This window comes from Tiliqua scincoides, chromosome 1, assembly GCF_035046505.1.
Source record: "Tiliqua scincoides isolate rTilSci1 chromosome 1, rTilSci1.hap2, whole genome shotgun sequence".
In the NCBI taxonomy this organism is placed as follows: Eukaryota; Metazoa; Chordata; class Lepidosauria; order Squamata; family Scincidae; genus Tiliqua; species Tiliqua scincoides.
In genome coordinates, this window is record NC_089821.1 from 157,690,869 (window position 1) to 157,762,957 (window position 72,089).

A 72,089-nucleotide genomic window follows, 5' to 3' on the forward strand; every position below is an offset into this window, starting at 1 on the left:
CAAAAGCGGGGGGGAAAAGCCCCCAGGCGACCTGCACCCCCTCCTCCTTCCCCTCCGGCTTCTTCGTCTGATGGGGAGGACAAGTTTGATGAGCTCAGGGCTATGCTTGCTCGTTTTGATGCCAGGGAGAAGGAGAAGGCCCTGAGGAAGGCGGGGATGGGTGATGGCGGCGGGGTATCGGGTGCCGTTACCCCATTGCGTAGATCAACCAGAAAGGGGCGTGGTGCTAGGCTGAGTGAGATTTTGTCTTCCAGGAAGCGTGTGCAGGGACCAGGAGAGGTTAGTGATTCGGAGCCTCCCGCTCTGGTGCCCCACGCTCCGGAGGTCGAGATTACGGGCACCTCGCAGGCTGTTCCAAGCAGCGGACAGCCAGTAGGCGGTGCTCCAGGTGAGGCAGGACAGGACTTGGGTACCAATGTGGGGTCCGTCTGGGATGAGAGGGAGGGCTTTGCTGTTCCTTCGGCGGCCCTCGCTCCTCAGTGGTTTCCATGGACTCAGTGGGGGAACGCCAATTCTTATTACCCATGGGGTGCCTTCCAGCGGGGCATGTTTGGTGGAGGGGTTCCGGCCCTGGCAGCTGCTGTTGGGGCCAGCGCTCCACCGCTTCCCGCCTGGGCGCATGGCGGGCAGGGTGGTCCGGGCTTTCCCCCTCTGGGCCAGCTGATGGGCCCATTGGCCACCCCTGGGATGCAGGCAGGGGGTGGTATGGAGCCAGGTGAGCGCCCCCGGGTCTCATACGGGGATGTCGCTCTTCCTCTCGGCGGGCATCTGGCTCTGTCTGTGAAAGAAAAAATCTGGAGAGGTGAGTATGTGGACATGTTCAGCCTTCTGCAGATAGAGCCTGAGCCCGTGCCAAAGGTAGGTGAGCCAATAAGGGACCAGGAGTCAGTTAGGAGGTGTAAGATTGATAAGAACTGGGCCAACTGGCTAAATGGCTTTGTCATTTATGCCTCTGTTGTGCTTCAGATGTACCCCAATCGCGCCCAGGCACTGTTTAAATATTTAGAAATAGTGCACAGGGCGTTTAGGGATTACACGGGGACGGCTTGGGTGGCGTATGACCACCATTTCAGACTACGTGCGGCGCACGATCCTGCGCTGGACTGGCGCGTTCCACAATGGGAATTGTGGATGCAGTTAGTCCTTCCGTCCCGGCCCGCATGGGGTGACCATTCTGATAGCAGGCACCTCATCGCGAGGAACAAGCCAGATCCCAGCAAGGCACCTAGCGGTGCTCAGTGGGTTCAGAACCCACGGACATGTTTTGAATACAACGCCTCAGGGAAGTGCAGAAGAAATAACTGCACTTTCTTGCACGCTTGCGGACTCTGTGGTGCAAAGCACCCTGTGTCCGCGTGCCCCAAATTGGGCGGACCAAGACAGGCCCCCAGGCAGCCGGCTGGGCGTGGCCGCCAGGGCGGCGCACCCCCATTCAATCCTCCTGATGGAAAGGGGGCCAACGCCGATTAAGTTACCACAGTTGTGTTTATGGTTGCGAGTTTATCCGGACAGAGTTGCTGCCAGTCGTTTGGTGGAGGGGTTTTCAAAGGGTTTTCGGATTCCCGCAGCGCGGCCTGCCGTGCCTGTGCTATCCGAGAATTTGCGTTCTGTTAAGGGGTTGGAGCATGTGGTTAGGAAGAAGATTGGCGAGAAGTTGGCCCTGGGCAGAGTGGTGGGGCCGTTTGCAGCCTCACCTATTCCCAATTTACGGGTCTCTCCTCTCGGGGTGGTTCCTAAGAAGGCTCTTGGGGAATTTCGGTTAATTCATCACCTGTCATTCCCGGAGGGTTCTTCAGTCAATGACGGTATCCCCAGCGAGCTATGCTCGGTTAGGTATACATCTCTGGACCAGGCTGTGGGGAGGTTGAGGTCCTGTGGCGTGGGGGCGTTGATGGCAAAGGCGGACATCGAGTCAGCATTCCGCCTGTTGCCAGTCCACCCCGATGATTTCTGCCACTTGGGCTTTTGCTTCGAGGGCGCCTACTACATTGATCGGGCGCTGCCAATGGGTTGCGCGATATCCTGTGCCCATTTCGAATGTTTCAGCACCTTCTTGGAGTGGGCGGTACAATATCGGACCGGTCATGTGACCACCACTTTTTTTATTTATTTATGGGACCTGTTGGTTCTGGGACATGCGAAATGCTGCTGGCGTCGTTTGTGGTGCTGTGCGAGCAGTTGGGGGTTCCCCTGGCACATGACAAGACCAAGGGCCCTGTAGCCAGGTTGACTTACCTCGGGATAGAGTTGGATACCATCAATCAATGTTGTAGGCTCCCGGAGGCTAAGCTAGCCAAGCTGTCTGGCTTGCTTCGGGAGGCCCATAAGGCCAAAAAACTGACCCTAAGGGAGTTGCAGGTGCTGGTGGGGCACCTCAACTTCGCTTGTCGGGTGGTGGCTCCAGGTTGGGCCTTTTTGAGGCGTATGTGTGAGGCGATGGCGGGGTTGCACAGGCCATCCCACCGCGTAAGGGTCACGGCAGCTCTCCGGGAGGACATGGCGGTATGGCTCACGTTCCTTGACCAGTTCAATGGGGTGTCGTTTTGGAGGGCCCGGTTTCTGGTGGAAGCCGAGCTGCAGGTGCAATCCGACGCAGCAGGGGGCCATGGGTTTGGAATTTATTTTAGGGGGCGGTGGTGCGCCGCCAGATGGCCTGGTGGATGGGTGCAGGAGGGCATCACTCGGGACCTAACATTCCTAGAGTTTTTTCCCATTTTATTTGCAGTATATGTGTGGGCTGAGGAGTTTGCTAATTTCACTGTCTGCTTCTGGTGTGATAACCAGGCTGTGGTCAGGATCATTAATTCGCAGACTTCTAAGTCCCCTAGGGTTATGCGCCTGGTGAGAGCTTTTGTTCTCCAGTGCCTTTCGATTAATGTTCTTTTTTCAGCAAGGCACGTGCCCGGAGTACGTAACAGTATTGCCGACGCTCTCTCTCGTTTTCAGGAGGAGCGTTTCCGGCAGCTGGCTCCAGAGGCACGGCCGGACCCAGAGCCCATGCCCCTATGGCTGTGGAGCCTTGGCTCAACACCGCCCAGGACATGATCTGGGCTTCTCTGGCGGATGCCACCAGGGTTAGTTATGCAAGGAAGATTCAAGAGTTTTTGGTTTTCCGCAGGCAGCAGCGTCTTGAGGACGCGTGGCTGCTGCCTGTGGCACACCTGATGAGGTTTGTTATCGCCCTTAGGGATAGGGACCTGTCAGCTCGCTCCATTGCTGTCTATTTGGCTGCCCTGTCTTTTCAGGCCAGGGCTTTGGGTTGGGTAGACAATACTACTGATTTTCGAGTCTGGAGGATGCTGGAGGGTTTGAAGCGGGGCTGTCCCAGACCCTTTGATGCCCGTAGACCAGTTACTCCTGCCATGCTGCAGGCCCTTTGTGCCGAGTTTGGGTTACTTTGTACGTCTCCATACGAGACGGTTTTGTTTAAGGCTTGTTGCCTAGTTTTGTTTTTTGGAGCTTTTCGCCCCAGTGAGGTTTTGTCCGTTTCTAAGTTTAATCCTGGGGATAGGGCCCTCCGTTGGGGTGATTGTCAGGTGGGGCCTAATCGTGTTTCTTTGTTTTTAAGGCATTCTAAGACAGATCAATGAGGTAGAGGCCAGTGGGTCCATCTGAAGAAGGCGGCCAATGTCAAGATCTGCCCAGTGCGGGCTGTGGTCGTCTACCGGCGGGGGGCCCCGCAGGGTGCGGGCCCTCTCTTTCATCATGAGAATGCCCTTCCTTTAACTGTGTATCAGTTTAGGGCAGTGTTTCACGCTGGCTTGCAGAGGCTCGGAGTTGCACCTGGTCTTTTCGGCCTGCACTCCTTTCGGATTGGTGCCGCGTCTACTGCGGCAAGGCTTGGTTTCTCGTCAGGGGCCATTCAAAGGATTGGCTGGTGGCGTTCTGGTGCCTTTCGGTATTATGTGCGATAGGCCCGTGGGGGCAGGAAGGGCCGGGGCAGTTGAGCTACGGGTTCCCCCAGTGGTTGGGGGGGGCGTGTTGACTGGCGTGGCCAGCCTTCGTGTAGTGGGGACTGTCCGGAGGGGGTCCCTGGTTGTGTTGCCTAAGGGCATTTTGTGGGTGTTGACACATCGTTCATGTTGCCTTTTCTGTTTCAGGTCTCCGTCGGTCGACTCCAGTGAGGGTCCTGATCTGCGGACATTCGATTATCTTTTGGGCCCGGAAAAGAGCTTTGTCCAGCAGCTTTGGCTCCCAGTTGGGACTGGGGGGTCTTGCCAGTGTCACCTGGGTTGCCAGACGGGGCATGCGCTGGGGCCAGTTCATGCCTATGCATTGAAAGCCTGAACCAAAGTAACCCAGTAACATAGAAATGGCTTGCATCTTAGCTGCAAGGAATTTACAACTCAATGAAAGGTGATAATGTAGCACCTCAGCAGACCGAGAGGCGCCCATGAATCCCCAGTGGGGAGGGGGCAAACTAAGAGGGCTAGCATCCAGCCCCACTTCAAGAAGATTCTGTCCCCAAGAGTTCTGATTGGTCAGTTCAAATAAGTACAGAGTCACCTTATCCTGTAGCATGAGAAGTATAAGAACAAAGCCCAAAGGGGTGTCTTGGCTCATTGTCTTTGGGTTTTGTCTCTTGGTGGGAAAGGTCGTGGGTGCACATCCTGCCCCGCCAGGACCATGTGGCCTCATAGGTAACTGGGGCTGAAGATCTACAACAGAAGCTGACCCAGGTGAAAGTTAGGGAATAATAGAGCTAGCCAGTTAGCTTTATTATTTTAATGCTGATATATTTCTTATATTTCCAGCAGCTCATGGATCGTTTTAGCAAGGCCTGCCAAGATTTTGGACTGACAATCAGCCTGAAGAAAACACAGGTCATGGTTCAGGATGTGGACTCACCTCCTTGCATTACAATCTCTGCGCATGAACTGGAGGTTGTCCATGACTTTGTGTACCTTGGCTCAACGATCTCCGACACTCTTTCTCTTGATACCGAGCTAAACAAGCACATCGGTAAAGCAGCTATCACGTTTTCCAGACTCACAAAGAGAGTCTGGTCCAACAAGAAGCTGACGGAACATACCAAGATCCAGGTCTACAGAGCTTGCGTCCTGAGTACACTTCTGTACTGCAGCGAGACATGGACTCTTCGCTCACAACAGGAGAGGAAACTGAACGCTTTCCACATGCGCTGCCTCCGACGCATTCTCGGCATCACCTGGCAGGACAAAGTTCCAAACAACACAGTCCTGGAACGTGTTGGAATCCCTAGCATGTATTCACTGCTGAAACAGAGACGCCTGCGTTGGCTCGGTCATGTCGTGAGAATGGATGATGGCCGGATCCCAAAGGATCTCCTCTATGGAGAACTCGTGCAAGGAAAGCGCCCTACAGGTAGACCACAGCTGCGATACAAGGACATCTGCAAGAGGGATCTGAAGGCCTTAGGGATGGACCTCAACAAGTGGGAAACCCTGGCCTCTGAGCGGCCCGCTTGGAGGCAGGCTGTGCAGCATGGCCTTTCTCAGTTTGAAGAGACACTTTGCCAACAGTCTGAGGCTAAGAGGCAAAGAAGGAAGGCCCATAGCCAGGGAGACAGACCAGGGACAGACTGCACTTGCTCCCGGTGTGGAAGGGATTGTCACTCCCGGATTGGCCTTTTCAGCCACACTAGACGCTGTGCCAGAACCACCTTTCAGAGCGCGATACCATAGTCTTTCGAGACTGAAGGTTGCCAATACATTATACATATTTCCTAGAAGTTTCATGCCTCTAGTATTTGCTGCCTTTTGTAACTTTTTGTAACCCTATGTACTTAATAAAGTAAAAATCCTTTTACCATGTTGTTTCATTGTCTGTTGGGAACAAAGGTTGAGAATCCTGCCTAGCCGTTCAGCAAGCTACCAAATCCTCATTGAGGACTAGTAACTTGAGGTCTGAGGCTTTAAATTAAAGAAAGTACTCAGTGCCTGCAAGGGATAGAATTAAGCCTAGAGGGTCTCAGTGTCCCTGGACTGAGACACTGGCACATACAGGGTGGTGGCAGTTCTACCTAACAGGGGTCCTTGAGGCTCTAGGGTTCAAGAACCAAGAACTCTGAGCATCCAAAACCCTGGGAGTGTAATAATAATAATAATAATAACTTTATTTTTACCCCGCCTTTCTCCCCGAAGGGACTCAAGGCGGCTTACAACATATTAAAAACAAATAAAAAACATATTAACACATCATAAAAAACAGCAGTCAGAGTAAAAAAAAAAAAATAGGTAAAAAGAGCATAGAGCAGCAGCAAGTCATAAAAGAATCAGGCCTGTAAAAAATATTAAAAGATATTAAAAAGATGTTAAAAGGCCAAGAACTCAGAAGGCCTGTTTAAACAGAAGGGTCTTCAGGCCTTGCCGAAAGGTCTCAAGAGAGGGAGCCATTCTTAAGTCAAGGGGAAGGGAGTTCCATAGCGTTGGTGCCACTACTGACAAGTAGTGTATGACAAGTATACGACACCCCACATTTGTTTTCAGGGCAAAAGGGGTGGGAGGAGCCATTGACACTGCCCTGAGCTCTAGGGAAGGAAATAAATGTGGAAACATAAATACTAGGAAATATTGCTGGGAAAATGTGATCTCCATGCAATGTGGAAGGCATATGTATTAAACATGTTATTGCAGAAGAAGCCCTCACCTGCACACTCATTGAAACTCACTGGGAAGCAGGGCTGGCTGAAGTGGCAGGCTCAGGCAGTGGATGGGGGGGCTTCTATCTCTGTCCACCAATTTGCCTCCACTGCTCCTCCTCTTCCCAGTCCCTGGATTGGAAAAGGAAGAGGGAGGCAATGAGGAAGAGGAAGTGCAGAGGGGAGGAGAAGACTGAGCGAGTGCATTGGAGAGTGGGAGGAGCTGAGGCTGGCACAACATTATATAAGAACATAAGAACAGCCCCACTGGATCAGGCCATAGGCCCATCTAGCCCAGCTTCCTGTATCTCACAGCGGCCCACCAAATGCTCCAGGGAGCACACCAGATAACCTCATTCTGGTGCCCTCCCTTGCATTTGGCATTCTGACATAACCCATTTCTAAAATCAGGAGGTTGCATATACACATCATGGCTTGTACCCCATAATGGATTTTTCCTCCAGAAACTTGTCCAATCCCCTTTTAAAGGCATCCAGGCCAGACGCCATCACCACATCCTGTGGCAAGGAGTTCCACAGACCAACCACACGCTGAGTAAAGAAATATTTTCTTTGTTCAAACTCTCCCAACACTCAATTTTAGTGGATGTCCCCTGGTTCTGGTGTTATGTGAGAGTGTAAAGAGCATCTCTCTATCTACTCTCTATCCACTAAGGCGGGCATCATTTGGTTTACTGCTTCAGGTGTTAGGAAGTCTTGGGCCAGCCCTATTATAAAGCATTCATTATCTGTGGAATCTGAAAGGCGAGGTCCCATATATCTATATCTACTACAGACACTAGAGCACAAGCCGATCTCACAGATAAGTTGAGACAGAGTTTGAACCAAATCATGGAATTTTCTATGACCCTTGGATGTCAGGAGTTTAAACTTAGGGAGGTGTCTGACTAGTTTTGTTGGATTTTGCCTGAGGCCAGATTCTGAAAAATAACCTAGCAGCAATTGTTAGCTAAGAACTCTGCAGTCTCTAAATTATTAAAATATAGTAAAAGATCATAAGATACATTTTTATTCATTAACATTTTAAATTCTGGTCTTCACAACCTTTTTGTAAACATGATCAGTGTAAGTGCGCTATAAACAACATTCCAGTAGAACCATTAATCAAATCCTTTAAGGTGCCTGGTGTGTTAAGCCAGAGCTCTACATAAAACATTAAATATATAACACATACCTGCAAGTGTGCATAAGAACATAAGAACAGCCCCACTGGATCAGGCCATAGGCCCATCTAGTCCAGCTTCCTGTATCTCACAGCGGCCCACCAAATGCCCCAGGGAGCACACCAGATAACAAGAGACCTCATCCTGGTGCCCTCCCTTGCATCTGACATAGCCCATTTCTAAAATCAGGAGGTTGCACATACACAATTCAGTTCACAGCAAGGGATGGGCATGAGCAAGCTCAGCTACGCATAGTTGCAACCCTATTTACTCAGAAATATACCCCATTGCTTTCCATGGGTATTACTCTTAAGTAATGGTACACTGAATTGTAGCCTTGGACTTTGTTTCAAATGGAAATGAGGATTACATCCTGATGTTTAAAAAACCAGACCTCGACCAAACATTTGTAAAATGGAAAGAGGGTGCAGAAGGGCCTGCTAAAGAGAACTAGGCTTGCTTGATTTAAATGGAAGCCATGAGCCCTGGCTTACTTTTTTCTCAGGAGCAGAATAAAACATTAACTTTGGCTGTAGGTTGCCCTGGAGGGGTTACTGTGGAGACTAATAACCCTCTAATTATCTCTGCATTTTCCTCTTTGTTCTCCTGCTGCCTGAACAGCACTGACCCCTGAGTTACCTTGCAGATAAGGTGAGGAGATTATCTCTATTTATTGGCAGAAATTTCTTGTCTTAAGTTAAGGTGAGTATCTATGCTATATCTATATCTGCTTCTCAGTGAGTTTCACTGAGTGTGCAGTTCACCTCTTTCCTGTGCTTCACTTATGTATTTTCATGTGTTGCACAGAGTTGTTGTTTAATGCACAGTGCCTTTATGCAATTTGTCCAGGTTCTTCAATGTAACAATTATGGGAATGTTTACTGTTGGATGACACTAAAGGGAAGCAAGACTTTCTGACATCAATCAGGACCACAACATTTTTTTTTTCCTGACTCTTACTTTATGGGAAAAATCTTTATGCTCAAATACATGAAGAAAAATGGAATAAAAGTTCAAACTCTCTGTCACAGATTCCCCCTGTGCAAGGAGGCCAATCTGCAACTGTTCAGACATCTGCTACCACTCAGTAGAAGGATCAAACTGGTATTAGCAAACAGGAGACTAGTGTCTACAAAGCAGTGTTATGGGTGCTGTTCTGGTAATAGTGCTAACAGTGGAACTTCATGAAAAGGAAGCTCTTTTAGTGTGATCTGAAGGTCATCAAATTCCAGATAAATGTCATCCTTGCTGGTAGTTTCTTCACTGGCAGATGGTTGAGAGTCATGAATGCTCACTGTTCCCTTGTTGACTTTGTGACATGGTTTTTTTCTCCAAAAGGAAAGCCGATGGTTCAGTGACACACAAGTCTGTCATGGTGGAAAAGGAACTTTCTGCTGCCCCCCCCCCAACATCCCTCCCCAAGGTTCCTTTTTCACTGCAGCTTCCTTGCTTCAGAGTTCATTCAAAAAACAAAAAACACACTTTCTATCTTACTGGCTGTGAGATCCCAAGCCAATCAGGCCTCATTACACAGTCAGTGTGATGATATGAAAGCCCACATAGGCAAATTTGATTATGAACCATCATTTGCTTATGGCATAATGACACAGGGCCCAGTCCTATCCAACTTTCTAGCACCAATGCAGCTATGCCAAAGAGGTGTGCTGTGCATTCTTTTGTGGGGAAACAATCACGGAGGCCTCCTCAAGGTAAGGGAATATTTGTTCCCTTAGCTTGAGGTTGCATTGTTGCTGCATCTGCACTAGAAAGTTGGATAGGATTGGGCTCAGAATCATTCTTTGTCTTGTCCCCTGCAAATATTTTAATATCACTTTGCACCCCTTCAGAAGTAGCCAATGGGGTGGGTGCCTCTTGAAAGTAAGTCCTACCCATATCTAATTTTGAAAGAAACTAAATTTTTTGAATTCTCTGTTGATTTCATGCAGTATATTTCAAAATTTCCTTTTACTGAAAAAATCCTACCATTAAACTCTTTCACTTTTTCTCTCTCTCTCAAGCCAAATGAAATAAAAAAGTGTTTAAACCCTGCAGGAAGATCCCCAGGGAGGAGGCAGATCCTAATTCAAATGGGAAAGAGTTCCATAATTGCTGTGTCACCAGAATGGAGGCCCTCCCTCTTTTTGCTACCTGCTTGGCCACAGTCAAAGGCAGCATACATAGGATAGCCCTCTCAGGGGTGAACCAGTATATATATAGAAGATGGTGGCCCCTCAGATGCTGTAGTCTTGACCAAGTCCTAAGCTATAAAGGGTTTTAAAGGTATAAAACCAACACTTTAAATTGTGCCCAGAAATGAAATTATTAGCCCAATTATTCGCCTAAGAACACAACAACTGCCCCCTTTCCAACAGAAGGAGTGTCAGCAATGATCTTATCAGATTTTATAAGGGATTGAAAGTACAACTCCAGGATATAGAGTTAACAGAGGGAAAAGTAAAAGTAGTAATGTATTGTCAGTAAAACCTGAGTCACTGAAAGTAGACCTCTGTATTCTTTGAAGAAGCAAGGGCAAATTAAAACAGTGGTGACAATCAGATGCTATTAGCAACTGTGAGAACATTCTTTCCCAGTATCTTGCTATAATCGTGCTGCTGCTTTCCTGCCAGTGAAAGAGATTTGATTTGATTTGGTCATCCTCAAAGGCAATATTACACTTTCACTTTCATTGGAAAGATCAGATTTGCCTTGATTTTCGCATCAGGTTTGATTCTATTTTCTTACTTCTGATGAAATAGTTTATTCCCAGTGTAGGAGCTCACATTCACTATCAATAAGCAGGGTGACAATAGCTTTGATTCAATCAAAACTTCAGTTAACTGGCCAAGTTAAATTTACAGTCCAGTCCTAACTACTACCACCAATGCAGCCATGCAGCAACTGTTATCCTGCACATGCCCGATCTCGTCTGATCTTGGAAGCTAAGCAGGGTCAGGCCTGGTTAGTACTTGGATGGGAGACCGCCTGGGAATACCGGGTGCTGTAGGCTTATACCATAGTATTTCCAGACTGAAGGTTGCCCACCACCAATGCAGCCATGCCAATGGACTGTATCCTGCATACAGACAGTATCCTGGGGGGGGGGGCAGTCTAAGAGGTTTCCTTGAGGTAAAGGAACATTTGTTCCCTTGACCTGGGGCAAGCCTCCACTACCCCAATGGTCTCCTTGGATCTGCATCAGCCATTTTACTGGTGCAGAATGGAGAAGAATAAGAGAGAGGGGAGAGGAAACAGGAATAAGATGCTGGTGCTACTGGGATGCACCCCCTCCCTTCCACCTCCTGCATGATGAGACACTGTTGGCTTTATTTTCTGTCATTTGACTGTCTAAAATTGATATAAGCAGAGTTAGCAATCAAGTGGTCATATACTGTAGTTTAATTTGTGTTACAATATTATAGTCACTAATGAGACTATTTGTGCAGACTCACCTACCTCACAGGGTTGTTGTAAGGACAAAAGGAACTATGTACACCACTCTGAGCTCCTTGGAGGAAGGGCGGTATAAAAATGAAAACAAATTGTGAATTATATTACTATATTGGATTTTATCTTATTTTTTTATTTTTCATATTAATAATAAAAAAACCTAACCACGTTCCTTGGCATGTTTATGAAGAATTAAAACTCACTGTGCTCAGTGGGGCTTACTTCCTAGTAAGGATATTTATGAATGTAGCCCAAGGCATTAGGGTGAAAGTTGATGTACGTGCTTAGATTAAAACATTTCATATCCCACCTGAGAAGGACTACCAGACAAGTTAAATAAGTTAATAGTTAAAAACATCCAATACAGACAACCAAAATAATAGAAGAGACAAGGTATAAGTAACAGAAAGCCAATCAGGTGAGTCTTAACAAAGCACTTAAAAACATCTTGCTTTGCCATCTCTTCCCTTCCTGTTGCATTAGCCAAAGCGGAGCAAATGTGCTCAGCTGATACCTTGTTCTCAAAGTATCAAACTTAGGCCCAGGAGCAACCTAATGTGTGAACCTGGCCTTCAAAGAAAGTGCAGTCTCATTCAGAACGGACTGTAGCCTCAGATTTGAATCAGCTTGAATCAGCTACTGACCAAAACCACTGCAACACAATATCTCCAACACAATATGAACAGAGACATCAGACTGAACGTTCCTTTGTACACTCAGGACAACATTCTGTATATTAAGGGCCATGTCAAGTTCAATCAACCATTCCCCTACAATTTTTTAAAAATGTCACCCATGATAAAATGTTGCCCCTTCTAGACTGAGCTATCAGAGTGTCGTTTGGGGCAAAATTCTACATGTTCAAGTATGATTCCTTGATCAACTCCTACATGTATTTCTGTGTTCCCCAATGCAACATAGAAAAATTGGGAAAAAATTTCAATGTTCCCCAATGCAATATCTGGCTTCAAAATGAAGAGATGACAATGAGATATGGTATGTGTATTTACAACACACTTTTCTGGTTTAAGTTCAAGCACCTGCTTGACCCTACACACATTTTCAAAGTGGTGCAGGGAAAAAAATCTTTTTTTAAAAAACCCCCACAGGTAACATGATATATGCCTTGGAGATGGGGAAACAAGAATGAAAACTGGTGTGCACAGTCAAGAAACAATTACAAATTTCATGTTCAAACCCAAGCTCAATCTCCATCATATTTGAGAGAGTCAGGAGTGAGTAAGGCTTCTCAAACAGTGTGCTTTCCAAGTAAGAGCAATATTCTGTGATTGAGGGCAAATATTATATGTCGCCAGATGTCATGGCCTTTGCCTAATAAGTGATATTTATTTCACTTATTTTTGTGACTTGCTCTATACTTTTGTGGTAGACTGTTTTGTATGTAGAAGTTCCTAAACTCAATCCGTGGCATCTTTGTGTAGGGCTGAGAAAGATCAGTGTCTGCAACCCTGGAGAGTGTCTCCCAGTCTGTTAGACAATATTGAGCTAGGCTGACCAATGGACTGACTTGCCATAAGGCAGCTTCATATGGTGACACAATCTGATGAAGTGAGATTACTTGAATGTCCTACCCACTGCCCAAATCATAAATTCCCAATGTAGTGTGGTGACAACTGATATCCTTCTTCTGTGATACTATAGTGACAGCATTTTAGATTCTGCTGAGATAGGAACAAAGACCTCATATAAACAGTTTGGTTTAGAAAGTCATTGTACTGCTTATATTTCAGCAGTGGGTCAACTCTTCAGGGTTTTCCCATGTGTAATATGGGCTCACAATCAGGATACCTTGAGTTATTTCTTTTGACCAAAGGCTCAGATGTGCATGATGACCCTCTGAGGGTTATGTTTATCCAGCTAACAGAACTTCAACACCTCCAATGTTATTCTATTGTTATTAAGTCCTGCAACTATTTTTGAAGGAGGGCCACTGTGAGCAGTGGAGGGAGGGAACCACCTCACCATCCCTCCAAATCCAGTTGCCGTTGATACATTCCCTTGGCATGCTGTTTTCGTTTCTGCATTGGCAACTGGAGGGCCAGCTGGTACTTCTTCAGGGTGCAAGATAAGCTCCCAGGACATCCAGTTGCAGATGCTTAATATAGGCCTAAAGGAAAGAAAAAGAACAAGAGGCCTTCCATTTTCCATGGGCTTAAGAACTGGCCTTTTCAAGCTACAAGAGAAGGGGAAATACATAGACGGGCTGTAAATCATATTAAGGAAAATCAATAAACTAAAAAGTCTGTGGAGAAAAGACCCCCTTCTTTGTTCAAAGTTGCATCACAGTGAAGTATTTCACCGGGAAGGGAGGTGTTGAGTGCTATGCTTGAGGCGACAGCATGATAATAGAAACTGTTTCTATTTATACAGGGCTATTTTTGAGGCCTCTGCTATACTAGAATAGTTATCCTGGGTTACTGAGGGCTGTTGACCCGGATACTTCTGAAAGCCATTTCTGTTTGAATGGTCATTTGGAGGGGGTTGCTCAAATTAGTTGCCATTTCTGTGAAACAAGCAGTCACTGTGTGCAAAGAGGGAGAAATACCTTGCCTCAGATGACAGCTCTTTACTTTCTCATGGGAAAAAAAACACAGGCAGGAACACAGCGGGTAGAAGCATTTGGCCTGCCAGCAGTTAGGGGGCCTCATTCCTTAGCAAAGCAAAAGAAAAAAAAAGTTTAGGAAGCTAATTACTGTTTAATATTTCAAACAGGATGTTTGAAAGGGGCATTTAATTATCCTGCCAACATCTATTCAAATAAACACAAGGGATTTGTGGAGGTTTTCCCTCCCCCCCTTTTTCTTTTTGCAGGGAGGGGGGAGCTGTGGGTTTAAAAGGGATGCCAGACATTCCCGGGCACTAAACCTCTTAGATCTCCTGTGTAATGTGGCATAATAACGTGCTTCTGTTGACACTTTGCCTTGCATTTGAAGAGTCAGATTTGCATTTGCCGGAGTCAGTGCCACAGCAAAGCAGCCTATGTGAAACAGAGCAGTTCTGCACCTTCTCTCCATCCCATTATGCTGCTGAAATGGCATTCCTGAATTTTAAGTTAAGGAGCAAATGGAAAGTCTCCATATATATGAATTTTTTAAATTCCAAACATATACTGTAAAGGCACAGATAGAATTTCCCAGGAGATTGTACCCATTATATGAACAAATGGATTTTGGCAGACTCATAAGAGAATTTATAGAGGCTCCATGGCACAACAGCTGATAAATGGCCAGCACCCAGAGTGACCAATGGAGTTGTGCTCCCAAATTTTGACCAGAAGCAGGAGTGAGATGGATCTAGAAAATCCATTTCACCTAGTACAAAGAACTCTGCTTGGCCACCTTCCTAGGGAAGCAGATTAGAAACTGACTGGTAGGTATTTAGTTCAGAGGGGTTCTAGGAGGATTTGTTTGTTTGTTTTGGAAAAACAAAAAGTCAAACCAGTCTCCTTTAATACTGATGGAAAAACACTCTCACTTCAAGAAGCACGGATGATCTTCTGAATCCCCATCAATGATCTCCTGTGACAAACAAGTGGGGCATGAATCAAGGGGACACAAAGTCTCACAGACTTTGGAAAACACACAGTTTGCATTCTTGGAGATCAACAACAGAAATTCATCACCAGGTGTGTGTGCATGTGGAAAGGCGTAACTGGACAATATGCTTGTGGAATGCCCTCCCTAGGTCCATATACCTGGTACCCACTCTTGCAACTTTGCAGTATCAAGTAAAATTGGTTTTTGTTTCCCAGACTTTTTAAATTCTGTGCTCCTACTTTTTGATTTGAAATGTTAACTAGACTGTTTTATTTGCTGCTGTGTTGTTTTTATTCTACTTGCTATTGTTGTAGCTCCTATCTTGTTCGTTGTTGATTGGTTGCTTGGTTTCATCATTGAACTGCCTGTATCCATTTTTTTAAAGAGGGAAGATATAAATTGTTAAATGAAGAGACAGTCCTGTGACAGAAAGTATTGGATGCATATTTCTACTGTTGTTGGTCCTTCAACTGCAGCACAGCAGTGGATCCTGAGCACATATAAGCAATTTGATGTTCAAAAATTTCTACAAAACAGCTGGAAAAAGAACTGGTTGGCAACCTTCAGTTTCAAAAGACTATGGTATAAGCCTACAGCACCCTGTGTTCCTGGGTGGTCTCCCATCCAAGTACTAACCAGGCCTGACCCTGCTTAGCTTCCAAGATTAGATGAGATTGGGCATGTGCAGGGTAACAGTTATTGCATGTGCAGTAACAGTTACTGCATATGAGAACCTGGATATAATGACACTTGTATAGTTCTAAATAGCTCTTCTGTCCACCATGAAAATGACTGAGTAACTGCGGGTCATTGATTATCTCTGAATTTAAGATACAGGCGTGCCCTGGTATCCGCAGAAGTTCTGTTCCAGAATTGCCTGTGGTTAATTGAAACCGTGGATATCCGTGAATGCCCCCCTTCCAGAGGCGAGGGAAGCTTATCCTCAGGGGCTTCCCTGGGCCTCCTAATAAGGCATTAAAAATGTCCCTTCTGGTTTTAAGAAGAAGAAAAACTGTCATTGAAAGGCTCCATCTGAGCCTGGCAGAGGTCGCAGATGGATGTCAGAGGACTCCCAGAGGTGACTCTACAGACTCTCCTCTGGAGAGGTGTCTCTCCAGAAAGTCAGTGGATGCTGCAGAAGTGAGTGGAGCTCTGCTCACCTCCAGAGGCGACGTGTGCCAGGGGCACATGTGGGGGGCCCACTAGGGCCGTAGCTAGGGGGCACCAAGGGGGTTTTTGCTCCCCCCTGAGCCAGCAGTTTGCCCTCCTGGCATTTTTTCCACACTGGTCATGTAAATGTGGTTGAATGTCCTCCAATTTAGCTCCTGTTCCATAAGAGCTCAGCCCCTCCCTGCAGACAGCCTCCTCCAATTGGCTCAGGCTGCTGTTGCTCAGTAACTCACCTTAGGTGCCAACCATAGCAATCTGCAGATAGTCACAGGACACCAGAGAGACAGGCATGAATAAGCCTGGAGGGAATGTGCTCAGTGCCTTCAATCACCTTCCTGGGAGCTGAGTGGCTGTGCAGGCAATTTGCAGGACCCTGGAGGCTGCTGCTGAGTGACTCTGGCATCATTTGGGGGTGAGCAGGCAGGAGATTTTTGGATGGACCTTTTCTGCTGTTTGGGTCTGGTAGGGCCTTTCTCTTTGGGGGGGGGGGGAAGAGAAAAGCATGGTTCTTGCCTCTGAGATTTTGGATGGACCATTTCCACTGTTTGGGTCTGTAGGGCCTTTCTCTTTGGGAGGGGGAGAGGAAAGCAAGGGTCTAGCCTCTAAGATTTTGAATCTTTCTTAGAGGTCTCAGAGTTTTTTTTATGGGTATTGGAATTCAAAGTTAGTGTAAATTGGAATAATATAGATCTAGGCCCTAAACTCCATGGCTGATATATGGTGTGGCCCTCCTGTGCATATGTTGGGTGACCACTGCTTCTTTGCTCCTGCAAACTGTTATATTTTCATTAAAAGTGTGATTTTTTGCAATGGTTTGTTGACAGGTGCGAATTTGTGAATATACACCACAAATAAACAGACATTTACTCTGAAGAACCTGAGTGCAAAAGAATTAGTGTTGAAATCTTCCAACGTGGACCATTTTGTTGTCAGAACAAACCGAGTTTCAAACTCGTGTAATCAAGAAACTTTGGAAACAACAGGTGGAGATAGAGATATCATTGCTTCTGCTAGCACCAGTAAGGCAATTAATGAGAAGACTCCTGATGATTTAGCATGAGTAGGAGAGCTATTTAAGAAATTAAACTTGGTAAATATCCAGAGAACAAAGATGGCAGATCATTCAGATCAGAGTGGTTTCAACATTTTAAGTGGTTGGAATATTCTTCAAAACTAGATGCTGCATTTTGCTATCCATGTTGCCAATTTGTTCCATTTACTAAAGAGCAAGCTTACATAAAAAAGAGATTTAGCAATTGGAAGGCTGCATTGGATAAAACTAAATCAGGATTTTTCAAGCATGCTTCATCTGAGACCCTTGTGAGGGTTTGTTAATGTGGTCTGAAAGAAACCAAAGAACTAATTCAAACACACCTATTTCAACTCTAATTAATGACAATGTGCTTGAAAAACATAGGTATTACATTTCAAGCATTGTTGAAATCATTCAGTTTCTTGTAGCTAATGAGCTTCCAATGAGGGGGAATATACAACATTGAAGAACATGCGGAGGAAAGTTTATTTAAAAACCTATTCAAATATACTCTCAAAAAGGACCCAAAACTAGCTGAATCTTATAAAATTATTCCAAGGAATGACACTTACCAATCCCCAGAAATTAAAAATGAAATATTTAAAGTAATGACTGATCTCATTCAAGAGGAAGTTTCCAATGACATAAAGAATGCATATGTTCCATTTTTTTCTGTCTTAGAGGATGGAACAAAAGACAAAAATCGAAGAGAAAATATAGCAATTGCTACTAGATATGTTAAAGATGGTGAAATTTACGAATCCATGCTACTCATAGAGTCAACAAATGCTTTGGATGCTGAGACTTTTTCAAATACAACTTTAGATATGTTCCAAAGGTATGGTTTAAATCCTAACAATCTGTTGAGCCAATGTTACGATGGAGCTTCAGTTATGAGTGGCAAGAAAGGTGGTGTCCAGGCATTAATATAAAAAAACTGAAGAAAGAAATTCCATATGTCCATTGTTTTAACCACAGGCTGCATTTAGTTGTAGTTAAAGCAGCTGAGATTGTGCCAATGGTGAGGGAATTTTTTGGACAATGTGTGGAATTATACAACTTTTTGTCCCGTAGCTGCTGAGTATGAAGGCAAAGCTCTTTCTTCTCTGCTGAAACAGAGATGGTAAGGACATCTTCAGGTATGTGGGACAATTTTTGAAGAATACAACATATATCAGAAACTCTTGAACTAATATCAATAAATAATGGAAAAAGATTTGCTGAGGAAGATGTGGTTCTTAGCACTGGTCTCCATCTTATAATGCGGAAGCATGAGTTTAGATTTTGTCTAGTGGTAATGAAAAATATTTTAGAAATTCTTTCTCCAGTAGATAAGGGACTCCAAAGTCATGACATTTCCTTGGAGCAGGCCTATAACTTAATTCAAGCTACAGAAAGTTCACTAGAAGACTTAAGAAACAGTGAGACTGAAATCAATTCTGCCGGAAACATCAAAACTGGCTAAAGAGGAAGAAGTAAAAATGCCAAGGAAAAGGAAATTTTATTCCTTACTTGATGATTATGTGGTGTCTGAAACAACAGGTAACAGAGCATCATGTAGTGAAACCCACAGTAAGCATGCTTCTGACTTTTTTGAAATTCTGGATGTAGTGCAAGCCGAAATAAAAAGAAGATTCCACGACAATGAAGAGATTCTTCAGGCAATAATTGCAGCAGAAAATTTAGATGATGAAAATGGTAGGCTTAATGATCTAAAAAATTTCAATATTACCATTCCAAGTAAAGAAGAAATGAAAGTAGTAAAACATTTCCTTGAGAAGAACAAAATTGAAAAGCGAAATTTCTTCAGTGAAATATACAAGCACCAGAGTGCCTTTGAAGGTTGTTACAGTATGATAGTGGCAGTAAGAACTTTTGCATGTAGCACAGCAGTTTGTGAATCGACCTTTTCAGTGCTTACACGAATTAACAGACCTCAAAGACTATCAATGTCTCACTCAGGAATGGCTAATTTAGTATACCTAGCTTTTGAGCTAAAGAGAACCAAGAATTTAAGTGTGGAAAAGGTTCTAAGAAGATTCAATTCTCAGAAAGATAGGATAATTCAGCTCTACTAGGTAGATTCAAATCTTCTGTACCTTGCTTTTTAAAAGTAATGAATAATGTAAAAAACTAATGTTCCATGGCATTGCTATATTTTACTTCAATATCTTTCCTTTTGCTTTTAGGTAAAGTAAATTTACTTTTGTCATCAGCATATGAATGGCTTTCAATACAAGTAAATACTACCTGCATCATAGTGATATGTTTTACTTTTGCAGTGTTGCGAGTCTGTGTATTGCACTGGTGTCCAAAATGAAAGGATAAGTTGCATGTTATTTCTATGTAGACAAATAGATTTTACACTGCATAAAGACATGCATTTATTCTATGCAGATCATTGTTAGATTGCTTTACAGATAATGAATGCATCTTTCAAAAAAAAAAAACAAAAAAAAACTCCTAAACATTTCCTCCTAATGAAATATGGGTTAGTTATGGGTCTTTGATGTTTCTCCATACTTATCCTTTATTTTGCACACCAGTTTAGATACCTGACATAATTGCTCCCCCTGAAAAAATGGTTGCCCCCCCCACCTCTAGAATCCTGGCTACGGGCCTGGGGCCCACAGACCCAATTCACAGATAACTGAATCCGCGGATATGGGATCTGCAGATACGCCCCCCTGTATTCTACAGTGTTGTTGTGAGGTTAAAAAGTGTGTGGGGGGGAGGAGAAAGAGACTACGTAGGCTCTGAGGAAGGGAAGGATACAAATATGAAGGCATGGAAGCAAACATAATCCAACTCCCCTGTAAACAGATTAGTGTTACCTTTGTTGCACTCTCCCATCCAAATCATAGACTGAGCACTTATAATGTCAAGCACATTATGTATTGTATAACACTCAAGCATTACCTGAAATGGGAGAGCCACGTATTCCTTCCACTTCAGAGTGGTATGCACAGGTTATTCATGCTCAGAGTATGAGTAGCTTGCTCACAATATTTGGGTGGGACAAGGTAGCTGAAGGATCACTCATTGGGAAGCATGGATGAACCTCCATTCTAGATGATGGCCAGGAACATCACAGTGTGCTTGGTACTACCTGTGACCAGCCAAGACATAGCATAGGAGAATTGGGGGCCTAAATTTAAAGGAAGCTATTGTGTTTTATGGTGGTTCCATTCCATTGGTACAGCAGTTCCCAAGGAACTTCCCCATTCAGTGTCCTTGGTTTTCAGGATGTTCAAAGAATTCTGACATGCAGAGATATCACTAAATTGGATTGCTATAGTTTATCGAGGATTAAAATGACATATAAAGCAAACTACATTGAAAGGATAAATGGGGAGCAGCATAAATTCAAAAAAAATTAAACGTCTCATAGGTCAAATGATTATACTACTGCTGAAATGATTAAATCATAAGGCATCAATCCAGTTACATATTAGCTTTTTAAAAAACTACATCACTGGTAGGCTTAATAAGAATCACAGCTTCACAATTATAAAGATTTCCCAACACCTTTTTAATTTTTTTTTTTTTTTAAAGGGAATGAAATGCTACTTGACATGGTAAATGGAGACACAGTTTGCAACTTTTGGGTCCTTTGAAATGTGGCATGTGGTTTGAATTTTAAAGCTTATTTCCTCTTGGCCTAATGAGCCTCTGAAAGTGATTAAACAGAAGAAAGGCAGGTTAAGCCAATGACATTTTATCAGAGGAAACACTATCAAATCTCTCTGGCAAAAATAAATAAATAAATAAACCCCCTTTCCCCGTTTTTGTAGGTTCCCAAGATTTCTCAAAATATTGCTACCATTACAGTTATCCAGCACCTATGGTAAAAAGTAAATCACTAAATATGGGAAGTGCAGAACCATAGGTCAAAACCACCAATATGGGAAAATCAAAGCCTCTTTACTATTGCTAATACAGTCCTTTGGGAATAAGCTTTATATCTTTTTATGTTCAGCTATAGATTATGAAGTATGTCAAGCTCTCCACACAGCTTCCAACCAGGGACACTGTATTCACACAAAATGTTCTACTTCTGTTTGGATAACCTTCTTCAAAAAGTGGGTTCAGTGCATTCAAGACGCTTTATCATTAAATCCCAAATCTTCAGGGCAGGCTGCAGATTAAAATAAGTTCAAAGTCAATCCATGTTTTAAGAAGATTGAGAGATGAGTGATGAGTGAATGAGGAATGTTTGAGCAAATCCAGTCTATGTGTCTGTCAAGAAAGCTGTGAGGCCATTTGTGGAACTATAAGGGCCAAATTCTCTGTAGCAGTTTCCTCAAGAGAAGGTGCTTTGCATTGAAAAAAAATGAAAGGGTGCTTAACCTTTTCCATGCCAGCTATCTTCTGCTTCAAATCTTTCTCAAATGCTTTTTTTTTTAACCCTGACAATGCTGTGGAACAGAATTATTTCACAACACAGGTGTGATATGCAAACATGGGGGTCAACAGTTCAGGTAGAAGTTTCAGGAGGAAAGTGATTGGCATGGGAAGGGTTAATCATGTCCTTCAACTTTACAACAAAGAACTGGGGTAACTGATGGCCCAATCCAGACTCGTGCAAGCCTGCTCACCACTGGTGTGCACTGCCGCAAATGTACCATAAGGCATATTTGCAAGCCTTACCATGGGCCCAGTGCTGGACCTAGCCCAGCGTGAGCTTGTGCTGGGCCAGCTCAGTTGCTGGTCTTGTGGTCTGCTGCCAGGTGCTCTGTGCAAATGTCAGGTGGCGGATGGGGGGAGGCAGGGAGGAGGTGTTCTGGGACAGGCGGAAGGCAGCGGAAGGCATGGCAGGGGGAGGGAGGGGGTGGGACCTGCAGAGCTCAGGTCCACCTGATCTGGAGCCCCATAATGGGCTATGTGGCCCAACAAGGAATTCCTTGATTCTGTGCCGGCTAAAGAGCTGCAGCAGAATCAAGTAGCCCCACTGCAGGACTACTTCACTTACCTGGGGAAAGGGGATGAATGTCCTCTTCCCTCGAGGAGCTGGTGGTGGTTGCCTGGCATGGTTAGGATGCCGTGGCAGCCATTTTTAGCACCACAGCAGCTCTGCGTGCTGGGCGGCTTAGGATTGGGCTGTGAGCTCATGTTAAATGTGAGTGCAGTACAATATGTACCAGTTTGGCCTTGAGTTCCTGCTGCATTAGCTACATTGATTCCACTTAGGTTTATTTATTTATCCTCCATATCTTGAAAATAGCGCTTAATTGGGGGCAGAGATTTCCTAGACCAGGGATGCCCAAACCCCGGCGCGCAGGCCACTTGTGGCCCTCTGCAGGTCCCCATCCAGCCCCCAGGGGGTCCCCCCATCTCCAATGGGCACTGGCCCTCATCCCAGCCTGTACTGGCCTACCGTGGGAGCTCCATGCCTTGCTTTCCCTCGCTGTTGCTGAGCTCAGTGGCAGCGAAGGAAAGACAAGCCCAGCGCATGCGCAGGACCTTTTATAGTGGGAAGGTAATGTGAGACTTGCAGGTCTCACATTACTTACCACTATAAAAGACTCTGCGTGCTTGCCGGCTGGTCTCTTCCTGCCTTGCCCATGGGCTTGGCTGGGCTCCGCTCAGCTGGGCTCCGCTCCCCTCCTGCCACCTGAGCCAGGGGAGTGCAGGAGAGAGAAAGATCCCCAGCGGGAGGTCTTTCCCTGCCTTGCCCTTCCCATGGGCTGGGCTGGGCTCCACTCGGCTGGGCTCGGCTCCCCTCCCCTCCCGCAACCTGAGCCAGGGGAGTGCGGGAGAGGGAGGGAGGGGGAGAGAGAGAGATCTCGCCCAGCCCACAGCACATGTTAGGGTGAATGGGATCATAAACTAGCATGAAGATTCCCCCTTATTAGGGTGATTGGATCATAAACTGGCATGAAGATCCCCCTATTAGGGTGAATCGGATCATAAACTGGCATGAAGATCCCCCCTATTAGGGTGAATGGGATCATAAACTGGCATGAAGATCCCCCCATTAGGGTGAATGGGATCATAAACTGGCATGAAGATTCCCCCCTATTAGGGTGAATGGGATCATAAACTGGCATGAAGATTCCCCCCCTATTAGGGTGAATGGGATCATAAACTGGCATGAAGATCCCCCCTATTAAGGTGAATGGGATCATAAACTGGCATGAAGATCCCCCCTATTAGGGTGAATGGGATCATAAACTGGCATGAAGATTCCCCCCCTATTAGGGTGAATGGGATCATAAACTGGCATGAAGATTCCCCCCTATTAGGGTGAATGGGCTCATAAACTGGCATGAAGATTCCCCCCCCCCCTATTAAGGTGAATGGGATCATAAACTGGCATGAAGATTCCCCCCTATTAGGGTGAATGGGCTCATAAACTGTCATGAAGATCCCCCCATTAGGGTGAATGGGCTCATAAACTGTCATGAAGATCCCCCCATTAGGGTGAATGGGATCATAAACTGGCATGAAGATCCCCCCTATTAAGGTGAATGGGATCATAAACTGGCATGAAGATCCCCCCCTATTAGGGTGAATGGGTTCATAAACTGGCATGAAGATTCCCCCCCTGTTAGGGTGAATGGGTTCATAAACTGGCATGAAGATTCCCCCCCTGTTAGGGTGAATGGGATCATAAACTGGCATGAAGATCCCCCCTATTAAGGTGAATGGGATCATAAACTGGCATGAAGATCCCCCGTATTAGGGTGAATGGGATCATAAACTGGCATGAAGATTCCCCCCCTATTAGGGTGAATGGGCTCATAAACTGGCATGAAGATCCCCCCTATTAGGGTGAATGGGATCATAAACTGGCATGAAGATCCCCCCCCTATTAGGGTGAATGGGATCATAAACTGGCATGAAGATCCCCCCTATTAGGGTGAATGGGATCATAAACTGGCATGAAGATCCCCCCTATTAAGGTGAATGGGATCATAAACTGGCATGAAGATCCCCCCTATTAGGGTGAATGGGATCATAAACTGTCATGAAGATCCCCCCTTATTAGGGTGAATGGGATCATAAACTGGATTGAATTCATTCATTCATTTTCCCTGTCTAATATATTCATTTATGTAAATTTATTCAAATTTGAAATGTAAATTAATTCTTTTTTTTCTGGCCCCCGACACAGTGTCAGAGAGATGTTGTGGCCCTCCTGCCAAAAACTTTGAGCACGCCGTCCTACACCATTGGGATTCCATTTAACCCTTTTAAGAAAGTTGGCTATTCTAGAGCATGCCAGTCAGAAATATTTCTTTTATTTACCCTCCCCCCTGTAGGCTTACAGGATATTTACTCACAGAAGCTAAGTAAATATTTTTCCTACCCCCCCCCCGCTCGATTGCCTATGGGACTCCTCAGACCTACACCAGGCATTTTGCTGGTGTTTGAGGAAAGAAAAGGGGCAGGGCATCCTGGGAAAGATGAGATAGGATCCTGATACATGCCAGTGCTACTGAGATTTACCGCTCCCCCATCCACTCCCTGCCCCAAACTTCCCTTGCCCCCCCTTCCTGCTCAAAACACACATCTGCCACCAACTTTTCATCACTGGTGGAGGCTTTGGGAGCTGCTGCTGTATGCACCATGTTGCTGGCTATTTGCAGCAGTGGCCCTGGAAGCATGTAACAGAGCAGTGGTGTTGCTAGGGGGTGCGAGGGGTGTGGCTCGCACTGGGTGACAGGCACTGAAGAGGTGGCATGCACTGGGGGGGTAACACCACTAGTGACCAAAATCGTTTGCATGCCTACTCAGAAGTAAGCCCAATGAGTTCAATGGCACTTTCAGGTAGGCATGTGTAAGACTGAAACCTCATAGAGGCTTTTCTTGCAATACAATGAGGCTAGTATTTCATTCCAATCAGTATGTTAACTACTGTATAAAGCAGAAGCTCATCCACTTTCAGTGACTTTGAGTATGTACCTTTAGACTCAGAGAGAATGATCTAAGCCAGTGGTTTTTTAAAGCATATTCCATCAAATGTTCCCTGGTGTTGCTCAGAAGCTTATCAGGGGTTCCTTTAATAAAAAGATCAGTCATGGCAGACAAATTTGGCCATTTCAGCGCTGCTGTACCACAGCATGGGCAGCCTGCATAGGATTGGGCTCTGTGTTACTAAACTAGTGATTAGTGGTTGTTTTTTCCCCCAAAAGAACAAGGAGCCATGAGGTTCCCCCTCCAAAAAGAATGAGATTGCGGCTGCAGCATGGATGGGGTGAAGTGGTTTGAACCTTTCTGTTCATGAAGTTTTACTTCCTCCTTTCTCAAAGTTGCTAATTTATCTGTGTAGGGCACTGGTGTTCCTGCAGAGGTGGCAACACAGGAAGTCTCTTCAGGTGCCTGGATGCCCATGTAAAGCAGATCCTCCTCTTTGGCTTCTGAATCAGTTGCATCTGTGAAAGCAACGTGGAGGCTTCTCCTATGCTTTACTCTCACCTCCCTGAATGGCTCAGAAGCCAAGGCAAAGGGGCTGCTTTACATGGGTGTTGCAGTACCTGAAGAAACTTACTGCTTTGCCCTCCCCCCCCCCCCCGGATGCCAGTGGTGTAGGGTATCTGTAGATTTTCCAATATGGGACAAATCATAGTGTCAGTGATTTAAATCAGAAAAAAATAGTTATGGGGGAAAAGGGTGAACCTCCCCTTCCTCTGTCCAATGGCTCAGATCCAACTACCTCCCAAAAATTCATTTGTCCTTTAAAAAAAAAAATTAAGGCTCAGGAATTGCTCTCCTGACCTTGCATTAATTTGGCCTACTTCAATTGAAAGAAATGGGCCTTAAACTACCTCATTCCAGTTAGTATAATCATACTTAGCCACAATCAGGGTGACTAGATAGAATGGAGGACAAAGTGCCTATACCTTCTATATACATATTATATAAAAGAGGGATTTTTGGTAGGTGCAGCTCAACCTGGAAGGGTTTAAAAAGCTGCGTCTGCCAAGATTCCCTCTTCCATACAATGGTTAAAGGTATAGACACTCTGTCCTCCATTCTATCTGGTCACCCTTGTCACAACTATTTTTTGTTGTCCTGGATCCTAAAAATGTTGTGAAAATAAAATGAACTTGCCCTCAGCTCTGGGGAAGAAGGCAAGAGTACAAAAGACAACAAATAGGTACATGTATGTCAAGAGACAGTAAAATAAGCTTTAATGTTACAAAAACCATTATTCTTTGTAATATGTGTACTGTACTCATGTGGCCATTTTAGTCAAATTAGACCAATGTATTTTTAATATATTTTTTATTGCAGCTGCAATTATTTCCATTGCTTCTTATTTAGGTATTTTCACAGTTCTTGCTCTTTTAGTTTTTAAATAAAGCAAAACATTGGAAGGGGGGAAAAAGAAAACTGAGTTTCTCATTTATAGAGACTTCAAGACCAGAATTTGTCGTGCCTCTCTTGAAAAAGTCGCAACCCACTCAGAGTACACTGTAGGAAATAATTTATCATTCCACCTATTGTATACAATCAGTAACACTAAAAGACTTTCTTGTCATCTTATCAGGCTACAAGGGTTTTAGCAGTTCCTTTGTTAAGCCTGGAAAAAGAAAGCAATGAGGGAAGGAATCTCTGAACATCCAAACACAGTGTCACACTGAGTGTGATCCTGACACTGCCCAGGGAACCTGCTTATGCCTTTGTTTACAGATGGGCCTGTGATAACCTGACACCTCCCAATAGAAGGTTGCCCCTGAGAGGACAAGCAGGAGATACTTTTCCATCATCTCTGGAAGTTCTTCTGGAAGTGCCTCTTCTGACTACCCTCCATATCCGGGCTTTTTGATTACATCCTACTTTTACTGCTGATAGAAGTTTGTGGAATGTGATCCAGAAACATTCTTGCATTTGTCTTGGAGATGACACTCCTCACAGCTACCTTCTGGCTGCAATCTGTTGGTCTGGGGAAAAGATGACAATGGCTTTAATTGCCTAGTTTCCTTTAAAGAAAAAAGGCTAGATTGTTCTGAATAAGCATATTCCTACCTCAGGAAGTATAAATGAGTTGTACCCAGCTCCAGCCTCATGGAGACTTTCAGTGAGGTACCTTAGTGGACTCTCCTCCCCAAGCCGTAGAGCAGGGGTCTCCAAACTTTTTGACTGGAGGGCTGCATCAAACATCTGGCACAGTGTCGAGGGCTGCAAAAAGAAAAAAACTTTAAAATATAAAATTTAAATTTTAAAACATGTTTTCCCTGACTTGTGTGGTCTCGAGTTATGCATGTTTTGAAACTGGAAGTGACTCAGGATTTGGAGTTTTTCCTCGAAAACAATGAATGTGCAGTCCTAGTATCCTCACCTGGGAGGAATCCCCATTGACAGCAATGAGACTCAGACTGTGACCACTGAGTAGAGCTGCAAAGGAGTGGGTTGTAAGCTTCCTGGCTGCTGTGGGCAATGTGCCCGCCCATCCACTGCTTTAGTCCCCTCACTAGCAGTGCCTGTGTCCTTCTGTCCTGCCGAGCTTGGATGCCTCCTGCCTCCCTTCCTGTTGGTCCATCTGTGGTGTGCTGCTTGGCGCTCTTTCTGAGGGCAGAATTATTAACAGTATTTATATACCGCTTTTCAACTAAAAGTTCACAAAGCGGTTTACAGAGAAAAATCAAATAACTAAATGGCTCCCTGTCCCAAAAGGGCTCACAATCTAAAAAGATGCAAATGAATACTAGCAGACAGCCACTAGAACAGACAGTGCTGGGGTGAGGTGGGCCAGTTACTCTCCCCCTGCTAAAAAGAGGAGCACCCACTTGAAAAAGTGCCTCTTACCCAATTAGCAGGGGTTCAGGAGTTGCCATGTGAATGGGGGGTTTGTTGCTGGGTGGGAGGTAGTTCTTAGTGATGAAAGAGAAACTCATGGCTCCAGTGGCCTCACTGAATGACTGCCTGTAATGGGACTACTTCTGAGTAGAGCTGCAACGGCTTGGGTCATACTGGTAAGCCTCCCAGCTCTTGTGTGCTACCCTCCTCCCGCTCGCCACTTCTGTCCCCATGCTTGCGCTGCCCATCCTCTCCTGCCTTGCCAAGTTGTGACGCCTCCTCCCTCCCTCCCTCCATGTAGGTCTGTCTGTGCTTGGCACCCCTTCTGAGGGCAGAATTGGGAATTGTGATGTGAATGGGGGTTTGTACGTGGCTGGAATTCATCAGGAACCAATCAGCGCGTTCTACATTTCTGCCTTTACTCGAAGAACAGCAGAGCTTTTGTTTATTGATGGGATGGGTGCGGACATGCGGGGAGTATTTAATGAGAACTCCAACACCCCCCCTGCCAGCAGCTTTGTTTTTTTCCGCAGAGCTGCGCCTGATATATGTATGGAAAAGACACATCACTTGAGTCAAATCGAGTCCCAAAAACACTCTGGATGAGTTCCAATGGCCACCCATTAAGACTTGTGCACAAGTCAAGTTGGGGGGGGTGAGGACTTGGGACTCGACTTGAGTCTAGCTGCAGGGGATTTTCACATCCCTGGTTTTTCCCCCCTTTTCTTCCACCACTTTAGAACACAATGTATAACATATTTACAATTGTCTAATTGCTGGAGGTATCATCTGTTGCAGCCTCTTCAAAATAAGATGGACCCTCAGCAGTAGTTCCTAGATAACCTATCAGCCACGCAGGTACCATTATCTCTGTCCGATATCTGCCCTTTGTAATTTGCTATGATGCAGCCCACTGTCATGTAGTTTACTGGCCTTCTCATGAATGAGTGGGTGGGTAGAAGTTAATTTGGCCATGCCACCCAAACTCTAAAATGAATGATATTTCTTCATGAATGTTGTATTGCAGAGAGAAAAATGAAGGTGGAAAATGAACTTCGAAAGGAAGGTGAAAAAGTAACACAGCCCAATCCTACATAACTCCCAATGCAGGGATGCAGCTGAGCCAATGGAGCATGCATTGTAACCCAAGGGGGAATTCCAGGCCCTGGATATCTCCACTGGGTAAGGAAATATTTGTTTGCTTTCTTTGCTTTCCTAGGGGTAAGCCTTTGCCACTTGAATGGATCTACTGAGACTAGATTTATCTAGTAAAAGCCTGAGTGGTCCTAAAAAGGTGGATTGAGGCTGGGAAGGAGGATGGGATATCAGTGGCACTGTTGCTGCTTATGAACCCTTCCTGACCTCAGTCTGCCCTCCTCCCGCCCTGTTCTCCACTCTGTTCCTCCCTGCCCTGTTCTGCTCACCCCTGCCTCCCATCCCCTGCCCTGTGTCAGGGCTCCTTCTCCACATGCTGGTGCATAGACCTGGCCACTTGCTGATTGCGGGGGTGCCCTGGTGGCACAGAATGGTGTGTCATGCTTTGCAAAAGCCATAAAGGAACTTATGCTGCCAGAGCTTGTGTTCCGGCAGCTTAAGGCCCTATTAGAATTGGGCCAGTAATTTAGATTCTCCCCGGGAATGCTGTACTGAGTTAGTTGCTGTAAAATCTGCTAATGCTTGTGTTTTCTTTTCACGTAGTTTGTGTACATACTGTAGGCCTGGTTAGTACTGGGATGGGAGACCGCCTGGGAATACCGGGTGCTGTAGGCTTATACCATAGTCTTTCGAGACTGAAGGTTGCCAACCAGTTTGTAATAATTTTATGCCTTCAGAATTTTAATTGAATTCTAGTCATTGATATTTAAGTGGAACATATTTGGAACATACATAGATACTACTAGAACACCGTTTACTCCTGTACAACCTCTTTTATCCTCTTGTGTTTACTTCTTTCAACTGATGCTCAGTTTATGAAGGGACGACTTTGGTCTGTGTCTGTTTGCACCTTGTCTGTAACATAACATGGTGCTATCATTTCCAGGGTTCACAGGACCATGTCAGCACTTTTCAGTCAAAGGTCAGCCAGCCTAGTAATGAAGGATTAAACAAGACAATGACATTCTTCCATACAAAGTGACATCTGAGCAGTAGATTTAATATTTTTAAATCACTGGCCTGTGCAAAGTTCAGCAAGCTGGTCACTATAACATTATCAAAGTCATGAGGATGAGTAATTTTGGGCCTGATGAATGCCATTTTTTGTCCTCCTGAGCAGAGCTGATTTATGGGATGCTTTGTTCTTTATCTGTTTGTGTGTATCTAGCGGTGTCATCCCATTTACGCATATTTTGCTATCTCCCTTTCATCTGTCCAGTTTTCTGTGATCAGTTCATCTTTCGTTGATGTTATCTCTGCGTCCTGGAAGTCTTTCAAAGTTGTAAATTTCTTACTCGCTCATTGGACTGTGGCAACACTTACCAGTCAAAGGGCAGCAAATAGGCCTTAATAGCTAGGGGATAAATAAATGTGCCTGTTCTTCCCTAATAAATGAACTGAATGATATAATTAGGGTTGTCTCTCCATTATGAAAAAAGTTAATTCCTTATCAGAGTTTTGGTTAATTATTCAGTTAATTAATTGATCACTTGTGCTTATTGATACTACATTCTAGGTATTAATATATTATGTGATTAATGTTAATGAAAAATTGCACTCTTCTTTTTAGGATACTTTCTTGTCCTTCCACTAGAGAGCAATAGTACATTCTTTGTAAGGACTAAACTATACAAAAATGAGATAGAATGTGTCTGTACATGGAGGTCCATCGAATAAAGAACGTGGGCTTCAATCCAGCTGCTACTGAGTAAGGAAAATCCTAAAAGCCCCTCAGGGCTAGTAACACTCATTGCCTGTAGGCTGGCCCTCAGACCTGGAAACATGGGCTTTGTCTGACCTTAACCAGGAATTTAGTGGGTAGCTTTAGATAACTTACGTTTGATCAGCTCAGATCTCCTACCTATAAAATGGGGATTAAAAGGACCTTTCACCAGGTTTTCCCCAAGGATGAACACAGGAAGACCATGAAGTATGTGACTAGGTCCCAGGGTGGTATTGGTTTGGGCAGGTCGGGCACTGACTGAGGATTCTTACCCATCAGCTGGGTCCTGAACTCTCACTATCAGTCGCAGTAATCATGCTCAGTCCACCATCAGAAGACAGTCTGGAGGCTTTGACCTAGGGCCCCCCCCCCAGCACTGTTAGGTTCCTGTTATGCATTAAGGAAGTAGGTTTGTCCCTCTGGGAGTTTTGCTTATTAAGTATGTATGGTTAATTACTTCCTTAGTTCAGTGGAATTAAGAAGCCTAACTGTGTGCAGGATTTTAGCCATACAACCCAAATGCTGTATGCTGTATTCATTTGCTTAAGGCAGCAAATTTCTCAAACTATGGGTCTGGACCCATTAGGTAGATTGCAAGTCAATTTCAGGTGGGTCCTCATTCATTTCAATATTTTGTTTTTCATATATTAGACTTGATGCTACCATGGTATGTGACTGCATTTGGGGAAATATGACAGATCTGTACTTTGAACAGGCTACACTGTATATGCTTTTAACAATGATAACCAATGGGACTTACTCTTGGGTAAGTGTGGATAGGATTGCAGCCTTTGGGATGTTTAGGAAATTTTTTTAAAAAAAAGCAGAGAGGGTTAGGAGGGGTCTTCTTTATTTTAAATACATTTTAAACTTATACTTATTGTAAACTTTTAATTTACTTAATTTGATTTGATTTTGTCATATGGGGGGTGTTAAAAATTTTCCTGCTTGATGATATCAATTTTGGGCATGACATCACTTCCAGGTTAACGGCATCACTTATGATGGGTCATGAAAGACTGTCATTCTAAAAAGTGGGTCCCAGGGCTAAAAAGTTTGAGAACCAATGCTTAAGAAGTTTAGGGAGACTTACTTCTAAGTAAGCATCCCCAAGATGGCATCACTTTTAAGGTGCCACAGGGCTCATTTGCTCCAATCTGGCCAGAGAGACCTACATCTGGAAGCTGCTTCTGTGTGCAGGTGGTACAGATGTGGATGCATGTCCACATCTGTATCATAACACCCATCTGGCCATCACTGAACCATCTGGATACCACTGTTGATATGGATGGAGGTGCGATCTGCACTAGACTGGAGCTGGATCAAAGCCATTCTTTGTTTCTCACTTAAACTGTATTTAAAGACCCCTGCTAATTGGGTAAGAGGCACTTTTTCAAGTGGGTGCTCCTTTTTTTTAGCAGGGGGAGAGTAACTGGCCCACCTCACCCCAGCAGTGTCTGTTCTAGTGGCTGTCTGCTGGTATTCATTTGGATCTTTTTAGGTTGTGAGCCCTTTTGGGACAGGGAGCCATTTAGTTATTTGATTTTTCTCTGTAAACCGCTTTGTGAACTTTTAGTTGAAAAGCGGTATATAAATACTGTTACTAATAAAGACGACTAAATAAATGCATGGATTCTCCTCCCCAAGGCATTGAATTAGTTGTGAAAAGTGTGCTCTGTAGAATGGTACGATTTCACTGCTAGAGAATTTCTTCATGTGTATAAATTAGTTGCAGGCAGTTCACTGAGCCAGTGCCCCAATTACAACGCATTTCAAAGTGCATTTGCCCATTGCTTGACTTTGGCAGCCTTATCTTGTCTCACAGCTGCTTTCAATGTAACTCCTACTTACTGCTTGTGCTGAACTGGCACTTGACACAATTGCCTGAATATCCTGTTGGCATACGAAAGTATCATTCCCTTCCTTCCAAAAGACTCATAAATGATCCCTGAGAACCCCTGTGGATATTTATTTGTTAAAACAGAGGGCGGTAGAAGTCTCATTTGGAGGATGACTTTCTGAGAGGAAATATCGCAGGACATTTTGTGTTCTAACCCAGGGCTAATGACTGAGGGCTGAAAAGTTACAATGGTAACCTCAAGTGCCCTCTGTGTTGCCCGCCAACTTTCCCCCAGCTTCGGTCCTCAAAGCCCTGAGTTTGCCAGCTGTTATTTTGGAGAACTCGCCTTGGCTGAACCTGAAACAGCAAGTGGAGATGCTTGTTTATATTTATTTTATTTATCTTTCACATTTGAATACCACTCTTCCTCCAAGGAGCTCAGGGCTGTGTATATACTTCCTTCCCTCCTTTTGTCCTCACAACAACCCTGAAGGTAGGCAAGGCTAATTTACTGGCTCAAGTCCAAGTAACCATGTGTAGGGCTTTCAGGGCCAGAGGAGGGAGGACAGCATACAGCCTCTGCTGTTCCCGCCCCCCCGGCAGGATTTGCCCCCCTGTTCCACCCTTCCATGCCCTGAAATGCAACCCACCTCTGTGCCTCCCTCCCTAAACCCCTGTGCAGTTTAGCGCTTCTCTTACCTTTGCTGGCAGCTGGAGGCTCGCATGCAGCAGGCGCAGGCCTTTCTGCCAGCACTGCTTAGTCTAGACCAGTGGTTCTCACACATTTAGCACTGGGACCCACTTTTTCGAATGAAAATCTGTCAGAACCCAACGGAAGTGATGTCATGACCGGAAGTGACATCATCAAGCAGGAACATTTTTTTAATAATCCTAGGTGGCAATCCTACCCACATTTACTATCATTGTTAAAAGAATATACATAGCAATTTGTTAAAAGTACAGGACTGCAACATTTCCCCAATTGCAGTCGCATACCATGGTAGCATCAAGTCTAATATATTAAAAATAAAACATTGAAATGAATGGGGTCCCACCTGAAATTGGCTCGCGACCCACCTAGTAGGTCCTGACCCACAGTTTGAGAAACACTAGTCTAGAGTCATCCGTGAGCACTTTATGGCACAATTGCAACACTCTAGGCCAGCACAGTGGCTGCTGCACCAGCGGAAGTCTTCAGCAGGATTGTGCTGTCAATTGAACGTGCAACCACAATCTCTTACATATGATACACGTGCTATAAAACAATACATACACTACCAGAATCAATCAACATGAATCACATAATAAAGACAACATTGAGCCCTGCAATGGCCTCTGCATCACCATTTACCTTTTGTTCTGCAGCGCAAATGAATTCTCTGTCGTGGACTGGTGGTTGGATTTTGGCCTCCTTCTGCCTCCTGAACCCCGAAAAAGAAGCCAGTTCTGGAAAGAGAAAGTTTTTATTCTGCACTGTCCTCTCAGATCTAGGAAATGCTCCACTTTCACATATGTTCCTCTGCCTCCTTCAGGGAATCAAAGCCTCAAGGTGGAACTTCTGTACTTGTAGAAGGCAAACTGAAATGTGTGTGAAGCATATATATCCAGCCAGCATGTGGCAAAAGGAAGATCAGGAGAAGAAATATTCAAAATAATGATGTACACTGCAGAGCTTGCTACTAAAGAAGTACCGCTGAACAATTGCCTAGGGTCACCTTGGTGCAATTGCATGAAACACCATGTGCTTTTTAGGCATATTTTCTATAAGTCAATGCATTCTTAAATATCTTGCCTTGCATCCCTCAAAGCATTAATGTTACAGCTGGCGTCCTGGCCAGATTAAGCTTTAGAAACTGGTTGCTCTAGTTCAGAGATGTCTAACACAGTGGCAATCCTGGAGCAGGGCAAACAGGGCAACTACCCTGGGCACTGAGTCTCATGCGTCTCCAAGACTGCACAGGAAGCCTCAGAGTGCTTCCTCAGTTGGTCCTGGAGTCGTGCAAGGCTCCATCACACTGGGCAAGTATGGGGGGGTGGCATTGCATGGGGGGAAGCATCGTGAACCTTTGCCCCAGGAGCAGTGAGGGATAAGTTCGTTACTGGTCAAACATAAGGTCTGCAGGTCAGATCTGGCCCCTAGAAGCTCTTCATCAGGCCTTTATCATGATTGGGCTCTCCCAGCATTATTATTGGGCTCTCCTGTATCTTGAAAATATGATCAAGATTTGCACTTTTTTCTCTCATGTGATTAGCAGCTACTGAGTTTCTATGTGAGAACAAAGTGCTTATTTCTAGCCATCATTTGCTTAATGACTTCCTGCTTAACGATGTCACTTCCAGCCCTCAACAGGCACCATGAATGCTATGAAATAACTTTGACACCCCTGCTGTAGATAATAGAACAAAGGTTATCCCCCTTACCTCTGCACCATCTCCTTGGTGGGGGCAATTCATAAAGCAGGTCATAGATTAAGGAGAAGGCAGGATAGGGGAATGTGGTGATAAGGGATTCACTGAATAGTGATGCTGTCATCCAAACATGTGCTTGCTTCTCTGGTGCATGTGAGAACGCAAAAAGAGCCCTGCTGCATCAGTCCAAAGGCCCATCTAGTCCAGCTTTCTATATCTCACAGCAGTCCACCAGATGCCTTAGGGCGCACATAAGACAACAGGCTACCTGCATTCTGGTTCCATTCTCTTGCATCTGGCATTCTGAAGTAGCCTACTTCTAAAACCAGGAGATTGTACATATCCATCACAACCTCCACTGAAGGAGAAAAAGACTCCTGTAGTTGTCTAGTACTAGGGCAGCTGCGAACCTCTGCAGGCCTGTGTCCGGGGTAAAGCTCCGCGATGGCACCCCCCACGGGCTATCGCTGCCCCCCGTGGGCTATCGCTGCCTTCAGCGCAAAAATCCACCCCCCCCCCCACTCACCAGAGGCTCATGGAGCCTCGTGTGACCTCCTCCCATGCCAGGGAAACCTCTGTGAGGTTCCCCGGTGCTATAAACTGTGCTTCCAGCAAACTGGAAGCATAGTGTCCTCCCCCGTTGGGAGCCTCAGAGAGGCTTCTGCAGGGTCCTAGCGGTCAGTGCTTGGGGCATTTGCCCCAGGGAGGTCTATGGCAGGCACGCAACTGTACTAGAGGACTGCACAGCTCCTCCTTGACCATATGAAGGAGCAAATTTAAGTGGGCTCCATAGTATTCAATTTCATGTTCTGACCAGGGGCAACCTCAGATCTATGATGGAGTTTCACTTTGGGCAGCATTTGACAATGGAATTCTCCAGCCTTATTTTTTGCACTTTTATAGGTGCAACAACACCTCCTAAAGTGAAAGTATCAAACTTCAGAGCTGTTATTTGTAAACCAGCAATGCTTCTGAAGTTATTTGAAAGAATGCTTTACTCTTCACTGACTGTAGAAATTGCTTCTTATATGGGCAGAACAATCATTTCTGACTTCAAAGATGTAACTTGTTGCTGGGTTACGAATGGATCTGTTTCACCGACATACAGTTCCTCTTCTTGAACAGTGCAGATGGCTTGAGGCAGAAGAAGGCTGAAAGCTGGTCTTTGGGGGTAGCTGGTCTTTGATTGTGAATTGCAATAGTAGTTGACTCTTTGTTGCCATGGCTACTTTACCCTCATATTCTAAAAAAAAGTGTTTAATTTTTGCAGAACTGCTATTGATAATTTACGCAATTCTTTTCCTTCACAACGTGATTAACGTTTTCATTATGTTAACACTCCCAACAGCCCTTTGAGACAGCTCACTGCCATTGTGTGACCACATGGATCTCTTCCTCCTTGTCCCAAGTGGGCAGCTTAGCTGGGTTATGCCTGGCTCTGGGCTGAAGAGGAGTAAGCAGGTCATACTCAAGTGGTGATGCTTTACAATCCGTTTTACTGGCAGTCAAAAAGGAGGCTTGGCCCCTTCAACAGAAATCAGGGTGGTTCCTTCCCCTGTGATTGTCTCTGCAGGGGCATTTGGGTGGAGAACTGAGGGAAGAGTGTGTTCAGTCTTTTTCCCACCATCCATTTCTCCACTCCAAAAGGGGCTGAGGGGCTCCCCACCACCATGGGGTTCAAAACACACCTCTTTTTGATTTTCTGAGCAGTTCCCATGATCTGCTGCTCCATATTCCACAGGTCACTCTTCTCACACCTGCTGTTGGTAAGTTCCAAGTTTCTCTCTCATCTCCCAGTTTAATTATTGCAGTAGTCACATTCTTGGCCCTTTCTCTTGATCAATGAGGCCCATTTCACACATTTGCTACCAATGTGGGAATCACTTCACCAGCATCAAGATGCTAATTTATGTTTATGAATACAGGCATGAGCCGCTTAACAACCATTCGCTTAATGATGGACCACATATATGACGGTGGTCAAAGCACAATAAAGATGCTCTTAATGAGACAGTCAGGTCTCCCATAGCCTGCAGTAGAGTGTCTCTTTACACTATAGAAAGGCTCTTAAAGAAAAGGCAATATATCTCCAGTAGCCTGCAGCCAGCAAGTGTCTGGCAGGGAGTGTCTGTTCACACAACAAAGGCAATAGATTGACTGTATGTTCACTTAACGACATAATCAAATAACAACAGGAATTGGAGAATGTGTCCCTGTCATTAAGTGGCACACACCTGTATTAGAACCAACTAGTGGGTGAGACAAACCATAGAAGGGTGTTTTTTTTTTCAGTCAGCCAAGGGGGAAAGCAACAATTAGGTGAAAAGGACCCATCACCCTTTTCCATCCCTTCTTTGCAGTGTGACTAGGCTTTGAAGGCAGAGGTAGCAGAGACAAAACATGTAAATGTGCCTTAGGAATTGCAGTCATCATCATAGACGCATGTTGTTTCTGCAAGAAAGTTCGGCAATGCAAAACATCCAGGTCACACAGTCCAGCGATATCTGCCATGCTTTGAACGAGGCACTCGGATTGATAGGAGATAAGAGGAAACTCTATGGAATTTCTGAAAGGACTGAAATGAGAAGGCGTCCAGCAGTGAATTGTACTCCCACACGTGCAGCAGCGTCACTGATACAAACAATAGGCTGATTGAAGACAATGAATGCACAAGACAAAAAGTCATCATTCTTCCATCTCTATCTGCAATGCTAATTTTTCCCCCCAAACTGAATGCCTGCTAAACAGATTCTGTTCTGAAATCCCCCTTTTCTTACATCTTAGATAATATCTCGTAAACCAACATGCCCTTTTGGTTTTATCTTAATTCGGTCCATAGCCTTTTTCCTTCTTCCATTTTTTTTTAAATAAAGGCATTCTGTTTGGCTAGCTCTAAAGAAAAAATATGCCATAAATTCTGCCCTGTGAAGATCACTGCATTCATTGCGTTGTGCATTTCAAGGAAACGGGAATGACAGCATCTAAATAACAGGAGAATACGCTTATGAATGTGAATGAAATTATCTAATGTGTTGGATGCAGCACTAATTGACTACAAATCAATGTACTATTAGATCATAATTTGCATTCATTTTTGTTTTATTCACTTAATTTTTCGACCATTTTCCCCAGAGATCTACAGTCCAATCTTACACTTCAGAAACGCCATTTTGAGCTCATTAGGCGCCCTCCCTCAGATGCTGGTGCAACAACAACCCCACTGGCACAGTTCTACTTCTGCTGGTGATTGCTCCCTGGATGCCAGTGGAGGGTCTGGCATGCCCTCACTGCTGATTCAACTCCAGTCTGCATAAGCTCCAAAAGGGGATGGAGATGTAGGTGGGACAGAGTCAGGATAGGGAGGAGCTGTCAAATGCCAGTGGTTCTCAAACACTTCAGATGCCTTAGAGCAGTAATTTTCAACCCGTGTGCCATGGCACAATCCACAGGTGTGCCGCGGGGGGTTGGGGGAGGATCGTTTATTAGTAGGACCGTTGAGGGATATTAGGCTTCCCTCCACCAGCAGCATAATGTGCCTTGTCAATTGTCAAAAAACCAGTGGTGTGCCTTGACAGTTTTAGCACCTTGTCAGAGTGCCCTGAGATGAAAAAAGGTTGAAAATCACTACCCTAGAGGCTGCTACCTGGGTTAGAAATGCTGAGGGGTGTTGGCTGTAATGGAGATTGTGCAGCAGTGCTCTGCCCCCCCTCCCCCAAGTAGCAGCTTGTTTAATCTTTGATGCACATAGCCTAATCTGCACTGTTCATTTCGTGAACCATCAAAAATTGGGTCCTGGACCCACAGTTTGAGAACCGTGACATATCCTATCTCTGCTCCAGATGTTGGACAAAAGAACACAATACTGTGCCTCCATTGGAGTTGGCATACAATAAAAAAAATAACACATGGAAACCAACGGGGAGGGAGAAAACACCGGAGAATTCCATCTCCCACCACCATCTTCACCAAATACGCATTCTACACACCACCACCTTCACCCTATGTAGCATAGAACACAGGCTACATTTTGCCCCCGATCGCAGCACTCCAAACCCAGTACTTAAACCCCTACCAGGGAGATCAGACTTCAGACAAGAGGGTGCGTGGCACGGGCCTATATCCCTCTGGACTCTGACCGAGTACACTTAGAGCACATACACAGGGACTTTGGTGATGAGAACTGTGGAGAAAGGGTAAATTGCACACAAAGGGCACATTTTGCACAAACAGTTTGCTGCCCTCACAATGTTCTGTCAGGATACATTGTGAACCCTTGGCTTCTCAGAATTCTTATTGCAGTACTCTGCCCCAGCAGGTCTCCACACACAAATAGCCAAGTGGAGTATTCACTCCCGTGAAGTGACACCACCACCCCAACAGGGAAGCAAGGACAATGCACTCCGTTCAAAGTGCAAGTTAGAACTATAGACGTTTTAAAGGCAGGAAGGAGTTTCATGCCCTTTTCAGACATTCTGGAGGCTGTGAGTGTCCCCTGCAAGCCCTGCCCCTGTCACACTCCTAACTGCATTCCATGCTCTGTCCATGAAGAACTTTTGCCAGTAGTGACAACTCTAGGAAGTGTTGGGTTGCCATGTTGGAGGCACCCTAAAAGCTGAGATCTCTGCAGCAGGGCTTGCTAATGCTACAAAACTGGGGATGGTACAAGATGGCGACCCTTAAAAAATAGGGGTGGGGGCAATCTGGCACCAGGGCACCAGGTTAAAGGGGAGGAGTCCAGCAGTGCCCCCCCCACATGACTTGAGATTGCCAACTTTGATTGAAGCTATTCCTGGAGATTTCCCCCCCCCCCCATATAATGTAATGTGATTTAACCACAGAGACTGTGTAAAAATCTCCAGGATTGCCTTCAGATTGACGCTGATTCCTGGAGACTTCACTCCAAACCTGAAGAGTTGGCAACCTGACTTGAGATTAATATTTGCCACCTGTTTACCTAAGAAAAAAAATAAACTGGAGAAACAGGGTAATGTGGGAAAGTTACCCTGTTTACCCTGTAAAGTTTGGCAAAGTGGGAACCTGAATGAACTGAGCTCTGTACTTTTGATCACAGTATTATTTGTGACATACTACTCTGCCACTTAAATCTCATACTTTCTCTTGCCTCCCACACTGACAAGTACTTTATAGTTGCTGCTTGTTGAATTACATGCTCCCTACAGATTAGCTGCACGATAAATAACACCCCCGTCTATCCGATGCATGTAACATCATCTATAGCACTCTAAATTATTGCTCAGGTAAAACAATGACAAATGAAAACTCTAGTCTGCAGTATATTAAGGTCTGGGAATGTCGTTTCCTTTTTTATGATGATTTATTGTGGTGTGCACCCAGATAGGGCCTGAAATGTGCATTTGGTACGTTTGCAAAATACGAATGCAAAGCAAATCTTTTTTGCATAATTAATTTGCAGAATTTTGCAGAATTATGATGAGTGTAGAATTTTTAATGATGCAGCAATTTCTACACAACACTGAAGATAAACAAACACATAGTTGTATCTGCAGTTTGGTTCAGACGAGGCCAAAGTAAGAAAACTGTGGCACTAAGAGTGGAGCTAAGATACAATCTGATGGTTAGGAATGGCTGCTGGGAGGAATTAGATGGGTTGGGGGCTGAACTTAGCAAACTTTCGGAGCTCATGGGTGGATCCTGAAAAAAGATCTCAGGACTGTTGACTCAGTGCATTATATAAGAACATAAGAACAGCCCCACTGGATCAGGCCATAGGCCCATCTAGTCCAGCTTCCTGTACCTCACAGTGGCCCACCAGATGCCTCAGAAAGCAGACAAGACAACAAGAGACCAGCATCTTGTTGCCACTTCCTTGCACCTGGCATTCTGAGATAGCCTACTTCTAAAATCAGGAGGGTGCACATACTCATCATGGCTTCGAACCTTTAGAAATTTTATATCAATCATGTCCTCCTTCAGATTCCTTTCTAGACTGAAGAGCCCCAAACTAACCCCTGCATAACAACGTAAGAAGCGTCCTGCTGGATCAGGCCAAAGGCCCACCTGGTCCAGCCCCAAACAATGTAAAAGGACTGGGCTGTTACAGAGGCTCTGCTCTCACCTTTCCTGCTCGTTCTCATTTCTACCATGGTATCCTCCAATCTGGCCACCTTTTGGTGGAGAGGAATTGTAGCTCAGCGAATAAGAAGTTGTTGTCAGACATTTAAAGTTGCATTAAAGTTGTAAGACTTTTTCTCAAAAGCAACAGATGGTCATAAGCAACTAGATGTACAACTAGGTGGAAGCAAACAAATGCTTGGTTTACATTCTGTAAATTGCACCTAGATCAGGGCTCCTGTGGACTGGGAGTCTGGTATAGGAAGGAGTGGAGCTTTACTCCTTCGCCAACATCATGGTCCTTATCTGGCTTCCACCCCCCATCACTATTTGCCCTGTGGGGAAAAAGTGCCCATTGGTGTCAAGGAGAGCATGTATTTTGGGTCAGTCATGGTGGTGTCGGGGCAGGGGCAGAGGATTGAAACCCTCTTCTCATGCCATGGCCTTGAGCCATGGGATCGAATCCAGCTGCTTTGTAATTTAAAATTAACATTTAATTTTTTTTAATGCACACTAGCCCCAACCACAAGTTTAAAGCAACATCTGGCCCTCATTATAATGCTGAATCCTGACAATCTCTGCAAGGGATAAATTGAACATGTTTGCTTTCTCACAGCCCAATCTAATGTAAGTCTTCCACCAGTTGAGAACACATTCCACAGATGGAGCTGGCAGAATCTAGGTGCAAGTGCCTCAATTCTGCAGGAAGTGGTATGACATTGTTGTGCTCTGGTATAGCCAGCCTATGTAGCAAGGCCATCAGTGCAATAGGGATGGGGTGGAGGGGGGTGTCGTGGCAGGAAACAGGTGGTAAGCAGCATGAGCAGCAGCCAATATCCTATCCCCCTTCCTGGCTTTGATACACCTACCCAAACCCACCAGGATCTGTGGCAGCAAAATAGCTGGTGCAAATCTGATTAGACTCATAGGGGGCTGCATAGGCTTGATCGATACTCTTCTGCAGGGTGCAGCACATGCCCTGTTGGTACAGCTGTATTGGCAAGGGCAAGGTACGTAGGAATGGGCTGCCCAACTGTCATAGTTCTTTCTCTCTTTTTATACTCGTGCCTTCCCTTCATTCCTTCTATGGCAAATCTGAAGCATGGGAATCAACAACAAAAAGTGGATCAACTGCGGTTTGCTGTCTTTTCAGAGAAGGCTTGCACCCTACACACTGCAGCACCTCATCAGCCAGGACCAATGCTACTGTTTAAAGATATCCTAAGGTTATGTGGGGTTTGGTTCCATTCTATGAAAAAGATTAGACCCACTGGATTAATTGGGCACTGGACCAAGGCTTCTTACTGGAAAAAAAGGCAATGACTGCTTAAGGGAAATGACTACTCTGGCTCTGATTTTATTTCATCATGTTATGTGTGTCTGAGTTAGTCAGTCCCCGGTTTTGTTTCCCATTTTATGGGTTTGCTTTGTTGTCAGCCAATCCCTTAGTCAGTTCCCCACAGTCTTTCACACAAAAACCAGGGAGAGGAAAAGCGTCTTTAAAAGTCAGCAATGGGAAAGTTATAAAACCCACGCAGCTTGGCAAGGGACCCGAACAATTATGAACACTTTGTGTCTAATAAGAAAGGTGATGCAGCCTCAGAATGCAAAACATGCTGTTAACTTGCGACAGTGCCATCTGTTCACTGCCGCTCAGCCACACATCTTCCCAATCAAGACAGATTTGCATATTATCTTTGTAACATTCTTCCGATCCCTTGGTAGGGATGTTTGCTTTCTTGGAGCTCTTAGTGTTGGACCTGTGTGTGAGTCTCTGGTTTGTTTAGAAAAATACAAGCCATTAAGAAAATTATCAGTGTAGCAAATATCTCCTTCAAAGGTTTGGAGGAGGAGAGACTTTGGTGGAATTAAAAGCTCCTTGTGTTCCACTGAAGCACAATTTATTGCAGGCTCATCACAGCCAGTCGGCAGACAGCTCCTCCCTAGCAATATTGTTTTAGAGTCCCTCATAAGATACATTGACTAAGCCAATGGAATAATCTTCCTGTTTTCCAATGGGCCTTTGCTGACTAGACATTTGATAGCACATAACCTTTTTTTTCTGTTAAGGACATCTGAAGCGTCTGATCCCACTGGATCAGACCAAATGTCCATCTAGTCCAGTATTCTGTTTCCCATAGTAGCCCATCCGTTGCTTCCAAGAAGCCTGCAGATAAGCTTAAAGGCAATAGCCTTCTCCGCTGTTGCTTCCCTGGCAACCAGCATCTAGGAATGTCTTATTTCTGAACATATAATAGAGCAGTGGTTCTCAAACTGTGGGTCTGGACCCACCAGTGGGTCGTGACCCAATTTTTGGTGGTTTGCAAAACTGACAGGGCAGATGAAGCTGTGTGCATCAAGAGTTAAGCAAGCTACTACTTAGGGGGTAGCGCTGCTGCCCAATCACCATTACAGCCACAGCCCTTGGCATTTATAAATCATGCAACATCCTCTAGGGTCTCTAAAAAGTTTGAGAAGCACTGCATAGAGGCATTGTGATAGACTGGCTATAATCCCCTTTTAAAGCTATCTAAGCTAGTGTGGTCTTCACCACAGTAATCACAGGCTACCTTTGCCTCCCAACCTGAACAAGTGGTAGACTGACATACAGAAGCTGTCTTTGCCCAGGTACCCCACCAGAAAGGACATGAGACAAGGTGACTTTGGCCTTGAAATTGGCCACTATTTGTCAGAGTGACTAAAATGACTATAGAGTGACTACAATCAATGACTACAGCAGATTCTGTCTAGGACACTCCACTGCCCAAAGTGCAGGCACCTACCCTTGAGGAGATAACTAATCATCCAAACCACCCTGGCTCCAAACTCAGGATCGCCTCTTGGTGACTCAAGCTTTTTCACCACCCAGGAAGGTCAAGGAAGCCAAATTGTTCAGTCTAGCCCAAACCAGGCAGCCTACATGGTGGACATCACAGTTCAAGCCGAATGGATCACTAGACTGCATCCCTGAGCCAGACAGTCTCTCAAGACCAGTTCTGGTTTTCTCTCTGGTTCCTGCTTGCCTGTAGTTAGGCACTAGAACCCTACTCCTCCTAATCCCTGGCCTACACTATACCTGCCAGCTGTAACCATCCTGGCTAAACCACCTTAGAACAGTCCAGTGTAGGCAAAAAAAACCCAAAAAAATCTCTACACCACTACCCAATAAGAAGTGAAACCAAAAATTCTTTCCTTGCCCTTCAAGGCAACCAGTGAACAGCGGACTATTCCAGTGGGTGGGTAGGTTGGGGCACGTGCTTCTCCAGCAAGGAACGATCAGGGCATTGGCCAGGCACCTAGCAAATTCTCAGCCTATGGCTATTACCCCATCACCTGCCTTGTGTGGGTAGAGGCCTCTCAAAGAGCACATGCACATTTGTGGGCAGGTGGTGGCATTCTTAAGCATAGCTTCTTTGATTTCAGATGGTGCATGATGTTAACACAGGCACCATCTTAAAAGAGGCATTTCCTCAGGTGTGAGAACTCTTCTTCCAAGATATATTGATTTAAGAAGCCGCCCTCCCTGCCACAGCGGTTTTCATAAGACCTCATGTTAAAGTGATTAGTGTTTCATGATTAATTGGTGACACCTTTTCAGTCAGTTGAAAGGATTTTTAATTGATTCATTGAACCTGTGGATTGATCAAACAGTTTCAGTCCTAAAATACACATTTCACTCCCAGTTCTATTAACCAAAGCGCTGATTGGTGGGGAGGTATTCTTGCTCTTCTATTGTTATTCTTTCTCTCTTCCCCTGTCCCACATTCCTTGAATGGTCACACTCCTCTAACTTCCTCTTCGGCATCCTGTGGCTGGTACAAAACTTTTTTTTTTTTTCCCCCCCTGAGACCAAGGCCATACACTGTACAGAGCTTCAAGCTGCCGGCCTGGATGCAGTTTAGGATGATCTATGGGTCTGGGGTGCCAGGAAGTTTTTGAGCAAACTATATCTGTCACACTGATTGAAGATTTCAGCCCTCACACCAGCTTTTTAAGGAAGACTTACAGAAAGGCACTTGCTAGGCTGAGGTCTCTTTTCCGTGGTACTCACATGGCATTGTCTACACTCCATCTTCCAAAGTTGATTTTGGGATGTTATGCTAATGGGAGGAAGAGAACAAAAATGTTATTCCACTGAGTGCTTTCTGGTGTACAGCATAAATCCATCACAAGGGCATGAATGGGCTCCACTGTTCACTGATGACAGAGAGCCCTACCTTAACGCCATGACCTCTGCCGTCTAAGGAGCATAACTTTCAAAGGGTTAATCTTTCCCACCTGTTGTTGACCATAGAGCAAGCAACTCTGGTAGCTTTCTTAACATGAGAATGTGACCTCTGGCCTTTGAGCAGGAGTGGTCCCACTTATAATAAAAAAAAATACTCAGTGCTAACAAGCATAGTTATGTAGGTTCCGTCTTATAGAAAGAAAGAACAATGCTAGAACAAGCTGTTAACAACTAGAAAAAGAGTGTGGGGAAGGTGAAAGCAAAAACAACCATCTGATAATTGTTCAGTTCAGGAAGGCTTCAAAGAAGATTACATGGGGTTTTTTGGGGGGGGGAAGGGTGGGTTAAAATCCCATCCCTATATGCATTAAAATGCATTCTCTATTCATATCCAGTAAACCAGTTTTGGCTTCCAGTCTACCATATATTAAAATATGGTTTTTATATGGCAGTGAGTGTACAATGGTTGAGCTGGGGATCTGGAGCAATCTGGAAGTCACTGGGAAATCACCTCTGATAGGTGGGATTAGGCAAGTCTCACTTTCTCTGGTTTAGTCCCTCCCCCAAATTTGAATTCAAGGCCATTAATGCTGGCCTGCTTTACCAGGTCAGCACTAGACCCCCAGCACCTGAGGTGGCATGTCAAATGCTACCTCTCATTCCCACTCTACCATGGCTACCTTGGTTCCTTGCACTCTTTGGACTGAAAAGGGAAGAGGGGGACCAAGTAGGAAAGTGTGTGTGGAGGAGAGGTGAGGGGTGGGCTAGAAAACCACATGTCTTCTTCTTTTTTGCCCCCATCCTTTTCTAATCCAGGGAGTGAAAGTGGGACAAGGAGCAGTGGAGGTAATGAGTGGATGAAGGTGGGCGCCATCCCCCACCTGCTGCCTGGTACAGCTGCCTCAGGTGGCATTCCTTTTTTAGCTCCTAGCCCTAGAAGTGCTAGAGAGCTTCTTTTTGTTTTTCTTTTGTTCCAGCACGCTCAGGTTGTGTTCTTTTTTTTAGGTTCCAGAGTGCTAGCCATGCTAGAATTTCTCCAAGCAAGCTCAGAGCTAGAAAGGATGGCCATCACTATGCATATGTCACTTCTGTCTATTTTCCTATCTAAAGAATGGAGGAACATGACAGAAAAAAATTCTACACAGGATCCCATAGTGTTGGGATGTATTGAAGCAAAATGATGATCTCCATACAACTGATTTCAATGAGGAGGTGCCATTCTGACATTTTTAAGATCACTGTGCTGGAAGCATGCTAGCAGCATGCTGGACATCTCACTTCTACGTTTTTCCTAGGTTTTAAAAAAAAGGCAGCCTTAGTCAGACTTATGGATGGGCTGGCCCTCTACCATACAGGGCTGCTGCAAGGATTTCTGGGATACGTGAAGAATGCTCTGAAATAATTGATGATTTTACTAAGTACCTCCAGCAATTATTTCTGAGCATTCTAAGTGCTTCACATATCCCAGAAATCCTGGCAGCATGCCTGTAATGTAGAGGGCCAAAAACAAAGCATTCAGTTCATTCTTTCTGCATTTCACCAACATTTCAAAAGCTCTCATTGCCACAGGTGCATGCATAGGATTGCACTCTGTATTGTTTGAATATGGTTAGTCTCTGACTTACTGACAACTGACTTACAGGCGTCTCAGCTTAAAGACAGCCATATTGCACTTTCTTGCAGGCACAGTCTGTCTGCTATGATGTTTTTATACAGGTGCAATAGTGTTAGTTTGGGAGATGGAGAGAAACACTGATTTGAGGGATGCAGGGAGATGCTGGTTTGGGGGGTGGAGAAAGACACTGTGTGTTCTGCTCATGGCAAAATGTTTCAGAGCACTCTTTCCTCATGAGCAAAGAGGAAAGGATCCTGTCTGCTGAGTGGTTCTGTGTATTGACTGTGACACTATATTTTCTGTAGACTTGTGCTAAGGCAAAAGGGAAAGCATGTGAGACAGTACTTCTGTTGTCAGTGCTAAACTAACATTGATCATGGAATGCTAATACAGGTGTGTGCCACTTTATGATGGGGATAATTCTCCAATCCCTGTCGTTATGCGATTTGATTGTTAAGTGAACATTCAGCCCAAACTAGTGCCTTTGTTGTGTAAACAGACACTCCCTGCAAGAAACTACCTGGCTGTACAGGCTACTGGAGATAGATTGCCTCTTATCTGCATTAAGGGCCTCATAATTGTGTAAACGGACACTCTGCTGCAGGCTATTGGAGTTCTGACTGCCTCATTAAGAGCCTCTTTTTTGTGCTTTGACCACCGTCATATCTGCAGTCCATCATTAAGTGGAAGGTTATTAAGCAGTGGATGCCTCGATGCCCTTAACAGAATCTAATGACATGGGTTAAACACCCCCAACCTCTATGCTGTGGTCATGCTCTGGAATGAAGCTCCTATGGAACTTCTAGTTGTACTTTAAAGTCGGCCCCAAATTAAACAATGGCAGATACTGTCCTCTCATCCAGCATGGCCCTAAAGTTATGTTCTACTGATGCTAGGCAACATGGTTCTGATCCTATTTCACTCAGCCAACTTAACTGGACAGGATCATGCCTCTAGGCCAGCCATTTTCAACCACTGTGCCATGGCACACTGGTGTTCCATGAGTGGTCCACAGGTGTGCCGCAGGAATTTGGGGGAAGGTCATTTATTAGTATGGCCAATGGGGGATGTAAGCCCCCCACTAGCAGCATGGTATGCCTTGTGAATTGTCAAAAACCTGATGGTGTGCCTTTATAATTTTAGTGCTTTGTCAGTGTGCCATGAGATGAAAAAGGTTGAAAATCGCTGCTCTAGGCCAAAGTAGGAAAAAGAAAGAATGTTTATTAAAAACAAGCTGCCTTGACCTGCTTTTCTGAGAAGAAAAAAACCACTTTTGCAATCAAGCAAAATAGATTTAAATCATAAGACGGAGTATGAGATCAAAGGAGGCCACAAGAGTTTTATAATCCATGAAATATGAAGCTGGAGATGAGAGTATTAGCAGTTGATCCACTTACATTGTGCCAAAAAGGTCATAATCCAGTAGGAACCTCTCCTGCACAAGCCCACTGATATGAACAGGAGCTGCACTAATTCATTTCAATGGAACATGTGAAGTCATTTCAAACTTCCTGCTGTGCGGCACCCACCCCAAGGGGTGCCAGTTCAATTCAGAAAAAATAGGGAAATGAATCTATCAGTCCCATTTGGTCCATTTTTAGTTTACTCCAACTCAAATGAAGAGCGAATCTGAACAGACTGAATGACATGTATGCCCCTTATGACTTTGATTTCTTATAGGATCTAATAAATTTTTGAAAAGGTTGGGGGACTTATTTGGCAGTGTGACAGGCTTCTCCTCCTTTTTTTAACTGTTTAATACTGGGGGAAAAAAGAGGCAAAGTTCCTTTTGCCTACTACCTGTAGTGATAGCCATGCCCCCCCTCCACCCACAATTCCCTGGATATTGTATGGTCCAATGGCCTAGCTAAGTCAATGTGTGGGACAAACATGTCTGTTGCAAAAAAAAAAAATCACTGTGGCTTCAATCAGCAGTGGCCATGTTTTCCTTCACAATGGTCAAACTGAAGCAATGTCTGGGGTATGGGCAGGGGGCGGCGATTATAACTGCTGCCAGACGGGAAGCCCAGTCTTATCCTTCCTGGTGCCTGGAAGAACAGAGGCACCAAAATGGTAACCGCTGTATCCCACAGGTGCTGGGAAACTACCCGAGGCAAGTCCCAGATGTGGGGCTTCTCACATTCGCACCAGCTATTTTGCCGGTGCAGAGTTGAGAACCTCCGCATCAGGCTTTGCAGCCTGACACGGAAGATAGGGTCCAGTGGAGGAGGACTTCATTGGTCCCATCCCACCCCGGGCCCTTCCCCCACCCTGAAAGTCCACACTGCTGCCCAGTGGCCCTACTTACTTCTGGGTGGCTGCACAGCTTGCTCCACCCAGCTGACCAGTCCTGGTCTGGCACCAGCGCCCCCTACTCTGAGGGAGCTGTAAACATGCTTTATGGCACGTTTATGATGCCCAGTGCTGGCGCTGGAGCTCAGCAGCAGCACTATGGCCATTTAGGATTGGGTCCTACAGGAGTTCTGCCTCTCCGTTTAATTTTAAATGCTTAAAAGAAGTGCAGAAATGGGGAAGGGGAGCCCATCACTCTGCCAGGCCTCCCCATTTTATCATGAAGCAAATGGTGGCTACAGTGGGGCAACACTGCAGTGAGGCAACTTTTAAACAATGAAAACAAATGGAGCCGCAAAACAAAACAATTCCTGCCCAGCCATACCCACAAACGGCAAGGGCAAGCAGTGGCACTTCTTGTAGATGCCGGACATTCCTGACACCTGCAAATCATTTGGCAGCCGCTGTTTATTTAAGTCTCCTATCAAGCTACCAGTTTTTCTCTGTTTGTTTTCACTTGGAAACTCAGCCCCCTTGGGGCCAAAAAAGATGGAGCGAAAATAAGTGTGATCCTCCTGCTAGGCGCGCATCAAATTAGCATAATCACACTCTGTTTTATTTTCATTTTCTTTGCCGTTCTCAGAAGATAAGTCAATAAACAACCCCTGACATATTAGCAGAGGGCTTACTGTTCCCCCATATAATCAGCTGAGGATATTTTTCAAAGTCAATCAAGCTCTAAATTATAGCACAAGGTGTAAAACATGAGGAATGCTTGAGTGTATATTGCTTGGATAAAATTCTCGTCTGCCTATGCAGGGATTTATCTTCATAAAGGGGTAATTTCTACTTTGTTACTGCTTAAGGATTCATCCTGTAAACAAAAACAGCTGCCAAAATTATAGTAAACAGAAAATGAAAAAGAGGCCAATTTTGCAAAATAGAAACAATTGAATTATATAATTCAGTGTTTCTCAAACTGTGGGTCAGGACCCACTAGGTGGGTCACAAGCCAATTTCAGGTGGGTCCCCATTCATTTCAATGTTTAATTTTTAATATATTAGACTTGATGCTATCATGGGATATGACTGCATATGAAGAAATGTTACAGATCTGTACTTTTAACAGGCTACTCTGCATATGCTTTTAACAATGATAGTAAATGGAATTTATTCCTGGGAAAGTGTAGGTAGGATTGCAGCCTAGGATTGTTAAAAATTTCCCTGCTTGACGATGCCACTTTCAGCCATGACATCATTTCCAGGTTAATGACATCACTTCCCATGGGTCCCAACAGCTCAACATTTTAAAAAGTGGGTCCCGGTGCTAAAACGTTTGAGAACCACTGCATTAAACAGGCTGTGACCGAGAATAAGTGGTTTTGTCTCACTTAGGGCGCAATCCTAACCCCTTACATCAGTGCTGGAAAGCACTGACATAACAGCAATATGGCCCTGAGGTAAGGGAACAAACATTCCCTTACTTTGAGGAGGCCTCCATGAGTGACACCCAACTGCAGGATGCAGCACACGTCTCGTTGGCACCGCTATGCCAGTGCTGGAAAGCACTGACATAAGGGGTTAGGATTGCGCCCTTAGGAATTCATTAGCTGCAAATGACAGAAGAGAAAACAGGCAATTCTTGATCATATTTTCAAGATATGGGAGAGCTCAATTATCATGCGGGTTGCCTTTTCAGCAGTGACACCTCAGCAGTTGAGAGCAGCTGATGGTGGTGCTGAGAGAGCCTGAGGGTCAGAAAAAAAATTTCCGAGGGCCACATCCAGCCCACAGGCCTTATGTTTGATACAGCTGCTGTTTCCTATGATCCATGGTACAAGAGTGGATGGGGTGGGGTGGCAGGAGCTGCAGTTTTCTGATGTTTTTCCCTTCCCCATTGTTACCTTTGGAGTTCCTCTAATTCTGTTGTTGGCTGAGTGCTTTTCCTGCATTGGGGGTGCATCAGTCATTGGGGGGGGGTTTAGGATTTGGTATGCATTCACTCCTTCTCATCCATTGCATGTCCCATCCCAATCTGCTCCTTGTTTTGGCCTTGTTTCTGTTGACAAAGTTGAGTCAGAGTCCATGCTGTGCCTGGGTTATGACAGCACAGAATTTTTCAACATTGCACCAACATCCATGGTGAGTCCATCAGCGGACATACTTATACACCAGTGGAGCTCTATAAGCACCAGCTTACAAGGGGATACTCAGGGTATCCTGGGTTAGGATATTAGGTGGTTTAATAGTTAATCAGATTAAAGGGGTTATCATTCCAATCAAAACCTTCTGTAAAGTTTTGCTGCTGAAGTGGTCTTGGTTTGCTATCGTACTAATTTAAACTATCTGCTAATCATTGGTTGTGAAATAGGGTTACAGCGAAGACTAATTGTGATCACCTTTTCTTTCGTTCTAACAATTCTCAAAAATAGTTATAGGATGGCCATTCACCCATAATGTGCTTACACAGAATGCTTTAAGAAAGTGCCAGAGGCAAAATTCTGACTAGATAAATCTTTTAGAACCAGCTTAATTTTCAGCCCTAATTATTTCTGAAGTCAGAGAAAAGAACTACATTGAGAAAACCTTGAAAGAGTATTTCATTAACTTTGTTTTTAAATGAACATTCATCTTAATGACTTCAAAACAGTATCCTCCTTATCTGAATAGTTAAGTTAAAGCTCCACTTTAATGCAGTGCTTTCTCAAGTTAGAAAACTTGACATTTCAAAGAATAATAGACATCACTTTCAACAATGAGTTAAGTCAATTTGCTGTGTACGTACGACTACAGTCCTGGTCATCATTCAGACACTTATCTCCAAATATTATGGTAATTTTCATCAGAAGAAAGATATAACCATTATAAAAAGATGGTTACAGCATGAGATATTCAACTGAGGTTACTGCTAAGGATTCAGTTTCAGTGGCATATTTGTTGGAACAATGTCACCAAAGTATCTTAATTAATATATGAGAATGAGAATTAAGATATCAGTTGAATACAGTGGGCCCACAGTATCCACGGGGGATCAGTTCCAGGACCTCCCAACCCATGGATACTTAAATCTGACCCATTCCATGCCACGGACCCCTGCACCCTCAGAATACTTCTCCAATGTGGCCAGCAGCAACTTCCGGTTTGGGCCTGCAACTTCCAGTTGTGTCGGGGAGGCCTGCGATACTCCATAGGGAGGCACAGGGAGGCCTGCGTCACACTCCACAGGCTTTCCTGGCCTCAGAACATCTCTCCAACATAACGAGAAGCCATTTCCAGTTTGTGGACATGTCTTCTGGTCATGTCCAAGAGGTGTTCCGAGGCCAAGGAAGGCCTGTGGAGTGGTCTGAGTCCGCAGATACTGAGGGCCCACTGTGTAGGCAACTAACAGCCTAGTTCTATTGGGCTCTAGTGCTGGTGGAATGAGCGTTCCATTGCAGCAGCAGTTGTGAAGGGCACTCTGACAGTGTGTGAAGTCATGTGCTGCTGGAGTGCCAGTGGAAAGGTTGGAGCCTTCCCACATGCATCTGAGGATCCTCCTGGATGTGCCAAGGCAAGTATGATGACGGGGTGGCAGCAGTGGCGTAGCTGATGAACGTGTAGCCCGGTGCAGAGCTCAAAATGATGCCCCGGAAGTGATGTCACAACTGGAAGTGACATCACGCCTGGGCTTTTTAAAAAGTGCAAATTGGGGGGAAACCTGCTTCCTCTCCCCAGCGGTTCACCACCCACTTGACCTCTCCCCAGCCAGTGGCATAGCTAAGGCATCTATATGCTACCTGGGATCAAAGAAGATTTTGTAGCCCCCCCCATGTCAAAATAAGTAAATAAATAAAATTGTGCCCCTTATTGGTTAGAGACTGTGCTGGGGTGAAGAGGGATGGTTATTCTCCCCCTGCTAAATATAAGAGGAGCACCACTTGAAAAAGTGCCTCTTTACTAGTTAGCAGGAGTAGCTGTATTATAATACATGGAAATGAGAGCTGACTCATATTAACACCTTATTGGTTCCATGCTATGTCATAATAGCATTTTATTGGCTCTCAGAACAGTCAGTCTCATAGGTCAGTTTTGAGTTAAATAAATCCACTTTTTGTTCCATAAGGCAGTTTGCGTTTTTGTTTTCTGGTTCATTGGCCATAACATTTGATAGAATACAGCTATTCCAATGGGGTTTGTTTCATTGCATTCCACACTAAATTACCATTCCAATGATAAATAACATGATGGTATTATTCATACATACCAAATTTTTTCACAATTTTGGCCACTAGTGTCAAACTTAGCTTGTTGCCCCCTTAAAGCTTGTTGCCAAGTGCAACTGCTATCCCCTGCACCCCCTTAGCTATGCCACTGGGTGGCAGGACAGGGTGGGGGAGAGCAGATTGGGGGCAGGGGAAGGTGGAACAGGGAGGTGACAAGGATGGGGGGGGGGATTGGGTCCTGGAAGGGTCTGGGTTTGGCAGCAGTGGTGGCTGCTGAATCCTAGCCCCCTTTCCAAACCAAATCTCACCATGTGGATCCACCTAATTTGCTAGTGCAGGTCCAGACAGACACCGCTGCACTGCAGAAGCTTACCTCCAGGTAAAGGAATAAATGTTCCCTTACCTAGAGGAGACTTCAGCAACCTCCCGCTAGGGTGCAGCGGTAGCCATTTTGGCATCACTTCATCAGTGGGGGAGAAAGAATAGGATTGGGCTGTAAAATTATCGGGTATTGCAGTACTTTCTGTACAAGGAAGTGTTAAAAGTATTTTAGGGCTCAAGTATAGAAAAGAAAAGGTAAGTGAGGAAGGACATGTTAGAGACTTATAAAATGATGCACATGGTGGAGAAAGTTCTTTTGGTATATGAACATATATCAACTGTATTTTTTAATTCTCTCTCTCTCTCTCTCTCTCTCTCTCTCTCTCTCTCTCTCTCTCTCTCTCTCTCTCTCTCTCACTCTCACTCTGTGTGTGTGTGTGTGTGTGTGTGTGTGTGTGTGTGTGTGTTTATATCAGGTTTGTTATGTGATTTTAGCATATTTAACATTCTGTATCTTTTGCATGGAAAATGTTGTCTAATTATATTTAATTGCATCTTTCTAGTCCTTTGTAATTCCCCAAGGGACAGCCACATTAAATTTTGATCTTTTGTGGAACTTCCAAATATTTATCACGTTCTTCTTCTTTGCCAATAAATCAATTAGTTCAAGTGCTTAATCATTTTTCTTGCATTGCCTTCATCATCACGTCAGACCCATGATTGAGATCTCCTTATTCCATATGGTCTGGGGCTATTTATTCCCACTGTTACAGTAGAAAACCATGAGGGAATTTTTGATAAGCTGGATGATAGCAGATAATTTGAAGACTCCACTAGCACTATCTTCTTGAAACTGACTAATTTGAAAAAGGCTCCCTTTCATTAAAACAAGAATGGTTAGATACTGTATTTTTGAGAGGCAATTCCTAGTGGTCCATCTACCAAAAGTATATTTGCCACGCAAACCAAGCTCCTCAGACTCAAGCAGATCCCTTTATACTTCTATTCCTTGGCTCTACCTGCTTCAAAGTGCAACATCTTTTGGTTCCCACTCTTGATGACACCAAAACAAAGCAAAAAGGACAGTAACCCCTCCACCATAGCAGTAGCCATTTTGGTACCCCTGCATTGGTGGGGAGAGGAACAATAGGATTTGGCTCTGAATTGCTTAAAGTCACAATGGCAATACCAGTGACAATGACAACATAATGCCAGTCATATATATTCCAGACTTTCTGGGTTTTATCCAAAAAACATTATATTTAGCTCTGGAGCCCCCAAGTCTCTCTAGGAAGTAAGAAGGCATGTTTATATCAAATGTTACCTGTCCAATCCAACACAGATGCAAAAGCCATGTCAAGGGTCAGCCTAGTCAGAAACTGGCCGAGGGTTCTTACCCATTAGAGGGTCCATCTGGCTGGGTCAGTCCTTGAACCTTCAGAACCAGAAGAAGAAGCAGTGATAGCACCCAATGCACTGTAGGGGAGCAGGCAGGTGGTGAGGTTCCAGGACCTTCAGAAATCTGACACCTCCACTGGGTAGGTGAACAAAGGCTATGGGCCAACAGCCACACCAATAAATATCTTTCTGAGTACTCCAAAATGTCACCTGCTAATTGCTAACCTATACAGATGGTCAGTGGATGTTATTGAGTTTAATATGCATGCTAGGCATATTGATGCATTTAGCAATAGTTTTTTTATAGAAACTTTGCAACAATCTGCTGGTGAATGTTCATATAAAAAGCATTTGAGGAATGATCTATATCGTTTCTTGCCAATGCATCCCTCATAAGTCTCTCTTTGTCCTTCAGCCCTTTGTCATGCTGGTTGAGCAATGCTGCCAGGACAATGGTATTATTTTTCAACTGGCCCTGTTAAAATAGGAGCATCGATATCTCCCAGGATGCACAGAGAATCAGGGAAATGCAGCTACTGCTTTTGAGCTCCTAGACCACTCCAAGCATTATTTAGCACTGTCTGTTCCTTTTTGGAAGAATTTAGTGCACTGCTATGAAAACCACAAAATGTGTACTTGATTCAGAGCCGATTTACTGATTGGAGCAACTTGGTAGGAACTACAGGCCAGCGTCAGCCTTAGGAGCTGGGGGGCTTAATGCAAAACATTTTTGCAGGGCCCCCACCAGCCACAGTAGTCGCAAAGCACTAGGCAGCTGCTACGCAGCCAACTGATTCGGGGAGGGGGGTGGTTTACAAGCCAGTTGGACCCAGGGGCAGGTGGGAGGGAGGGCTGTCCAGCCAGGGGCGGATCCAAGGAGGCCATGGGTGTGTGCTTCCCCCAAACTGTTGCCAGTGGGGAAGGTCACCTGCTGGGATGGGGAGCAGTCCAAGCACAGCTTGGAGCCCAGGTCTACCCACCTGGAAGAGGTGGAATGGGAGCCCAGGTCTACCCAGAAGGTAGATATGGGTTCTAAGTTCAGGTGGAAGCAAAGGTCTACCTGCCCAGCAAACCTTGGCCACAGAAGCCAAAGTTCAACCGGGAGCCCAGGTCTACCCGCCTGGTTGACCTGGGCTCTGGAATTAAGGTAGTGTTCATGGCCCCCCCCCCTCTGAAATACAAAACACTGGATCCGCCTCTGTTTCTAGTGGCAATATTCCGCTCACTATGCTCTTCTTGCGTGCCTCAGCATGTTAGGTTCTATGCTGGCACATCAGCTGCAGAGCAAGGTGCTAGGTGCTGGCTGTGGTGGCCCCACCCTAGAGCAGGGCCTCTCCAAGTGCAGGGTCCAGTTTGGTCAAATTGACCTGAGACTGGCCCTGCTACTGGCCTTAGTCTTATACCTTTCCCAGAGCCGATGTTGCACTGACTCTTGAAGCAGACCATAGTTTCATGTTCAGAAATGGTTTTAATCACACATCTGCAGTTGAACATGTCTCTCATTGAGGAGCAGGGACAAGGAAGGTAGTCAGGTGAGAGAGAAGGAGCAGATATGGTGAACGCTGTCCTTGCTTACCTTTATTCACAGTGCAGTGACATCACATGACACATCGTGTCAGGCTACCTCTGATGAAGTACTTGCTGTTACCTGATAGGAGTTGAATGGCTGCTGTCTTTGGTGTTAGCCATGTGTTTCCCACAATATATAGTTCTGGCTTAACTCTCCTGGTTTTGTGGCTGAAATGTGCTTTTTAAGACAGCCATGTTTATCCTGGTAAAAACGTTGATGTAATCAATATGCTCAGGTTTTTCTAGATACAGATTTTTTTCCTCAAGTGAAACTTGCTGTAAAACTGCTGGACAGTTAAAAACAAAACATTGTTTTAAAGACTTTTGAGGAGCACTTTTTGAGCACAAATCCACAAAACGCAATAAAACCATGTTTGGGCAATTCCAGCACTAGCGAAGAATGCAGGAAGGGTGGAAGCGCAGCTTTTTTGCTGGAGTAATTTTAGATTTTATTGTAATGCCTGCCAGTGGATACTCCACATGCAGAGATTACTAAAGCAAGCTGTGAAAGGCCAGAGCCTGCCCTGTAACCCTAAAAGGATGTTGGGTTTGGCTGTCTTCCAGGGCAGCAGGATGTGTGGCCTGGATTAGAAGACAGGAATATTCCTCACATTCATTGCTTTTTAATGCTGTCATGCTGCATGCTAGCCATTTCGAGCTTTTCAGCTTTCCCTTGTAGAAGCTTTTAACACTATCAAAACTTCCTGATGGGAAAAAGATTTCAAAACAAGGGCTGTGAGCATCCTATCTTTGCAGAGATAAAAGTGCAGACACACAAATAGATGTGGTTTATGGAAAATAGAAATCTGTCTTAAGTGGCTCCTTTGCTTACACAGTGTGCTAAGAGAACCCAAATTGAGTTACAAAGGGAAGGAAAGTGGTTCGTTGCAGCTCGTAACTTCAGGTACCCCCCCCCAATAAAATATATGCTTTTAAAAAAAGGTTATGTGTTCCTTCTAATGTAGAGCAGAGTTCATAGTTAATTTCATCTTTATTTTTATGATGTCATTGGCAAAGCATGCAGTTATTGGAGGATAAAATGGGATTAATTCACAAAATATACACTGACCACCCATCGCTGCAACACTTGAACTCTGCCTGCCGAGCAGAAGAAATGCTATTCATTAGCAAATTACATCCAGCGTAATAAGAGACCAAAGCATAGCCAATACTAAAATATATTCTGGGGGTGGCCATTGGAGCTTTTAATGATGCTATTAAACTGCTTCTCCAAAGAAGACGCGGACTCTAAAATGACTCCAGGGGTCACTTATGTCACAGCTGCTTGAACCAGGTTTTGGACCTCAAAGGATAAAATCAGAAAGGTAAACAGTTCCAGGTGCTAATCTGAAGTACAACCCCAAAGAGCTTGGATTTTCTAGCATTTGATTGCAGACAATGACTTGTTGCTTACCCATGAGTCTTGAGGAGGCAAATGCTAGGTGAGGTCATGGTATCATGTTAACTTGAAGACAGGCCCTAGATCTGATTGTATCTGATACACTGAATGTGCTCTGTGTTTGCTTTCCATTTCCCTTAGCAGTAGTGTTTTCATGGATCAGCACCACAGCACTACATTGTCTTTGAATGACAGAGCACTGGAAGCTTGTGGTGTCTTTAGAATAACTGTTTCCTTCACCAATTATACCAGCAGAGCAGAAGCAAGGAGATGCCCGCAAGTGTTAAGACAGATCTGGCCTCTGAAGCTGATATTGGCTCTGCTTTAGCCAGTTACAAGGCTGTATCCCATTTTAGTTAACTCCAGCTAAAAGTTCTTAATATGAAGTCAGTCCTAACTAGAAGAAAAACTGGCTCAGAACGGTTTCTCTGTTCCTGCCACTAGCTTGATGTGTCAACTTCTGACGGCTGGAGAATGATCCCAGGGCATCCAGGAAGACATTCCCAGTTGTACCTACTTTCCAATAGGTAGAGGTGTGGACCTCTAGGTAGGTAGAGGACTTTTTTATTTAGAAAGACTTTTAACTGATACTGTGGGCTGGTGCTTTTTAATGTTGTGTATTTTAATAGTTGTGTTATCCGGGCTGCTTGCTTTGTTTTGATATTTTAATGATTTTAAAACTTTTTGTTTTTAGTATTGTTTTAACAGAATTGTACTGTTTTTATGTTGTTAGCTGCCTTGAATCCAGTGTGGGAGAAAGGTAAGATATAAATCCTGCAAACAAACAATTTTTTGTGTGTGTGTGATAACAAATAGAAACATATATCATTGCTTCTGAACTTCTCACTTTTGTAAACAAATCTGAAAACCCCTCTGAAATCTGTGAAAAAATAAAACTGTTTTCTAACACTTCTACACATTGGTCACTGTGGGCTGGTTGGGTTGAACTGGGGAGGGGGTGCATGGGTAATGATTGTGGCTGCGTCTGCTAACACTATACCACCTATATCACCTACCCAGTACACTTTTAAAATGATTATAATTTATAATTATAATTTATAAAAATACATCTTTGGAATAAAAACACATAACACCGCTTTCTGCACTTTTCCTCCTTGGGGGAAAATGAAATATTAAAAAAAAAATGTTTAAGAACATGTCTTACAATAGGAATTGCTGGAATGTTCTTCTAGCTCCCCACAACCATGTGTCCATTATCCATGAATTTAATATCTATATAGGGCTCCTATCTACCATAAAACCACCTCAATGCTTCCTTACCATGTCCAGACTTGAACTTAGGCATGACTTCAAGTGAAGGGAATTCCATTGAGGCAAGCCATGGAAAATATTCCTGTTTTTCTTGGCTGTTTTGGCTTAGTTTGCAGATGCCAACCTCCAGAGGCATCATGAATTCATCCCTTACAGATCACATTCACAATGGGATGTACACAACAAGGTGATGCCTTAGGTATGGGTATATCCGGGACACTTTCAGAGATCATAACAAGTATCTTGAACTGAGGGGAGGCAATACAGATACTGGCGTTCTGATGTCTTGCAAGTAATTCACACAGATGAAGAAGCTACCGGGTATCACTTTGAGTGTGTGGAAGAAGAACAAAAGCAGAAGTTAAAGCAACATTTACTGTTTGAGGGCCCAATCCTATCCAACTTTCCAGCACTGGTGCAGCCGCAAAGCAGCCCAGAGGTAAGGGAACAAACATTCCCTTACCTTGAGGAGGCTTCTGTGGTTTTCTCCCCACCAAAGGATGCAGCTCACATCCCACTGACACCACTGCACCAGCCCTGGAAAATTGGATAGGATTGGGCCCTCAGACACTGCGCCTCAAACAATATATAGCACACCATTAAATGATATCATTTAGGATTTGAATCAGAAGTTATCAATTTCATCGTCTCAGAGTGGCTTAGGTGAAACGGGATACCTGTTTTCCATATCGTTCCCAACTCCTCATGGTTCACTAACATAAAGCTGGTCAGGATATTGTATTCAGCATTAATATCATAAATGAGTTTATTCCCTCTGTGCCAAATGGGAGAGGACTTAGCAGGCAGAGGGGAAGATAATTTTTGGGTGGCACGAATACCAACTTAGAAAGCTTTTCCCCTCCCACTCCTGGCATCCATGCCGCAACAGCCATGCCAGGGACAGGACTAGAACATGCAGTGCTTTTGTGATTGTTGACTGGCAAGGCCACCCTTAGGGAACCAATTCAGGTTGCACATGTGCTTACAGCAGTTCTGAGAAGCCTCTGTAACTTGCCCCAAGCAGGATGGGATGGGACAGATGTCTGTAAATCATCTGTTGACGTCACGCCTCTATCGCATGCACCATGTCAGTGCATCTGATGTTGTACTTCACCATTCATAATGAGTGTATATTTATTGTTGTTGCGAAGTCTTAGTGTTAAGGAAAGATGCGGTTGAAATACCTTTCTCCTCATTATGAAAATCAGATCAAGGGTGGTGGATGTGGAGTTAACAGAGAGTCTGGATAACATATTGAGGTGACAGGAGCTTTTATATAGTGCCAACTAGTGGCCCTAGTGCTGATACGGTTAACACCACACCCCTCTTTCTGAATACTCAACTAAATAGGCATAACAAACAACCATATTGTGCTGTAATATTGTGATACTCTACAAGGACATATTCTTTTATATTCATGTCCAGTGAGGCTGGGATCAGTGATATCTCCGGATGTCTACTTTACATTCAACTTGGCAATGTCCCATGCTCATGATGGTGGTCCATGGTGATTCATTTGAACCATCTCCACCAATTGTTCCTGTAGGTTATCACTTTGACTCTGGGGTGGATTTTTTTTGGGGGGTGGCCGCCGGTGGGAGGATGGTTGCCACTGTGTTTTTGGAAAATCACACGCAATTTAATGTGCCAATTTCTTTACATTTCCTGAATTATCTTGCCCCTGGGGTGGGGTGACTTGCCACACCATTGGCATCCTTCTGCATCTCTACAATATTTGATTCCTTTACTCTGTATCCAGATTTGTGCCTGTACGTTTGCGTGTCAGAGGTTGGGTGTGCAGCGTCTCTCTCATTCTTGGAGTGTCTTACTCCCGTAGTCAACAGCTTCCACTGTAGTCTTCGGTACAAAGTTGTTCCTAAGGTGAGCTGCTATTCTTTTATATAGGTACTCCGGGGGATTTTGGCCTTGGCTAGTCTGAGTGTGAGATTCAGGTCGTCTTATAGTGTTTCAGAAAGGTGACTGTTTTAAAGGGCTGCTCCTAGCTCAACACCGATGAGTTACTGTACTTGATGATTTGATTTCCCAATATACTAATGCTAATATTGGATTAGACAGACAGGGCTGTTTGAAAGTTATGGCCCAATCTTATTGAGCTTTTCCAATGGCAGAACTTGTGATCCACCGCTGTTAAGTGCCACAGCAACACTGTCAATGTCGCACCCTTGTCATGCACGTTGGAGCTGTCACTGACTTTCCCATCCCCAAGCAGGGCAACTTTTTACAGGGTCTGTGGGGAAAGAAATCTGCAGACAAACCAGAGGCCAGCAGCCTGCTGTGGGGTCACTGGCAATAAAGGCCAATACCATCCTTTTTTCTCTGTGCCTACTGGGCTCTGCAGCAGAGAGAAGGCAGTCAGGCAGGCAAGCTGCAAGACTGTTGCTAGCAGATTCCAATGGAGCGGGGCAGTGCTGAGGCACCCACTCCTAGGAGGAAAGCCCAGACAGGCACCCAGAGGGGTGGGCGGATGCACAAATAATAGCTGCTGTTCTTACTCAGGTGTTCAGGTGGCCAGTATATGGGATGGGGGAGATTTGATCCCAGTTCCCCCCACCTTTGCCGCTCCTGGACACCTCTAACAAGATTTCTTAGGGAAAGGCTGGACTGAATGGGACCAGGCCTGACCAATAGCTTTCTTGAACAGGAACTCTCCAGCCTCTCATGAGAAATCCACTGTAAATAGAGACGTAACTAGAAAAGAATCCTGTGCCTGGCAGCAAACTCAGAGATCTTCTTTCCAGAGGGGAAAAAAATGTGCTTTCAAATTTATGGTCTGAGCAAAAAGAATGACAATTTGTGCAGGAGAGATGGAGAAAAGGGAAAGTGAGCAAGTGATTTATTAACCCATTTTTGCCCAGCCAACAGGTGTGCACACCAGGGATGTGTGGTGCAGGTGTGGCAAGTCAGGCAGAATCACCCCATCTTGGTCCATGGAAGCACTGCTTGCTTACACACAAGGAGGCTCTCTTTACACCGGAAGAGGCTCTCCTTACACCAGTGTAAGGAGAGCCTCCTCAGGTGTAAGCAGGCAGGGAAGCTGCAGTGTTTTTCCATGGACTATGATGGGGTGGTTCTGCCTCACCTGCCACACCCTGCACCACACATCTCTGGTGTACACATTTAGTCCCTGTTGCATATATGCAACGTTGGGCAGAAATTTCATGAGGTTTGTGGGTCTGCTGGGCCTAGGAACTACATTTCCAAGCAGGCCCTGCTGTGACCTGGGCCTCTGACCTGACAAGAGGGAGACGCCTTGCTAGAGGATTGGGAAAAGGAGGGAATCAGAGGGCCTGAGCCAAGGAGAGAGGGAAGGCCTGGGAGCAGGTGTGTGAAAACCCAGCAAGGACTGGAAGTAGCAGGGTTCTTAATGGAGGGGACAGGAAGGAAGAAATGGAGCTGTGGCCCTGTGATTGCACAGGCTGCACTAGGGAAGCCCAGAAAAGAAGCGCCTCCTGCATTCTCCTTCTGCTCCTGTGAAGTGGACTGGCAGCCACAGGCACTTGGTTAAGGGCCGTTTGGGTTCTTATCCCCCCCCATCGTTGCCAGTCCCCCTGCCTTACCTGACCAAAACCATCTGTTCTCATGAGCCAGATAGCAGGGTGATTGCTGGAACCACCAAATGTCAGTGCAGAGGCAAAGCTCCTCTCCCAACCCTCTTCCCAGCCAAGAATACGGCTGCATTTGTTGTTCGAATAGCAGGAAGTGAAGTTGCTAGAATGCTTCCATCGCAATTCAATTTACAAGCGACAAATATGGCATCCAGTCGCTGAACTCAAATGCATGAAGGTCACTATTTTTCACCACAATATGTTTCTACCATTAGAAAGCATGGAGGCTGCCGTGTTTTCTAGCCTTAAGCTTGAAAGAAAACAGCTAGCTTGGCAAGCATCCTAGAGGATGAAAATTGAATGCAACCCTAGCATGCTAGAAGGAGGACAAAAAAGGCACTCTAGCACAGCGATTTTCAACCACTCTGCCTTGGCACACTGGTGTGCGGCGGATGGTCCACAGGTGTGCCACAGGACTTTGGGAGTCTTAGTAGTGTACTTAAGGTTCACCAGAGAACTCACACACAGGAGAAGCACTAAAAGTGCCAGGAGTGTGGAAAGGGCTTCAGTCATAGTAGTAGCCTTATTAGCCACCAGAGAACCCACGCAGGAGAAAAACCCTATAAGTTCCAGGAGTGTGGAATGACATTCAGTTGGAGTGGTAATCTTATAACCCATCATAGAACCCACACAGGGGAGAAACCCTATAAGTGCAAAGAGTGTGGAATGACCTTCAGTTTTAATAGTGTACTTAAGGTCCACCAAAGAACCCATACAGGGAACAAGCACTATAAGTGTCAGGAGTGTGGAAAGATCTTCAGTCATAGTGGTAGCCTTATTAGCCACCAGAGAACCCACACAGGGGAGAAACCCTGTAAGTGCTAAGAGTGTGGAATGACCTTCAGCCTTAATAGCGTACTTCAGGTCCACCAGAGAACCCATACAGGGGAGAAGCACTATAAGTGTCAGGAGTGTCTGACATATAAGTTGTCAGGAGTGTTGAATGACCTTCAGTCAGAATAGTAATCTTACAAGACACTGAACCCAGATGTGAGAATCCTTATAAGTGCCAGGAATATGGAAAGGCCTTCTGTCAGAGTGGTAATCTTATTAGATACCAGATAATCCACTCAGGAGAGAAACCTTATACATTTTAGGAGTATTAAAATTGGTTTTGTGCTCAGTCAGGCAAGAAAAGTTGAGTTCCTTGTTTGCATCAAATAACTGATGTTTGAAAAATTCCTGCTATTTCTGCAGTGTTCTTTTGAAATGTTAGTTAAGTATCTTGCCTTGTTTTGCAAAAAATAAAATTTGTCAGAATTGCCCTGCTATTATTTGCTGGAGTCTATGGACTGGGCTTTGTTGTATACATTTTGCAGATACATCAGTGCATTTACTTTAGTGCATTTGAATTTAATGGACTTGAAGCATTAGTGGAACCCCTTCCTATTATTAACTTGAGGATTCACTGTACTATCAACTTTGTTTTCCATCCTTATTAGGAAATGGTATAACAGCCTTTATTTTATTTTATGTTTCAAACATAAAATTCAAGGTTTCAAACATATACAATAAAAAAAGAAGGAAAAGGGGGGGAAAGATGGAGAGAGAGAGAGAGAGAGAGAGAGAGAGCACAAAGGGAGAAACATATGACCAATCTCTTTGAAGGACTCAAACTGCATCATTATCTGCAGCCACAGCTCACTCTGCTCCTTATGTCATTTAAGTCAGGGGTCTAAAGCAGCCCTTCACTGAAAGTTCTCATTCTGGGACATCCATGCATTACCAGCATAATCCATACATGTGTGGTGGATGTTCAGATGCTCAATTAGGTGAGGAGCCCTGGCATGGCAGAGCCCATGGGAGGGAGGAACAGAGGGTAAATTGTACCTAGGCCCAGGATCAAAGTGGACCTAGGAGCCAATGGATGGGCCTTGGAAATTTCCTAGGATTTTCCTGTTTCAGCCAGACTTTTTCCTATCTCATCCGTTTTCCTATCTCACCCAGACTTGCTGCCTACGTGGGATCCCTGCAGCTCTTACAGCTTGGTCTTAGCCACTGCTCATGCCGCACTATCTCCAACCCAGCTTCCTGCAAGTCTTGCTGGGGATGCTACTGAGGGCCTCAGAGACTGCAGCCACAAACCATATACACTGGGTTGAGGAATGCATACATGACACTCCTTAATACAGTATCAAATTGAGAAAGTGGCTGCCTACAGTAGCTCCTTGGCTTGTGGATCCACTTACCATGAAGGTGTGCATAGGAGCTCAGGGACACAGCTGCAGGAGTACAGCTGCTGCAGAAGTAAGTTTTGATACCTGGAAATTTCCTGAGAGCTCCGCTGGAATGGATCTTGTGGAATGCAAAAGATGGCGGTCCGGCTGATTGGGAGGTCAGGTCTACTGGGCAGGTAGACCTGGGCTCAGGAGACTTTTCCAGTTGCTGCTACCTGCCTCTTTCCCATTTTATGCCCCCCCAACCTGTCCCATGTGTCCCATCTCCCTCTTCCCCCTGCACTGTTTAGCCCCCTTTTCCTTTTGGAAGGGGGCCAAAAAGAAACTTTGTATCCCCTGATAAAATTCCTCTCAGAAGCCCTGCTGCAAACCAAATTGTCTAGCTTTTAGAATACTACCAACATTCATGGCACCTGCAAGGCCCTGCTTTGCCCATTCACAGAAAGCCATTCAAATACTGTGTAACATTGCACTACCTCCAGCATTCATTCCCTTCCATTCCAAAATCACTGAGCATTGCAGTATCAATTCCTTGATATGGCTACTACTGAATCCAGTCGTTTCCAGATAGACACCAACACATGCCTTGGAATCAGGGTATCTGGGTCACTCTGTGGCGTATTCTTATGGATGTAGTTAATGTAAGATTTGTGGAGGCAGGTAAACTAATTTTTGAAATGTCTCCTTTGAAAGTCATTAGAAGAAATATCTCCTCCCCCCAGGAAGTGAATGCAACAAAATGCAGTTGTGTTAGAAGGCAAAGTAAGCAGAAGTTCCCTAGCATTTCTGAGAACATTCTCTGTATAGCTTTTGCAGCATTTTTTTTTAACCTAAACACTGCAACATAAACACCTGATCTCATTTTCATTCCTGAGAAGGAAGCTGTCAGATCTAACTATTTCAGAATGCTAATTCTCCAAACCATGGGGCTTCCCTAAATCCTGCTGCAACAATGGCCAGTTTATTCTGGGGTGGTTTTGGAATTGCCTCTGACTCCTGCTCATTTCCCAATAATTACTGATAATTGCTTTACTCCAAACAAAAAAGAAAAAGAAGAAAAAAATAAAAGAAGAAGCACAACAGACCCTTTCAAAAACCATGGAAATCAAGTTTGTCCAGCAGCAGACCTTTCCCTCCAGAGGTGAGAGGAAGTTGGCTTGGAATTATGCTGGGCTCAAGAGTTGCTTTCTAACTGATTTTGATAGACATAAAGAAGGAACCGGCAGGACAATAACCAAGGCCATGTTCTTAACGAGCCCCAGGCATTGGACTGTGTGCAGACCTCATGCATTCAATGGCTTTCAAAGTGGATATTCCTCTTACCTGAACAAACTGCAACAACTATGGCCCAGTGACTCAGAAGACTGTTGGGCACATTCAGTGGCTCTTTTTGTGTATATATGGAATCTATATATGGAATCTCCAATATGTACCCAATGTGATCTCAGGGGTTGCGGCCCTCTTCAGCATGCACTTCTATATTATCTGTGCAGTCCTAGTCCTCACACTGAAGTGAATGGTGATGCTGTCATTGACACCACGGTTCTAAGTCCACATTGACCTTGAATCAGTCTGTATGGGTGAAACCCAGGGATGAGCTTCTTAAACCATTTGAATCCATGACCACACAGGCAAGCACTTATCATCAGCCGCCCCCTATCATTCCGGGGACAATAGTTACTGAGTAACAAGAAACAAAATATAATTTCCTCTTCTGGCACCTGCAAGACCCTGGTTCGTTGTTGGCAACCTTCAGTCTCAAGAGACTATGGTATCGCGCTCTGAAAGGTGGTTTTGGAACATCGTCTAGTGAAGCTGAAAAGGCCAATTCGGGAGTGACAATCCCTTCCACAACGGGAGCAAGTGCAGTCTGACCCTGGTCTGTCTCCCTGGCTATGGGCCTTCCTTCTTTGCCTCTTAGCCTCAGACTGTTGGCCAAGTGTCTCTTCAAACTGGGAAAGGCTATGCTGCACAGCCTGCCTCCAAGCGGGCCGCTCAGAGGCCAAGGTTTCCAACTTGTTGAGGTCCACTCCTAAGGCCTTCAGTTCCCTCTTGCAGATGTCCTTGTATCGCAGCTGTGGTCTACCTGTAGGGCGCTTTCCTTGCACGAGTTCTCCATAGAGGAGATCCTTTGGGATCTGGCCGTCATCCATTCTCACGACATGACCGAGCCAACGCAGGCGTCTCTGTTTCAGCAGTGCATACATGCTAGAGATTCCAGCACGTTCCAGGACTGTGTTGTTTGGAACTTTGTCCTGCCAGGTGATGCCGAAGATGCGTCGGAGGCAGCGCATGTGGAAAGCGTTCAGTTTCCTCTCCTGTTGTGAGCGAAGAGTCCATGACTCGCTGCAGTACAGAAGGGTCTCAATAATATCCTACCAACAGAGGTGGGTGACAAATACATCACTGCATGATTTACTTCTTCGGGCTTTTCCATTTCCAGTCAGGAGACATGTCCAAAATAGTGATTCACATAGAAGCTCAGGGGTGGTGTCTTCTGTAACGGGCAGTTATTGGACCTCTGGAAAATGACCACAGGTCAGTGGTATAGAGTTCATGCTTTGCAAGCAGATGGTCCCAGACTGTTCTCTTTAGATAGTACTGGATAGACCCCTGCCTGGAAGCCCTGGTGAGCCCTTACCAGACCATGATGAAATGATGAAAACATCATTGAACAAGATGGACCAATGGTGTAAAGGCAGCTTCCTGTGTTTGGATTCCAGAAGAAAAAAAAGTGCACATAATTTGTTAACCGAAAATTGTTTTTGGTTTCCGTTTTAATTCAGAAAAAAAGTGTGCCTGAAGTATGGGGAACATTGCCTTAAATCCCATCAATTCCAGCAGATCTTAAGCACACATCATTCTCACTTTCTTCAAATTATGCCCTATATAAGTTTGAATATGAACTTCCTCCAACCTTTTTAGAGACAGTGTGTCCCTGTTCATGAATTAACAGTCTTTGAGGCTTCTTATATTTCAGTACAAAGATGGAAGGAGGTGAAGAAGATCTGGTCAAGGATGAATTTGAACAGTGGAATAGAGAATGAAAGAAGAGCCCTGTTAGATCAGATCAAATACAGGTCTAGTTCAACATTCTGTTTTGCACAGTGACCAACCTGATGCCTCAAGGACACCTGCAGAGCGTGGAGGTGATGACCCTCCCCAACTGTTGATGCACCTAAAACTGCTATTTGGAGGTATATTGCCTTGGAACATGAAAGTTCCAATTATCCATTCTGTGCAATAGCCATTGATAAACCTGTCCTTTATGTAATTGTCTGGTCTCCATTTAAAACTAACGTCCCAGTCCAGCACAACTCCCCAGCACAGATAAAACATGACACATGCTGCATCCCACAGAGAAGTTTTGAGCTGCGAAGGCCTCCTTACGGTAAGGGTCAAGGGACCCTTGCCCCAGTGTCAGCATTCACTGTCTGCTAGGTCTACTCAGACCCGCACCAGCTATTTTGCCTGTGCAAGTCTGAATGTACCCAGATAAGTGGATTAAGCCTAGGAAGGGCGAATAGGATATCAGCAGAGCTGCTGCTGATACTGCCCCCTTCCCAGCCTTGACCCACACTTCTCCCCACCCTGATCTCTGTTTTGTTCCTGTTCCACCTCCTCCATTCCCTTTTCTTCCCACCACCACCACCCCCTGCCCACCCCTTGCTCTCATATACTGGTGCCAGGGCTTCTCCAGAAGCTGCTGATGCTCAAGCCAGGCTGCACAAAATGGAGGGGCTCATTTTGCGACCACCATAAAGCGCATTACACCATTGGAACACGCATTCTGGTGGAACAGTGGCTCAGTAGGATTGGGCTCTAAGAACCCAATCCTATCCAACTTTCCAGCACAGATGCAGCCATGCCAATGGGGTATGCGCTACACCTTTCAGTGGAGGGGCTGTCACAGAGGCCTCCTCAAAGTAAAGGACCATCTGTTCCCTTACCTTGGGGCTGCATTGTGGCTGCACCTCTGCTGGAAAGTTGGATAGGATTGGGCCCTTAGGCTGCAATCCTATCCACACTTTCATGGGAGTATGCCCCATTGTATTCAGTGGGACTTGATTCTAAGTTGACATGCATAGGATTGGGCTGTTAGTCTCTGGTCATCATCATCAGTACTAAATTAATTATTTGCTATGCTAACAAATATTTTCTTTTGTTTGTCCAGAATCAGTGGAGATTCTCAATGTCAAGGGGACATGTTCACAGCATATGACGCCTCTCAGTCTCCAAAATTCTGGTTTGTAGCACCTTCTCCGTTTCAGAGTGTCTCAGTACACAGGAAAGGCCTTGAAACCATAGTTCTGCAGCTCATGCACAAAGAGATCTCCTTTTTTGGAGTTTGTACCTCAGCAAAAGAGACACACAAGGACCTTGGATCTGTGATGATGCCTTTGTTTCAAGGTAAACACTGACAGACTTTAGATTTATGATACTGGGCCACAGAGTTTTGGTATTCTAATTGCATCAGTAAAAAAGCAAAAACATCAGGTAACCTTGAATCTAAAATTATGCTACATTATTGGAGCAGGAAGGGAGACTTACTTCAAATTAGTACATGTATCATGTCCAGTGCAATCATTTCAGGTTGCCACCTTTCCTGGAAGAGAAGGGATCACCTTTGATATGTAAATTGGAACTCATTTTAAATGCATGAAAACTTTAAATCCCCTTCCCCCTCCCTGAAAATCAACAACCCAAACCAGTTACTCTCATTCAAGGCTGGCCATGTGTACAGTTTCTAGGAATGTAATGCTTTGAACATTTCTGCTTCTGTTTAAATTTGAAGGAATATTGCTTTCAATTTTTAACCACGTTTCTATGACAACAGCAATAAAATAAATCCAAAATGTGCCATTTGTTTTAAAAAGGCAACAACCCAATGTGCCACAGCTGGATGGATTCGTTTTCTTTCCCCTTGACTTTTCATTTCTGAAGAACGTGAATATGATCAGCTGCTCCAGGCAAGAAGCCCCTAGAACTCTGCAGTTATTGTTATTATTTATCAACTGTTAAGCACTTGTGATGGGATCTCTCCCAGATTGTCATACAGGGAACAGATGGTTTATCTCAGAGTTGAGATTCTGGGATTTCAAAGATATAGCCCACATTTCCTCCCTGCATTGCTTATGTGAATCATAGCCAGGAAGAGGCCAGTGTTGTTCTGTTGCCTTATTCAAATTAAGTGCTCCAGAGACTGATACAAATTAGGCTGCATTGAATACTCTCAAGTCTCTCTTTTTTTTTCTTTCAAGAAAAGGGGGGATTCCCCCCAATATGTAGATAGTTCAAAATTTATCTTTTAAAATTATGTTGGGTGCCGCTCTTTTCCTAATTGTTTCTTCTTTCTAAAATTAACTACATGGGTGATTTCACCCAACCAGTGTTCACCTAGTAAACAGGATGCTATTATGGTACTTGTCATAGCCTCTCAGATGTGACTGCATTAGGATGTTACAGGGGTAAGACTGAGGGCAAAGGATAGCAGTTTAAAAATTAATCTTCAAAAACTCATTAAAAGGGGAGGTACATTTTGTCACTGTTGAAAATTCCAGAACAGAGGTTATACACCATTTTAAAATAGAGATCCATCAGATTGTGAGGGCTTCGTATGAGGAGATTGTCTACATCAGTGTTTCTCAAACTGTGGGTTGGGATCCACTAGGTGGGTCACGAGCCAGTTTCAGGTGGGTCCCCATTCATTTCAATATTTTATTTTTAATATGTTAGACTTGATGCTACCGTGGAATGTGACTGCTTTTGGGGATATGTTACAGACCTGTACTTTTAACAAGCTATTATGTATATTCTTTTAACAATGATAGTAAATCGGACTTACTCCTGGGTAAGTGTGGGTAGGATTGCAACCTAGGATTGGTCAAAATTTTCCTGCTTGATGGTGTCACTTCCAGTTATGACATCACTTCCAGTGGGTCCTGACAGATTCTCATTCTAAAAAGCGGGTCCTGGTGCTAAATGTGTGAGAATCACTGGTCTACATGGATCATAAGCACCATCGGATCAAGCCACAAGGCTACATGGATCAAGCCACATGGATCAAGCCACAAGGGTATCATTTTAAGGTTAGGAGTAATCGATGCACCAAACCGAGACTTCCATGTACTTTAATTTGAATCTGCACACTACACAGGAAGCATTGTGATATTATTTATTTATTTATTTGCAGAATTTATATCCCGCCTTTCCACTACAGAAAAGAGCACTCAAGGTGGCTAATAGTGTCCTCCTGTCAATATTTGAGGAACCCTAGCAGACAAAGTCACCCTGTTTTGAAAGCCCATGATTTCATTTAGACAATAGTATTGGTTATAGAGCAGTGGTTGGCAAACATTTGGTGAAAAATTTGGCAATATCATTGTGGAAAGAAACTGCATTATAGGTTACTATCAAATGATATAGCTCATTGGTGGAGCACAAGTTTTGTATGCAGAGGGTCCTAGAGTCAATCCCCAACATCTCCAGATTGGGCTGAGAAAGACCTCTGGTTGAACCTCTAAAGAACTGCTGTCAGTCAGGGTCAGTAGAACTGAGCTGGATGGATCTGACTCAGTATAAAGCAGCAACACATGACTAAGGGCGCAATCCTAACCAGCTTTTCAGCACTGGCATAGCTGTGCCAGTGGAGCATGTGCTGGATCCTGCAGTTGGGGGGCAGTCGCCGAGGCCTCCTCAAAGTAAGGGAATGTTTGTTCCCTTACCTCGGAATTGCACTGTCCTCATGTCAGTGCTGGAAAGTTGATTAGGATTGCGGCCATAATCATATAACATGGACATTCTGACCTAATGAGAGCTCCCACAGCACCAGCTCCCATAATGCATTAGGTAATATCAGGGAAAGCTTTCTACCTGGAAGTCATCTTCTTTCAATACTTTGTGTTTCATCAGCTGCAGATTAAATATTAACTCAGCGATTTTCAACCAGTGTGCCAAGGAAGTTTGGGGAGGGTCATTTATTAGCAGGGCCACTGGGGGATGTGAGCCCTCAGCC

General features: G+C 44.7%; 2 long non-coding RNA genes and 1 pseudogene across 3 annotated transcripts in view; all 3 read left to right on the forward strand.

The window, feature by feature from the left end:
• Positions 1 to 10,689: 10,689 nt before the first annotated feature.
• LOC136638258 (5S ribosomal RNA) lies at positions 10,690 to 10,809 on the forward strand (annotated as a pseudogene).
• A 5,440-nt stretch (positions 10,810 to 16,249) lies between these two features.
• Positions 16,250 to 37,963, forward strand: LOC136636694 (uncharacterized). The gene is made up of 3 exons (XR_010793541.1): positions 16,250 to 16,388; positions 28,783 to 28,937; positions 33,839 to 37,963. It is a non-coding gene; the product is annotated as an uncharacterized lncRNA (long non-coding RNA).
• A 29,162-nt stretch (positions 37,964 to 67,125) lies between these two features.
• Positions 67,126 to 72,089, forward strand: part of LOC136663003 (uncharacterized) — a 15,066-nt gene continuing 10,102 nt past the window's right edge. For both annotated transcript variants that reach the window (XR_010795000.1, XR_010795001.1), the window contains exons 1-2: positions 67,126 to 68,271; positions 69,249 to 69,484. This is a non-coding gene — a long non-coding RNA (uncharacterized lncRNA). The remainder of the gene's footprint in view (positions 68,272 to 69,248; positions 69,485 to 72,089) is intronic.